Below are 72,089 nucleotides of genomic sequence, written 5' to 3' on the forward strand. Positions count from 1 at the left end.
ACGCAGAACTTGACAAACTGATCAAACAAGGGGTGCTAGTTCCTGTAGATCATGCTAAGTGGGAAACCCCAATAGTCACGCCAGTAAAGTCAGACGGATCAATCAGAATCTGTGCTGATTATAAATGTACGATCAATAAGGCGTTGCAACCGAGCGCCTATCCAGTTCCGATCGTCCACCATCTGCTTTACTCCCTGGGCCCTGGAAATATATTCGCTAAATTAGACCTTGCGAGGCGTACCAGCAGCTGCCGGTAGATGACGCTACGGCAGAATCACAAACTATAGTAATGCACAGAAGTGCGTTCAAATGCACTAGACTGCAGTTTGGGGTTAGCATTGCACCAGGGCTTTTCCAAAGCACTATGGAGCACCTACTACAAGGACTCCCAGGGCTTGTACCCTATTTTGATGATGTCCTCATTAGTGGCCAGAGTGAAGCACAGCTTGGAGATAGAGTTAGACAAGTGCTCACCAGGTTTAGAGAAGCGGGACTTAAGCTCAAAAAGTCCAAATGTAAAATTGCGGTACCCTCCATAGAATTTTTGGGCTACCGAATTGACGGCACAGGCATTCACCCCACAGAAAGCAAAGTAAGGGCCATCCAAAATGCACCCACACCAAAGTCGAAGGCCGAACTGCAGGCCTTCCTGGGACTTCTAAACTTTTACACCATGTTCCTCAAAGACAAAGCCACCATTGTGGACCATTACATAGACTGCTAGGAAAAAACGTTCCTTGGATTTGGGGCAAGACTGAAGCGGCTGTGTTTAAGGCTGTTAAAAAACTTTTGTCTGAAGACAGTTTTCTTATCCAATAAAACTCGGAATTGCCACTTGTTCTTGTCTGTGATGTGTCCCCTTTTGGACTGGGCACTGTGTTGAGCCATAGACTACCGAATGGGTTAGAGGCACCCATTGCCTATTACTCTCGTACCCTGTCCAGTGCAGAACGAAATTACAGCCAGCTGGACAGGGAGGCCTTGGCGGCTGTGGCGGGGGTCAAAAAATTTCATGAATATTTGTTTGGCTGGACTTTTGAACTTATAACGGACTTATAGCCATTGTTGGGACTTTTGGCTGGCGACAAACCTACCCGGGCCGCTCTCTCCCCTCAGATGACCAGGTGGTCTATTTTCCTGGCCGCTTACTCGTATAGACTAATCCACCGACCGGGCCGGACTCTGGGCCATGCTGACGCCCTCAGCCGATGCCCCTTGCCTGATCTGTTGGAAAACCCAACTCCAGAAGCCCCTGTATAGTTAATCGATGTTGTGTCCCTGGGGCCCCTCTCGTCTGGCGAGGTGGCAAGGGCATCGGCCAAAGACACTGTGTTACGAACTGTTATGGGCTAGGTCATGAGGGGTTGGCCAACTAAGGTTGGATGGTGGGGATTTTCAAGTGTTTTTTAACAAAAAGAATGAGTTGTCTATGTTGGGGGGCTGTTTATTGTGGGGCGATAGGGTGGTTATCCCCTCCCAGTTACGGCATCGGGTGTTGAAATTGCTACATGAGGGGCACCCTGGTATTATCAGAATGAAGAGTCTGGCTCGGAGTTATGTGTGGTGGCCACAACTTGACTGAGACATCACAGAGTGGGTGGGATTCTAGGCCTTGCCAGGAATCCAGCCCGATCCTCCTGTAGCTCCCGTTAGAGAATGGGAAAAGCCTAAAGGTCCATTGGGGAGGATTCATATAGATTTTGCAGGGCCCTTCCAAAGCCAGAATTTTCTAATAATTGTCGACGCCTTTTCCAAATGGCTGGAAATAGCCCTAATGCCATCAACCACTTCCGAGGCAGTAATCAAGGTCCTCAGAAAACTATTCACTACCCACGGGTTACCAGACACCCTGGTATCAGAAAACAGGCCCCAATTCACGGCGACTCAGTTTGAAGGCTACCTGGCCGAGTTAGGAATAAGACGTGCATTATCTGCTCCGTTCCATCCGGCTTCTAATGGCCTTGGAGAGAGATTCATACGAACGACCAAAGAAGCCCTATCCCGACTCGATGCAGGGCACTGGCAAGCTAGGATTGATCAATTCTTAGCAATGCAGCATGCAACCCCATGCACTGCCACGGGGCACACCCCAGCCGACCTTTTAATGGGCCGTAAACTCAGGTGCACTCTTGATCGCTTACATCTGAACTATTCCACAGATAATTTTAAGGGGCAAGAGGGACGATTACGACAATTCCAAATCAGGACCCCGGTATTTGCAAGGAATTATGCTAGTGGTCTGCTGTGGATAGGGGGAATTATTGTTGGAATCACTGGCCCGAAATCATACACAGTGGACGTAGGACAAGGCAAAATTTGGAGAAGGCACATAGATCAATTGCATAAACGCATGAATTGTGAAGCCTGTAAAAGTTCCGATATGGTTGACCTTAACTTCCAAAGTTTCTCTGAAACAGCTATCTCAAACCCGAGTAATCCGGATTACTTATCGGGTAAGCCTGAGTTCCAGCGCCGCCCCAACGAGTCGACACTCCCAGCCGGGGATGGCCACGCCTCTGGAGAAATCCAGGAGGTTTCATTGGCGGAGCCAGGAGAGACAGGACGTCCCTCTGACCGGCTCGATGCCTCGCCTGCAACTGAACTGTGCAGGTCTACCAGAGTGAAGTCACGCCCTGGTCACCTGCGTGATTTTGTATGTAAATATGTAAATAGATAGGATAAGTGCCTTCTGGGAATGGAGGGGTGTTATGTATGTTATGTATGTATGCGGAAAATTCAAATGCAGAGATACTTGTGATTGGTTAACAGTTATTTCAGAACTGTATATAAGAACAGCTGTTGCCTGTGTTTCTTTGCTGAAGTCTCACCCTGAATTAAAGAGCTGTTGTCACTAGCTTGCTTGTGCCTCTCGTTATTCCCACGCTACATCAGGCATGTGAGTGAGTTTTGATTTCTGTTCTCTAACTCTTAATTCATACTCTTAAATGATGTGCCCAGTTGCTCCTCAGTATGGGCAAACCGTGTCCCAACGACACCAAATTTGTTCATTTCATTGCACCTTGAGCCCCTAAGTGAGATCAGCTTAAATCTTCATTAGCTGTTTGATTAAAAAAATACTACTTTCTACTGCTTATTCTAACAATATCCCAAAAAAGGGTTGTGGAAAATGTGTTATATTTTGCTGCTCACTATTATGAAGACAAAGTGAGATGACCTGTTGTGGATGTGTCTGGAAGTACATTTGTGAGTCTTGGGAAATGCTTTCACCTTAGGTATTTCCCTGTCAGTGTTTTCCATTACACTTTGCTTCCTGAGTACCTTTGATGCCTGTCATCTTACCGCCCACCATTTGCACACACTTTTTATATTTTTGACATTACCTTCTCTTCAGTCTTGCATCAAGACGGAGGAGTTTTCATTATTTATCGGAGAAGAAGAGGGAATATATTTCTGTTTATTGTCAGTTTCCATGTATTTGTCACTTTCAAGAGCCTTGGTGGCGCAGCGGACTAAACTGCTGTTAAAGTAGCATTTAGCTGCCAGCTGCCTGCAATTACTGCGAATTTAATTCTCACCAGGCTCAAGATTGACTCAGCCTTCCATTCTTCCGAGGTAGGTAAAATGAGGACCCGATTTGTGGAGGCAATAAGCTGACTTTGTATAAAATAGAACACTGCTTAGGGGCCCCCCAAAAAGCCCTACTAAGCAGGTATATACAAAAGTATGAAGGCTATTGCTTAATGCATTGTAAGCTGCCCTGAGTCTCTGGAGAAGGACGGCATATAAATCAAACTAATAAATAAATAAATTACTCCCCAAACCATTCTGTAAGAGATATGGCTGCCCAGCAGCTAGTCAATTTCTGTCCTACTTTAGAGGACTTATTTAATTACAGAATGTAAGCATGATTTGCCTCTATTTTCTCCCATGCTGTTTTTGGTGTCTTTCCATATGTTTCTTTTTTTCATATTTTTTAATTCGGGAATTGTCTGAGTGGGGTGTGGGAGAAGAGTTAGATAAACATAACTTCAATTCTTGAAATCAAGCTCACCACATTTCTCCTCTAGTGATATAATTGATGGATATTTCTCCTGCTGGTTAATAACAAACTGAAAGAGGCCAGCAGCAAAGCTGAAAGAGAAAACTAATCACCATTCTTATAACAAGCGGCATATTTAAAAATCAGGACATTATTTGACAGTGGCTTGGAACAGGCACAGTTAGGATAGTCAATGAGGACAGCAAACTTCAGCTGTTATTGTTTTGCACCATTTCAAGGACTTTAACTCATTAATGGGGAAAAAGCCCTTATTCTAAATCTCTAACTGTTCTCTTTTATACGAGTACAATGACTACAAACATGTTGTAAGAACGGAGGCATTTTTTCTTCACAAGAAACCATTTGCTGCAGTCAATAGTTACCTTGTTCCCCTGAAAATAAGACATGTCTTATATTTTTTTGAACCCCGAAATAAGCGCTTAGTCTTACTTTCAGGGAGGTCTTATTATTTTGGGGCATGTGGAGCAAGATGGGGCTCCTCTTGCCGTCTTACCTGATTTCAGCTCTGCGTTTAAATATTTTTGGGGAGGGCTTATTTTGGGGGGGAGGGTTATTTTAGCACATGCGCTCAAAAGACCAATTGGGCTTATTATCAGGGGATGTCTTATTTTTGGGAAAATAGGGTAGCAATATCTATTCCATGTGGCATTTGAAGTAATGTTGCAGGAAGCAGTGAATAAAGTTATACAATTTCAGATTCAGGTAAGGAATGTTGTTAAATAATTCCACTTCAGATGCAGAGAAAAAAATGCAATGTACTCCCTCTGCAAATGAAATTAATAACAATTAAAGATTTTACCATACAAAAATGGAAATTTAGGGTGTTCATCACTGGCAGCTTTTGTCACCATATCTGCTTTTCTCTCTCTTTGGTATGTCGCCTTTATATCCTCATAAACTTTCAGCTAAAAAAATCTGACTATATTTTAGAGGTCTTCATGTACCTTCGTGCTAATATCATTCCCTTAGGGGTGAAAGAAGATGACTATAACAATGTCTTTCTGCAGGCAGAATTTTTAGAAAATAAAAGAAACAATAACATGTGCACACACATTTGCTCATGCACCGACTAAAACACATTATCCTGAACCATTACAAATGATAGTTACTGTAATTTATAAGGAATTACCTGAAGCACAAAAATAGAAACATTTAAAATAAACTGACAGTTTTATTTTTCTCTAATTGCTTGACAGTAATAAATATGAATTTTGTCTATGGAAAAGATTTATTGATATCTGCTTTGCCACAAATTCCCAAGGGACCTTTTGAGAACCTTTCCCCTTCACCTTTATACACTAAAAGAGCAATTCTGCCAACCAGAAATACTCTAAATTGTATTTCATGATAATTTGCTTCCCTATAAGCATGTGCAGGACTGTAACTTGACTCTTTTTTTTATAGTATGTTCAATCTTACAGAGTTTTACGCTGAAGAAAATCCTGTATGTACAGCTATGCGCACGTCTATTGAAAAATAAATCCAATTTATCTGAGTGGGGAATATTCTAGAATACTATATGTGCATATATAGTAGCATTCTAGCCTTTTTCTGACATTTCTTGATTAGAAATTTTGCATTCTAAACTGACATTCCCATCTCATGAATATGATTTTGAAGCTCTTTGTGTATATAATTTTGTTCTATTTTTCAACCAGGACTGCATGGTGCTGTAATGAGAATATTGGATCAGAATTGGGAAGACCCAATTTCACGCTGAGCCATGCAAGTTCACTCCAATCACTGAACCAATCTTTCAGTGGATGGGAGTTGTAGAAAAAAAACCTGGAAGAAGTGCAATATATGCTTTGTGAAGAAAGGTAGAATATAAATCTAATGAATAAATATTGTTATTTGCCTTATACTATTTCGCATTATAATTACCCTGCATGGTAGTACAGGTTGAAAAAGTCTTTCCATTCTTAGTCATTTTAGCTCTCTGCCATTGCTACAATGGGAAGAAATATTTTGGTTTCTTTATTGAATGGAAAATGTGATAAATAACTCAAGCTGTGCCAGCCATTTTGTATTTAAGATACAAGAGGAGCTTTGGCCAACATTAAATGACTACATTTAATAGTCACTTTGAGAACTGAAGCAGAAAATCCCAGATGTATCTCTTTGTTTAGTATCTTTGAACCTAGAAATACTAAATAAATAACAATTTTATAAATTAGGGAGAATGGATGGGTAGATCTGTGTGTAAGTATTGGGTTGAAATGAAGTCAAAGCTGTATAAGGCCCTAGGGCAGGGGTGAAATCCAACAGGTTCTGACAGGTTCTGGAGAACCGGTAGCGGAAATTTTGAGCAGTTCAGAGAACCAGTAGTGGAAATTTTGAGTAGTTCAGAGAAATGGCAAATAGTACCTCTGGCTGGCCCCAGAGTGGGGTGGGAATGGAAATTTTGCAATATCCTTCCCCCAAGAGTGGGGAAGGAAGGGGGATTTTGCAGTATCCTTCCCCTGGAGTGGGATGGGAATGGAGATTTTGCAGTATCCTTCCCCTGTCATGCCCACCAAGCCATGCCCACAGAACCGGTAGTAAAAAAAATTGGATTTCATCACTGCCCTAGGGCCACATATTAAGGAACCTTTATCTAACTTTATGCCAAGTAAATTTCTGACTCCAACTCTTCTTTCCTGTCTCGTCATCTGCTATGATTTTGTAGATAGCAATAGCACTTAGACTTATATACCGCTTCACAGTGCTTTACAGCCCTCTCTAAGCAGTTTACAGAGTCAGCATATTGCCCCCAACAATCTGGGTTTTTTACCTACCTCGGAAGGATGGAAAGCTTAGTCAATCTTGAGCCTGGTGAGATTCAATCTGCCAAACTGCTGGCAGCCAGTGATCAACAGAAGTAGCCTGCAATACTGCACTCTAACCACTGCACCACCACAGCTCTTATAAGATATCGTATATTCCCCCTGATTCATTATTTTTTAATTTATTTATATCCCACCTCTATTATTTTTATAAATAACTCAAGACTGTAAACATATCCAACACATCTTCCTCCTCCGATTTTCTCCACAAAACAATATTGTGAGGTGGTGGGATGACCTGAGAGAGTGGCTGGCCACTCACATAGCTGGCTTTCATGGATAAGCAGGACTTGAACTCATGCTTTCCTGCCTTCTAACCTGGTGCCTTAACCATTAGACCAAACTGGCTTTCATCTGGCTAGGCAAATATTTCTTTCTTCCTTCCTGAAGCTATGATTTCAATGGATGAGGATTAGGAGTGAACTGTTTTTCTTTGCTGTGATTCTGAATATGTGAGAAGTTTGGTAGCAAGCTTTTGTTTAACTACCCACAGTTAGCATTTTGTCTGCTAAACTTAGCTATGAAACATGTCCAATTCATGTTGTGTTTAACACAGCTGGATTATTTCTATTAATGTTGAGATTAACCACAGTTTAAGATGCATTAAACTGCTATTGATTGGAAACAGATGCAAAATATTCCATTTTAACTCTTGCTGCCATGCTGAACGAAAAGTAAGAGGAGTGCTGAATCTTTGATATCATCATACAACACAAAGAATTGTTTGACATGCTATGCCTGCAACAAAGTGGTGAGGAGAGTGAGGATTGATTCCATGTTGTTTTATAAAAAGTAATACATCTGCAACACTTTTGAATAGCATTAACTTTGCTAAGCCTTATAAAATAAATAAGAAAGAAAAATAGTTTACACTTTTTCTGCTTTTTAAAAATACAACAGAGATCAATGAAGGCTATTAAAATAATATCAAGTTGATATTTTTGGGAAATAATGTTTTGCTCTTTCTGTTATGCAGATCTCACCTGCCCTATGTCCATACAATGACATAGATGCCACTACATTGATTAGTTGACACAATTCATTGCTACACTCATTAGTCATTGGCAACTGTATCACCTTGGCTAGGAACTTCTGATCTGCCAATTTCTGATCTCTTTGTGACACTGAGTTCCTGATAAAGATTAAGGAAAATACTTTAGAGAAATATATATGTCTTTGTAAGTGTTCCATACAGATGATGATAAAAAAAAAACAATAAAAGAACAACAAGGACTTTTGCCTTGTTACTGTTTTATTTGAAATAACTAGATAATGTACAGTATGTGACATGGACATCAGCATTTAGGATGTGGTGAAATAGCTTGCCAAGAAACAGGGAAGATCAGACTTTTCTTGTTTTGCTCCTTTTCTATGTACATGAAATGAGAAATAATGTTGAATAATTCTGCTCACATAATCACAGCTGTACGTACTATACATATAACAGGGTAGCCATTTAGATTTGCAAATACTGGAATAAAAGTTTGACTATGTTAGACAAAAGTAAAATGCACCTTGTGGTGCCGTCAACAATGTGGTTTCACTTTATTTTCCTACCCTCAAAAATGAATAAGATAATTTGAGTCCCTCATAGATCTGATAATAACATCTTTTATTATTATTATTATTATTATTATTATTATTATTATTATTATTATTTATTGAATTTGTATACCCGAAGGACTCAGAGCGGTGAACAGCCAAATAAAATACATATAAACCAAATGTTAAAAAACCATTAAAATACAATTAAATAATTGGGCCAAAAAACAAAATTTAAAACACCCCAATTTATAAGACAAATTTAAAATTTAAGAATTTTTAAAAGTTTAAAAAGTTTAAAAGAGAGGTTAGGCCAGGCTGGCCTGCTGGAAAAGAAATGTTTTAATGGCATGGCGGAAAGCTCGCAGGTCCGGGATCCTCTGTATCTCCAGGGGGAGCTCATTCCAGATGACGGGTGCCCCCACAGAGAAGGCTCTCCCCCTGGGGGCCGCCAGTCGACATTGTTTGGCCGACAGCACCCTGAGGAGCACCTCTCTATGGGAGTGTACTGATCGGTGAGAGGTCACTGGTGGCAGAAGGTGGTCTCGTAGATACCCCGGTCCTAAGCCATGGAGTGCTCTAAAGGTGGTAACCAAAACCTTGAAGCACACCCGAAAGACCACCGGGAGCCAGTGCAGCTCGCGCAGGAGGGGAGTCACATGGGAGCGCCCCATTGCTCCCATAACCACCCGCGCGGCCGCATTCTGGACCAGCTGGAGCTTCCGGGTGCTTCTCAAGGGGAGCCCCATGTAGAGAGCATTGCAGTAGTTCAGGTGGGAAGTGACGAGGGCATGAGTGACCGTATTTAACGAGTCCCGATCCAGAAAGGGATGCAACTGGCGAATCAGGCGAACCTGATAAAACGCCCTCCCGGCCACAGCCGTCAAGTACTCTTCTAAAGACAGCTGTGAGTCCAGGAGGCCCCCAAGTTGTGAGCCCTCTCCGTGGGGGGCAATGACTCACCCCCAATAGTCAGTGATGGCACCAACTGACTATATCAGAATGTCGGAAACCACAGCCACTCGGTCTTGGATGGGTTGAGCCTGAGTCTGTTCCTCCCCATCCAGATCCGTACAGCCTCCAGGCACTGGGACATCACTTCAAGGGCATCATTGGGGTGGTCCGAGGTGGAGATGTACAGCTGGGTGTCATCAGCGTACTGATGGTACTTCACCCCGAAACCACGGATGATCTCACTCAGTGGCTTCACATAAATGTTGAACAGAAGGGGCGAGAGGACCGACCCTTGTGGCACCCCACATACAAGGGGCCTCAGGATTGACCTCTGCCCCCCTGCCAACACAGACTGCGACCGGTCGGAGAGGAAGGAGGAGAACCACCGTAACATGGTTCCTCCCACCCCTAGCTCTTCCAACCGGTACAGCATGATACCATGGTCGATGGTATCAAAAGCCGCTGAGAGGTCTAATAGGACCAGGACAGAGGAGCCAAGGGACCCGCTTACAACAACAAAGCCAGCACTCCCCACCTCCCCACCAGTATTTATAGAGACGGCATATCCGATCACGCTTTGCTCGCACATGCACGAAGTCGAAGACACCAGCCTGAAGATGACGAGTGTACCTCATCGAAACGTCGCCAAGATACTCTCAATCTTACACAGGAAAAGACCATGTAATACACCAAGACTACATTATTATTATTATTATTATTATTATTATTATTATTATTATTATTATTATTATTTTCATCAAGTTGATGAAGGGAGGAGAACTTGTGGCTCAGTGGTAATACAACTGCCTAATATGCAGCCCTCCAGAGATCATCAACCAATGTCGTTTCCGTGCTGTACCCAGGCCTGAAGCCCGACTGGAACGGATCCAGATAAGCTGATTCATCCAAGTACTGAGGAAGCTGTCATGCTACCACACTCTCAATAACCTTCACAACAAAGCAAAGGTTGGAGACTGGACGGTAATTTGCCAATACTGCTGGGTCCAGGGAAGGCTTCTTGAGGTGAGGTCTCACCACCGCCTCTTTCAAGGCAGCGGGAAAGACACCCTCACTCAGAGAAGCATTTATAATCCCCTGGAGCCAGCCTCGTGTAAACTCCCGAGAGGCCAGCACCAACCAGGAGGGACACGGGTCCAATAAACATGTGGCAGCATTCAGTCTACTCAGTATCCTGTCCACGTCTTCGGGAGTTACAGAATCAAACTCTTCCCAGATAATATTCTCAAGACCTGTCTCCATCCTCCCCCCTGAAACTATCCCGTCAGAGTCCAGATGTTCCTGAATCTGAGCGATTTTATCATACAGATACTGTACAAAGTCTTTGGCTCTACCCTCCAAGGGGTCCTCCCGTGCTTCCTGAAGGAGCAGGGAGCGGGTCACCCTAAACAGGGCGGCCAGGCGGTTATCTGATGATGCAATAAGAGCAGAAAAATAGTTACATTTTGCTGCTTTTATCGCCACAAGGTAAATCTTAATATGAGACCTTACAAGTGTTTGGTCAGATTCAGATCGGCTGGCTCTCCAACCGCTCTCCAGGCATCTTTTCCGGTGCTTCATCTCCCTCAGCTCCTTGGTGAACCAAGGAGCCAAGCGATATCGGCGCCGAGTCAGAGGCCGCAAAGGCACGACCTGATCCAAAGCTCCAGCCGCTGCCCTATCCCAGGTGGCCACCAGGTCTTCAGTCGAGCCGTGAGCCAGAGCCTCAGGAAACAGCCCAAGCTCCGTTCTGGAACCGATCCGGGTCCATCAGGCGCCTGGAGCGGAACCACCTCATCGGTTCCACCTCCCTGTGGCAGGGTGTAGTGGTTTGAAGGTCAAAGCGAAGGAGGGAATGATCCGACCATGACAAGGGTTCGGTCACTATATCCCCAATATCGAGATCATTCAACCACTCAACTGACCAGAGACAAAAACCAAGTCCAGAGTGTTTCCCCCCGTGTGAGTAGGGCCATGCACTAACTGGGTCAGGTCCATAGCTGTCATGGAAGCCATGAACTCCCGTGCTGCCTCAGACGCTTCACCAATGGATCGCAGGTTAAAATCCCCCATGACCATAAGCCTCGGGGTATCAACCACCACCCCGGCTATAACGTTGAGCAGTTCGGGCAGGGCCGCTGCCATGTGGCAGGGAGCCAGGTACGTGATCAGCAAGCCCACCTGATCCCCATGACCCCACTTCACCAGGAGGGACTCACAACCGGCAATCTGAGGAACAGTGGCCTCGCTCGGACCAAGACCTTCTTTTATAACAATCGCCACTCTCCGCCCCTACCCTGTGACCTCAGTTGATGAAATGTGCGGAAACCAGGAGGGCACATTTCAACGAGGGGGACCCCTCCCTCTTGGCCCAACCAGGTCTCCGTAATTCCTGACAGATCCACTCCCCCCTCCTGAACTAGATCACAAATGAGGGGGGGTTTATTTACTACAGATCTGGCTTTGCATAACATCAGCCGAAGGTCTGGGCCCTGAGAATCTGGACTACCTGGGGAATGAGAGGAGCCTTGGGGGCCGGAGCACGCTACCGCTTGAAGACAGCGGGCGCACACTCCCATAATCAGGTTTGGCCCCCAGCTCCCGCCATATCTGCCCCTCCCACTCACAGTACTGATGTACTGGCCCTCATTGTTACAAGCTCTAACCCCCTCATCGACCCTGAGCCCTGCACCTCCCATGCCATGCCCCCCAGCCAGACCCGGTCCCTCCCTCAGTGGGTTATCCCCCAAACCCACAACCCTAGTTCCAATCCAACCCTCCCCCCCGAACCCCTTAAAAATTTAATTAAAAATTTAGATAGAAAACTCCTCAGTCTCCTTTTCGCTGCATGCCACCTCTCGGGGTTCCAAAACCCGTCATCAAGGTAGGCCCTCGATAGTGTGGAGAGCCAGACCTGCGAGAGGGGGGAGTCTCGCAACACCAAAAGTTCAGCCGTTGAATACATCCGAAAACAGCCTAGGGTAAAGATGATATATGGCCGGGGATTCAATCATGATCGACAAGTAAAATGGTCCCGGAGAGAAAGTACAAAGCCTTTGGTTTTGAGTCATTTGGAATCCACTGCCCTCTCACGGCAGTGAAAGGAGTCTCAGCCATTCGAAAGAAAGAAACCAGAGGGTAAAATGCCAAGACCACCCTCTCACGGTGGCTGTCATTAAGAAGATGGACTATCACCTCCGGTAATAGAACGGCAGTAGTGAACCAGGCTCCCTCAGTACCCACAATCCAAAGGCCAAGAACTCTCCTTACAGCTAAAAGGTATGAGATGGAATATAGCGCCAAGATGAGGGGGCAGATTAAAGATGGTAACAAAGAGAGGATAGGAAGGATCCAGGGAGGGTTCTTCAAGGCCAGGGGAGAGTTCTTCATGGCAGATGGAAATAGTCCGGATGGCAGATGACCAAATAATGCCTGAAACCAGGAAACGAGAGTTTCTGGGGAAAGAGAGACCGAATAGGGCAACAAATCAGCCACTAGTCCATGGCCATCCAGCCCTTCCAAGTCTCCTTCAGGTCTTCCAGCAATCCTCTAGTTCATATAGTTGCTCCCCGGTTCCCAGATCTTTATAGGGTTCCCATCCGGAGCAATTTCAAGATGATAAGCCACCAGTGAGCTCCTCTCACTCTCCACAGCATATGATTTAACCAGGCTTACTTCTCTCGGTGCTGTCCCAATGGCCGCCATCATAGCCGCCCCCGCGCCGTCGCCGCCGCCGCCGCCACCAGAAGCCAAATCATCCCCTGAGTCCTCCATGAGCCCCCGGGGATCCGACAAAGGCCGCCGCATCGCTGCCGCCGCTGCAAAGGCCGCCGCCGCTATTTTGGCTGCCGTCACTGCTAAAGCCGCCCCCAGCAACACGCCGAGTAGCCACAGCTGCAGCCACCGCCCCGATCGTCATCACTGAGGCCTCCCAGTAGCGTCTGCCCTCACATCAACTCCTCTCAGCTCTTCTCAGTCCCCAAGATGTTCCAGAGAGCACAAGCTCTTAAAAGCTCTCTATGGTACCGGAACATATTCATCTAACCGGGCTGGGCCAAAGAGAAGAAGCTTGGCCCTTACAAACCCCCGAAAATGCCAAAAATTACCCCCTCCAGCAACGGAGGATCGGCTGGAGGCTGCCATCTTGGAGCATGCACAGAGGAGATTTAAACATAGTAGTATGCAAGCGATCCTTGTTTAGTAATTGTTTGTTACGACAGTGATGAAAAATTAACTTTACAATTGATCTTCATGGTTATGAACTACATAGGTCTGTAAAGCAAAGGAAAGCTGAAGTAAGTTCATAAGCACAGCAGTAGTTTCAGTTAGCAACAGCTTCACTTAATGATCAAATTGCCAGTCCCAGTTATTGTCACTAAATGAGGACTATCTTTAATCTGTTTTATTCACCAACAAATGAAGGGTTAGCAGGAACACCTGAAGAAGCCAGACTGAAGAAGCTTCACAAATATAAGGCTAAGGACCACTCTATGCCAGCATGGAGTTAGAATTCTTATTGCTTCTTATTGCTGTCATCCAGTGGTGATATAGATGATTGTATCCCAAATCTACTAACTACATTAACTCAAGAATAGCAAGGTTTAATCAAGAATAAAAGCTAAAAGTTGTGGCAGTCCTTTCAATTCAGGCCTCCATAATAGTCTCAGTTTTGTATGTGGCTCCTTGGGAAAACTAATTGCCCACTCCTGAGTTCTTGTACTTAATGGTTATTTCTGGGAATTAATGGTTTCCACATTAGCACTTTAACTGTTTTAGTAACCCAGAATTTCTTGCTATTTTCATAAGTCAATTCTTTTTGTTGTTTTTACTTCAATTTTTAAAAATCTGTGCTATTGAAGAAGTCAGGTTAGGCTTGGGGAGATATTCATGAATAATATGGAACTTAGTTACTTTCTTTCTGTATAGTTATTTTTTTTCAAAATGGCTCAGATTTACTTATTTATTTGTATTTATTTGTAAAAAACTTATACATACATATACATATACATATACATATACATATACATATACATATACATATACATATACATATACATATATATATATATATATATATATATATATATATATATAATGTCTTGGCATATTCGGGTCTTTTTCCATGTAAGATTGAGAGTATCTTGGCAACATTTCGATGAGGTCCCACTCGTTATCTTCAGGCTGGTATCTTCAGCTTCATGCTTGTGCGAGCAAAGCGTGATCAGAGATGCCGTCTCTCTATAAATACTGGTGGGGAGGTGTGGAGTGCTGGCTTTGTTGTTGTAAGTGGGTTGGTTGGCTGTGTTATTACATCTTGATAAATTGATGGAGTTGATGTTTGCAGATTAGTCGGCTGTTTTGTAACATCCTGTGTGAGGATGTTACAAAATAGGTCCTAGTTGTGTGCCCATTAGTCTTTTGTGTTTTAACGACCTGGGTAATGGGTTGTGTGGTAGCATCCTGAGCTCTATTGTTGTGACATCCTGAATCCTGTGCTGCAACATCCTGGGTAGTTGGCTGTGTTGTAACATCCTGAGCTTTAGTGTTGTAACATCCTGAGTTCTGTGAGGTATTGCCTTGAGCAGATGGCTGTGATGCAACATCCTGGGCTTTGGTTTGGCTCCGAGTCTGAGGTCTTGTTGTCTGCTCATGGCATTTGTTAGTTTGCTTTGAGTGGGGATCGAGGGGGGCGCAGCAGCTGGTGATGCCGCTGCAGTCCGACCCCTGGATGGTGCTGCATTTCGTCTATGGGATGGGATTGGGTTTGAATCTGGTGAGGATGATTGGTGGTGGCATCATGTGATATCCTGGGTCTGGTGCCAATTTTTGTAGGGATCATTTGTTGACTAGGGCTAGTTTTCAGATGTCTGGTAGGCGGGAGGTATCATCACATTTATTCATGTTATGGGTATTTATGTATGTATTAGTATGCAGACTAATCTGCAAACATCAACTCCATCATCTAATCAAGATGTAACAACACAGCCAACCAACCCGCTTACAACAACAAAGCCAGCACTCCCCACCTCCCCACCAGTATTTATAGAGACGGCATATCCGATCACGCTTTGCTCGCACATGCACGAAGTCGAAGACACCAGCCTGAAGATGACGAGTGTACCTCATCGAAACGTCGCCAAGATACTCTCAATCTTACACGGGAAAAGACCATGTAATACACCAAGACTACATTATTATTATTATTATTATTATTATTATTATTATTATTATTATTATTATTATTATTTTCATCAAGTTGATGAAGGGAGGAGAACTTGTGGCTCAGTGGTAATACAACTGCCTAATATGCAGGCAGCCCAAGTTCAAATCTGAGTAAGGGTATGGCTAGCTGATGAGAGCTAAATAGCTTGAAATAGATATATACTAGTCCCCCTTTATATATATGTGTGTGTGTGTGTGTGTGTGTGTGTGTATGTATATATTGTATATACTGTATGTGTAATAAATAAGTTAAAACCAAGCATTTTAAAATCCAATTACAAGATTGTAATTTTTAAAGTTCAGTAGATTTTTTTCCTATCTTTCTATAAACCCTCCTTCTCCCAAAATTCTTTGTTTGAAACTCATATTGACATTATTTATTTCTTGACATTATTTTATCTTCATTAAACTCTGTTCTATTCCTTTTATTGGACATGACTATTGGGACTTGTGGGTCTGCTTATTGTTGGTTCCCACTTCTTCAAATTTTTGGTTTAACATGCAGTTATCTATCCTAATTTCTGCACCGTCAACCTCAATGGACACTATCTGACATTGGGGTACCTTTTGTATCATATATTTATCCATTATAAATCCTTCAAATTAGTAGTACCTTTTTCTTCTCTTTGCTATACATGGTGCTATCCAAAAGTATTTATTGGAGTGCACAAAGAATAATGCTCACAAGGAAACGTCATAAATAAAACTAAAATGAATATAGGAAATGAATATAGGATCCGCAATTCCCTTTATACATAGTGCAAAGTAGAGCTCTGAATTATGCTCATGCAGAAATGTATTCTCCATCTTTTCCAACACAATAGTTCCATCCGAATAGCTGGGAAAAAAAATCTTGATCAAGACAGAACTTGAAAGCAAATATAATAAAATGGCTTTGTATCTTACAAAACAAAATGCTATTTTAGATGACATTGATAAATACTTACATGTATGCATTAATCCTTAATCGCAAATGCATTTCAAATGGGAATGACATCACTTCTGGATACACAATGTGCTTGAATTGTGGGAAGATTAAAAAGGCAAAAACAAACAAACAAACAAACAAAATACCATCATGGTGAAATCTTTGGAATGGTCCTCCCATACCATCTGCAAAACAGCTTGGTTCCTAAAAACCCTTTCCAGGCTCAAAGAGTTTCACAGAGACATTGCTTTCCTCACTACAAGATAAATGAGCTAGTTTGGCAACAAACACCATGGCTTGGTGCCACAAGAAAGGAAAGCATCCTATATTTTCTTCTTGTGGGATCAACTCTCTTGACATCAACAAGAAAGTTAGTTACTTTCTGGCTGGAAGAGATGGATAGTTTTTGTAAGTTGTTTGCTGCTGATTTCCTGCAGTGAATGGAGAAGAAACTAAAAATTATCAGAGGTGACATAAATTGTATTTACGCAGTAATTTACACAGAGAGACAATGCCACTTGTTGATGTTGCTACTGATTAAATACTGCACATATGTTCTGTTACAGATGTTTCTAAGGATGCCCTTACTCCTCTCATTCCATTCATTGGCATCCTTCAGTCTCAAGAGACTATGGTATTGTGCTCTAGAAAGAGGTCCTAAAACAGCATCTAGTGTGACTAAAAAGGCTAATTCGAGAGTGGAAATTCCTTCACGCTGAGGGCAGATACATTCTGTCCCTTGCCCAGCCCCCAGATTTCACTGGTTCTGGGACTGCCTCTTTGCCTCAGCCTGCCGAAGAAGTGTCTCTTCAAATTGGAGAAGGCCATGCTGCGTCTTTAGCCTCCAAGCTAAATGATCAGAAGTCAAGGTTTCCCAGTTGTTAATGTCCATTCCCAGGGCCTTTAGGTCCCTCTTGCAGATATCCTTATATCGCAGCTGTGGTCTCCCTCTGAGGCACTTTCCCTGCACTAATTTTCCATACAGGAGATCTTTCGGAATCCGACCATCAGCCATTCTCACGACATGCCCCAGCCAGCGTAGATGTCACTGTTTCAATAGTGTATACATGCTAAAAATTCCAGCACGTTCCAAGACTGCACTATTTGGAACTTTGTCCTGCCAGATGATGCCAAGAATTCATCAGAGACAGCGCATATGAAAGGTGTTCAACTTTCTCTCCTGCCATGCATAGAGGGTCCAAGACTCACTGCAGTACAAAAGTGTGCTCAGGATGCAGGCTCTATAGACCTGGATCTTTGTATGTTCCGTCAGCTTCTTATTAAACCATACTCTCCTTGTAAATCTGGAAAATGTGGTGGCCGCTTTACCAATACGTTTATTCAGCTCAGTATTTAAAGAGAGAGTGTCAGAGATAGTTGAGCCAAGGTACACAAAGTCATTGTCAGGGCATTTATTAATCCCATGTTTGGCTCTGGGACTAATTACCCTGGTTTAGAGGAGATGAATCGAGGCTTATCCTTGTTTGCAATATTCCGAAAAGAAACGCGAGGAAGGTTTCTAATAAAACTCATTTATTTGTTATAAAGAAAATAAAACACCTCACTAACTAAGAAAGTTAATTGTTACATTTTGGAAGTAATTTGGGCCAGCTGCCTTTCAGCAACCGGCACCCGTGGCAAGAGAACAAAGGGAAAAGTGTGTGAAGGAATGTGGGTGGATGGACATGCGTAGTAGCTTACTGATAAGGAACTTGGCAAACTACAGTAAGTCTATTAGTCCAAAAATAATGAAGCTCAGCTGGGAAATAAAATAACGCAGTGACAGTCATGGACGACCTCCAGTTCTTGGCAGAGATTGTAATACAGGGAGGTGAATCCATGTCCTGACCCATGACTTGTGTTTTTTTCAGGCTGATTGTTAGTCCAAAGTCTTGGCAGGCCTTGCTAAAACTGTCCATAAGCAGTTTTATGGACAGCAGCAGCAGCAGCGAAGAGGAAATCCTGTAAGCATTTCAGCTGGACTTTAGACTTTGCTCTCAATTTAGGGAGATTAAAGAGTTTTCCGTCTGATCTGGTCTGGAGGTAAATACCCTCTGTTGCAGTTTCAAAAGTATGTTTCAGCATGACATCAAAAAAGATCCCAAATAAAGTTGGTGTGAGGACACAGCCCTGTTTCACTCCACTTCAAATATCAAAGGAATCTGAAGTTAAGCCATCAAAAACTACAGTGTCCTTTATTTCCTCATGAAAGGACCTGATGATGTTGAGGAGCTGAGGTGGACATCCAATCTTGGGACAATTTTATAAAGGCCATCCCTGCTAACCAAGTCAAAAGCCTTCGTAAGATCTATGAAGCCTACAAAAGTGGCTGTCTTTGTTCCCTGCATTTCTCCTTTAACTGTCTAAGGCAAAATACCATGTCAGTAATGGACCTGTTGGCTCGAAATCCACACTGTGATTCTGGATAGACTCTCTCTGCAAGCACCTGGAGCCTCTTCAGTACGACACAGGTAAGCAGCTTCTCTACAACACTAAGAAGAGAGATGCCACAGTAGTTGTTACAGTCACCCCTGTCACCTTTGTTCTTGTACAGTGTGACAATATTTGCATCCTTCATGTCCTGTGGTACTCCCCCTTCGCTCCAACAAAGACAGAAAATTTCATGCAGTTCAGTGGAGATGTTTTCTTTGCAGCACTTCAGAACTTCGGCATGAATGTTACTCCTCTAAACACCAAGCTAAAGTGTATGTGTATGTGTATGTGTATGTGTATGTGTATGTGTATGTGTATGTGTATGTGTATGTGTATGTGTATGTGTATATGCACACACACATTTTCTTTTCTTTTCGTAGGCCTTTATGTGTATTTCTCTTTAGGCAGGTTCTTCCTACGTAAACCAAGATTTTTATGCAGCCATAGTTCAGTGAAATCACAATCCACTAGTTTCTAGGCTTTTTTCAGCCAGCCAGGCAGCCAGAGGCTTTAAAAGGCATTTTTTTTCCTACAACCTCTTCAGCTGAAGAGGTTGCAGAAAAAAATGCTTTTAAAAGCCTCTGACGATCCCAGCTGAGCCATATGATCATCAGAGGCTTTTATTTTTTTTACTTTTAAAAGCATTTTTTCGGCCAAAGAGGTCGTAGAAAAAATGCTTTTAAAAATAAAAAAAAAAAAGCTTCTGAAATTTGCGTGGCTCAGTTGGGCATGGGAGGGGGGGGGCAGGGATTTTTACTACCGGTTTTCCGAATCACCCGCTACCATCGCCACTGGATCGAGCAATCTGGTCCGAACTGGGATCATTTCACCCCTGGTTGAATGATATCAGATGCAGTGAAATGTGTTGTGTTTTATGTTTATTAATAATTAATGAGTGATTAATGAATATAATTAATGGTATAATTCATTAATCATTTCTCAATTTGCATCTAGATTTATAAACTGCCACTTAAAATCTTATGCAAATATTTTTCCCCTTGTTCAGTGATGCAATTCATACTTTTAGCATTATATTCTTCATCAAATAATCTTGTTTTAATAAAATCATTTCCTGTGATTGTTACTCTTGCTACTCTTTAATTAAACATTTTAACTGTTTTATATATAGCTGTGCATTAATTAACACAGATATATTATTATTCTAACATATGCTTGTTGTTTTGGGAAAAAAAATTGCTTTTTAAATAGGCATAATGGCTATTTACTCAGAGATCCCCCCCCCCGGACTAGCAACAAATATGAATTGCAATAGCTTTTTCATTGATAATTTAATCATACATGATTAAATACAATTTTAATGAAGAGATGAACATTGGAACAAAATATAGTTTTGAATCATTATTACCAGATGTGATTGTTTAAGCACAAAATATACATAAAAGAGATTGAGGGATTATAAAATGAATAATCTTTAAAGTCTATCCTAGTACCATATGTCTAATTTTCAGGATTTTTCCATTGCACTGTCTCTCTGCTAGATTTTAACAAGGGAGGAAAGAATCAATTCAATTTGTGAATTAGCTGGAAGCAGAAAAGGAAGGAAGGGGGGAAAAGTTGTGTGGGGGGAAGGAGCTGACATTTTAAGCTAGAGAATCTCTACAGAAAACAGATTTCTCTTTGCAATCAAGATAACTTAACAACCATAAACAAGTTGTCAGAGGGAAAAAAATTACATTTTGCTGCTGCACAGACCACATACAGATGACTGATTTCTCTTTCAAGTTCAAGCACACAAAAGAGTTGTTTATACTTTTCAGCAACTGACCCAGGCTGGCATGACAATCTTCAAGATCCAAGCAAGAATGGCTAAAGGGCTTTCAAAATGCTTCTTGGCAAGTAATGTAGGATAACAATCAGAGGATGTATAAATAGCTTAAATGTTTGATAAGAAGAAAATGAAGTTGCTGCATTCTCAAGCCATGCTTTCTTACAGAGATTTAATCAGAAAGGGCTTTTTTTGTTGCATTATGTATTTAGATATAGCTTTCTTTTGTGTGCTATCATTCTGTATGCTTGCCACAACATTGCTAATGTGAAAGATTTATGTGAACAGTTATAACGGAGAGTTATACTTAGCTATTGCTATGGACATATATTATGAATATCACAAGATACTGATACAAAATAAGAGTTCACTTGGGAATTCATTTAAATTTAACAAATGTGTTTGGGAGATGGATTGAAGTCCTTATTAGAAGAATGCAATTGCCTTTCTGAGGTTTGGAGGGATGATATTGAGTAAATGTCTTCTGGATACCTTCAGGTTACCATTATTCATAACCCAGTTTTAGTTGCTTCCTGTATGTCAAGATTTTAATTATTCTGCAGCAAGAATTCTTGCTGAACTTAAATGGGGAGAATGAGGGCACTGCAGAAACTCATCTTATTACTTCAGGGAAACCCTTGATTCCAGGGGCCTTGGATCTGTCCTCCCTGGTGCAGCCCTAAGTATGGCAAAATGCTATAATAAATAAATCCAATGAATTAGGAGTTTGATAAGCTATATGATTAGGAAGCAAAATTAGTCATGGAAACCAAAGCAACATACTAGTTTTGAAATAATGGCCTCAGAAGAGCAGATCAGTATTAACATTTACAGCAACTACAGCATTAGTACTGTATGAAAAAAATCCAGCTCAAAGAGGTAACTTCCTTGGTTCCAGTTGGTTGCTAGGCAGCATCCATGCAGAGCTCTAATTAGGTCTACACTCAGAGTGACCCTTATTAATATCCACTAAGAACAAATTAATCCTTAGATTACATCTTCTTGGTATCCCAAACCTTAAATCCTCCTGAGTCCCGCAGGAGAAGGGTGGTATAAAAATAAAATAAAATAAAAAATAAATTAATTAATACTGGCTTTCAAATGTGAATGTTATAAGAGACCATAGGGATAAAGGGTTATGAAACAAGCCATATATTGTAATGGAAAATGGGAAATCTTTGAGTTTCCCAAGGACAATCTTGTGTGTGATGTTCTGTATTTTAAGATATGGTAGGTTACCTTGGATTTCTCTAAATAACCCTGAAGATATGGGGCATCTTGAATTATTTTTTTTTTAAATCAAGTCACAGGACTTGATGTTATTTAAACTTTTCTGAGTCTTTGGAGTCATGCTAAAAAGCTAAAGTAATAGCAGGCATTGATTTGGTTATCCAGTTACTTTCTTATAATCTCTGAATCTAATAGTGCACTGTGGTTGTTTTTGTTCTATATCAAAGAGGCTTGATGTTTCTTTGAAATTTCTCTTGGTGCTTTTGAGCTTAGTTGACTGTTGGTGGTAGCAAAGAGCATTTTTGTTATTTTATTACACATTTTCCTATCATTCTGAAGCCTTCCCAGCTAACACACTTGCCATCTGGAAAAGCCAACTCGTCATGCCAACTTCCATTGAGATTTAGTTGAAGGATGACAAGCTTAGGGGCTGAAGACCACTGGAGAGATGATTAATAATGCCTCACAGCCACCACATGACTAAACATAACCACAGGTAGGCCATTTCCATCCAAGAATTAAGCCACATTTAATGTCTATGCTGGTAGAAATTTTAAAAGCAAAATCCTTTACAGGAAATGGAAGAATTAACAGTTCCCTTTTTTTTTTCAGGTTGCGGAACAGCTTTGGAAAACTATTTCGGGCCACTCCCTCTTCCCTTAGCAACAAAGATTTGCAACAACTACACAATAATTTAACTGGAAATTCTTGATATGTGTGTTTGGCAGCTCTCTTCACCTCAACTGTATAAGACAAAGACTACATTAAAAAAACCTCTTTAAAAGATCTTAAAACCTTAGAATAAAAGTTTTCTTTAAAAATCAGTATATGTAGTATGAAATTGGGAAGGTTTACATCAAAGTTTAAAGGTCTGAATTTAAAATTCAGTTGCAAAAACAACCACGTTACTAACTTAACATTTACAGTGATTCACTTAACAACTATGGCAAGAAAGATTGTAAAATGGGTCAAAACACACGTAACAAATGTCTTGCTTAGCAACATAAATTTTGGGCTCAATTGTGGTGGTAAGTTAAAGACTACCTTTACAGGAGTAATTTTAAATTTCTGGTTGAACTTAACTCTTTGCCTTCCTTGACATTCCTAATTGTGTCCGGCATCTGAAGCAAACCCTATTAAGAACTGATGCAATTTCAGGACACCATACACTTTATTCTATGGGTTAACTATTTTACATTATTTATTTTTCATTCATTCATTCATTCATTTTCATTCATTTCATTATTTATTTTTGCTGCTTGAGGCTTTATGGATAATTTATTTATGAGTCATCACAGACTAAGCTGTGTAGAATTTTGGTAAAAAAAATGAGCATGTAATTGGCCTTATCCATATTCAGTTCATTTGCAAATATTTTTTCTTTGCTAAAAAAAAAGTTATAATGGATAGATGGTTATAGACATTGCAATTAGGATATCCCTCTCCTGTTTTTGTGTAAAAAAAAATTGATTAAATTTTGTTTTGTTTTTGAGCCAAATATTGAAAACAATGGATCAGTTATAACTCTGGTGTTCATAAACCTAATATATGTATGAAAAAGTATCTTAAATGAATATTTTAGCTTTAGGAGAATAATTTATAGCTTTTCAATTTAATTTGCTATTTACTATATTCAAAATCTTCCCTCCGAACAGCACAGGAGAATATATATCCACATGCAGACTATTTTTGAATTGCATGTCAAGGACTTCACACTCTGAAGAAAGTTGGATAAGGACACAAATAATATGAGGATCTAAGAGTAAAAGGAAACTTGTTTTAATTTAATTATTATGACAATTAACTATTATACTTATTGTCATGTGAAAAATGACACTATGTAAAGTTTTGTCTTTTGTAACATACAAAAATGGGACTATCAATAATAACATACAAAAATGGGACTATCTTCATTCAAACAATATATAAAAATAAAGGTAATATAATTGGGAAAAGACTTGAAAAAAGTTGACTTTATGCTATCATGTATTCAATAATAACAACAAAAATGCTTTTTCCTTCTGTGGCTCTATTACTAGTTATTGTCCTTTTTGGAAAAAATAAACTCAAGCAGGCATTTCTTATAACTGTCTTATAACTGTCTAGTGTCTCTGACATAATTGGGAAGAAGGTTTTCTCACTATCTCATGGTGAATTTTTTCAGCTGTGGAATTTTTGAGGGCATTTCTTGCGTAAACAGCCCATGCCAAATCATCCCACAGCACCTCGGGTGACCTTGGAAGACAGGGGGAAGAACTGCAGCCAGTGCAGTTTTTGAATAAGTGGCTACTTGACCTGAAGCCGAAATGTAGTTGTGGCAAACATCTCAGAAGAGACTCAACGTCCTGGCCTATAAAGGAGATGGGGAGAAATGTACTTTTAGAATTACAAAATTATGTTAATGTACTCTTATAATAAAGCAGAGCTAATACTCTGGGTGAGCTTTTGTCTGGACTTCATCACAAAATTGATAATTTCAGACCTCTCAAGTTATCTTCTTTTCTTCAGCTATTCCTTAATAGAATGTTAGTGTTGTGTTGCAAAGTCCACTTTCTGTATAGCTCATGTTGGTATACAAATTTACCTATTTGTAAGTTTATAAAAGAAAAAAAATGATTGCACTCAATCATCAAGTGAGATGGATGGCAATGTAAGTTTGTCTCCATCTTTCTTTAACAGTATTATGTTATACTGCAAATACATGCATTTATCTGAAATATTTATAAACTTTTTGAGAAGATTTATTTCACTTATATTTACTTCAGAAATGTCCACGTTGCAATGTTTTCTAAATATTTATTGGACCTGACTTCATTCTTCCAGCTTTACATTTTGTCCATTCTCTCTGAGTATAGAAACACTTGATCAATAATTTTTTTATATCTGATTTATATGCAAATAGGATTCAGTCTCCCAAATAGGTGAACCTAAGTACAGTATATCTGACAAATCTGAAGGGCATAAGGCTGACTTAAAATGTTAGACAAATCTAAGAAATAATCTAATGTGATTACACAGCTACTCAATTTGCCCCATAAAAATACCCACCTATATTTTCTCAAGAAAGAAATCCCCTTGAGGCTCAGGTGTGTTTTAGGCTTTAGCATCATGACAAGGGAGTGTTCTTCTTGAACTTCTCATTGTTATTTGTAGTCTTTATAACTTGAAAGTCGCTGCAGTTTTTTCAACAATGAGAAACATTCATCATTTGAATTGCAAAACTAAATGGTTTTGAATTGAACAATAATATCAAACAAAGAATAAAATGGTTGTATTATTCAGATGCTGTCAACCTTTGTATATTTATGTGAATTGCATGTTAATCCAGGTTTCTTGGCTCTTTTCCTGACATACCTCTAGTATTAATCTATGTCAAAACAATTCTACAGTTTTTTGAAGGAATCATATCATGTCAATTGTTTAATCCCATGATTTCTAAGGCATTGCAAAATGAAAGAATGTGTCCTATTTCACTCTTAATCCACCTCTTAATATTGTTTTGTATCCTTGTCACAGGATTTTTATAAATATTGCTGAAAAATTACAAATTTTACCAAATTTGTATGTCCTAAAAGAATATATTCATGCTCAAGAAATAGTCACATATTATTATTTAATTCTTTTTCTAGTGTAGTATTGTGTTCACTATTACTTATATGTATCTTGCTAGCATCCCTACCCTGAGAATGGCTGTTAACCAAGGAATCCTAATTCATAAGTTGATTTTGGCATGTAGAGTCTACATACCAGACATTTTCACAATTGTTTCTGTCATGGTTCCTTAGGAAACAATTGAACTGAACCTAACATCCAGGTGGCAAATATTAGATCAAAATAAACCATTAGTCTAGGCCAGCGATGGCTAACCTTTTTGCCATCGTGTGCCAGGAAGGGGGGGCAGGGAAGGTTCACGTGCCCTCGTGCCCACACCCATAATTCTATGTGCCCTGCCCCACGTATGGACACGCAACCCCCCTCCCCCCTGCTCCCGGCACACGATGGCTCAGTAGGTCTGTTTTTCTTTCTCACCTGGCTCCAGATCCTCTCTATGCATCTGGGGAGGGCGAAAACAGCCTTCCCCACCCCCTCCGAGGCCCTCCGGAGGCCTGAAACGGCCCATTTTCCAACTTTTGGAAGGAAAGTTGTCACAGGAAGTGACATTTTTTGCTGTCCCCAGCCTCCAGAGATTCCAAGAGAGGCTGGGAGCTGAGCTGGTGTGCCAGGCGACATGGCTCAGTGTGCCACCTGTGGCACGCATGCCATAGGTTCGCCATCATGGGTCTAGGCTAAAAGTACAGTGCATTTGTTGCCTCAACATGGTAAAGCTATATATACAAGTAATTTGGAGAATTGACTTTATTTTTTTTTCTATTTGTTCATTATGCAATTTAAACAATGTGTATATGAGTGATCACATGTCACACTGATTGTTTTAAGTTTCAGTTCCTCATCATGTCATCTTAAAGTAATGGGAAGCTGTTTCTGTCAGATACCTTTGACAGTTGGAAAAGCAGTATTTCTTCTTCTGGTTGTTGTTTGTGTGTGTGTATATAATTGTGCCTTTGAATCAGATACCTGACTCATGGCAACCATTGGAACAAATACCTGAAATTTTCTTGGCAACTCCTTCTTAAAGCTGAGGGAACATGACTGGCTCAAAGCCATCCCAGCTGCTTTTGTGCCTAAGGGTGGGATGGGAACTCATTCTCCTGAATTTTAGTTTGATGCTTTAACCACTATATCCAAACTGGCTGTCTAATATTTAGATAGATGAATAAATAAATATTAGAAAGAGGCCTTTGGAATGTACATCGGTGCAAACAAAATACTTTTATTTAAAACACCAGAAGTGCTGTGAAGTGGCATCATCTTCCAGAAAGTATGAAGTGGCTTCATCAAAGCCTCTTTCAATATCCCCATAAGTGCTTTTTCAAAAGACAACTGTACTTTGTTGTTGTTGTTGTTTTTTTGGGGGGGGGGTTGGGTTTTTTGAAGATGCTTTGCTTCTTATCCAAGAAGCTTCTTCAGTTCTGACTTCTTGGTCAGAAGCTTCTTGGATGAGAAGCGAAATGTCTTCAAGGAAAAACAAAGTCCAGTTGCCTTTTGAAAAAGCACCTTTAGGCCATCCTGATTTGGATGACTGAGAATCTCTATAGACATATCTTCCCAATAGTTTCCATATATAAATACAAGAATTACCATTTTGCTTTTCTGGCACTAATAACAGAAATATGGACACTGATAGGAAATGCCTTTAAAGCAATTGGTTTGAAACTTCCAGAACAGTTCAGTGGTTTAATATCCCAAGCAAATGTATATTTGCCATATGTAATATCCCATAAGCAAACATATATTTTGAAGCATTCATTTACAAACTTTTTTATAGTGCTGTAACCTATATTTCTTATCACAAATACAAATAAAACCTGTTGGTGTTTTCTAAGGCTGATTTTCTCAACTATCTCGAAAGCTGATATTGTATTTCAGTTTGTTTAGCCCTGTTCAAATATTATTATATATAGAACATCATTTCTCATCACCAGGAGTAAAATAAGCAAGAGGGAGAAAAAAAGACTTTGTTTATGTATCAATAAGTCTAGTGGTTTCTACTCAAATCAAAGCATCATTGTTGAAGTTTTAACAAAATAAAAATATAGCTGTTCACATAAAAACTTTTCTTTTTCCCCCTTTTCTTTAAGACATTTGTGCTGAATAAGTGACTGAATAAGAAAGATGTCATTTGGCTGACATCAGGAACAGGGTTAACTGGAACAGTCACAAGTTAAGTGTTCCGTTTTTTATAATGGCTGATGGTGGCTTTTTGTCTCAGTGCATTTGAAATTGGGGCATGTCCTCTACTTATCAGTGCCCCTGAAAAAGCTGTCTTTATGTATTAACCGTAAAGACTAGAGAAAAAAAGCAATCATTTCTCTGGTAGACATATGATAAAATGACAGAAGTGCCACTAAATAGCACTAGTTGGTTTTCTATTGCTACTGACTGATTCTCTCATCTTTTGAGAAGTTGATTGTGTTGGTTGACAATTGAATATGACTGTTTGGACTTAACAGCTACTTTTCTCTTAACTGCTGTTAACTTGTGTATCCCCTTTAAGCACGCCACTAAACATGCTATATAGTTTTTTAGTTGTTTGATTGCTGTACATATTCACAGGACCAGGTGGTCCCAGAAATATACATATGGTGAAGAACATGTGGCCCAGATAATGAATTTTGTTAAGGATATTGTTGAGTTACACCGAAGTTGTGGTTTATAAAGCAGAGTATCATTAGAGTTTTACGCATGGAAACGTTTTGCGAGTAATTGTGACTAACATACAGACAAACTGGGTTTTATAGTACTTTATTTTTAGGGAAAAGCAAAATCATAATCCTTTAACAATCCAAGTCTTAGCCATATAAAGTGCAATATAAGATCAATCCAGGGATATAAAATCTTCTTACCAGTTTGTAGAAAAATACAAGGAATAATCAGGAACAATATAAAAACAGTTCAATAAATATCAGAAAGCAGTAAATAAATAATCATGATCAAACAATTGACCATATAGAGAGATCAAAAAAAGTTACAGCATAGCAGCAGGTAAAAATGGTGTAGTATCCACACTAACCATAATTTAGCTCTCCTTAAATACAATGGCTACAGAGCTCAGCCAATCAGGATGCAGAATGACTCAGCACAGTTCTTAAAGCTTCATAATACATTCACATAATACAAACATACAATGTTGGCTTATATATTTCCTGGCCAACCAATTAGGCAATAACCATTTCCTAATAAATTTCCCTTGAGATTGTACACACATACTCTTGTTTTAGATATGTGGTTCCTAATTCATTCTTGAGATCTTGGTATGTTTCTACATTTCTAATCAACAATAAAATGGAGGCTTGTGTCACAGGTGATTTTTATTTGTTCAATCAAGGATTCCCTTCACACACTGAAAAATCCTATGTATTAAGGTACAGCTACTTCTTATCTCTTTATTTATGACTTTACAAGTAGATTCTGTTATATTCTGTTTATGTCTTATTCTAATTCAGTTGCTTATATTTTGTTTTATTGCTGTAAACTCTTGCTGTTAGAAGATAAAATATAAATGATAGCATAGCATTTGAAAATGAAAAAAGATATGTGTTAAATATAAAGCTGTGCATTATTAAAAAATAGGATAATTCCTGTCTCTCTATAGGTTATAGGAAAGGAAATAATATCCCCAACATAAATAAGACCTATTTAACATATACTTTTTTCTCTTTCATAAAAGAACATAACCCCACACAGAGGTTCCGATTTAGCCAAGGAGAGTTTATTTATTCTGAAACACATTCATGTTTGTGTATGTGTGAAATGGTACTATACACATGTTTATGCCATAAATAGATAGGCAGACAGAAACCTGTTTCATATGCATTTTTCATTTACATAATCTAGTTTGTTCCCAAAATTGTAATTCCCACACCCTGCAGTTGCAACACAATTAGGTCTCCCCAATAGTAATTTATAGAATTTTTATAGCATAACTCATCCATCACTTAAGTGATATTAATAAAGCCTTGTTTTGACACAATAACGGTGGGATTCTAAATGATATTTACTCTGCAGTAGGAAAATGACACACAAAAAAATATTTTGGCCAGATACTTGGCCTTAAATAATTTGCACTGTATTCGAAGTGCTTAAAGTCACCTAGTGTGGAATATAATAAAGGAGCCATATAATAATTTTATATGATGACACATTGTCCATTCTATTATACTTGCCTCTGAATTAATTCGTATTGAAGAAACATGTTTAAAATATTAATCAAACAGGTCCTGCTTCCTGTTTCATTGTTCATTTTATTGTACTCATTTGGCTGTGGCTAGGGAATTGGTGATGACTAGCTACTTAATTGCCTCTGTTGACAATGAACTTATTTTCCCAACATGTATTTCTTAATTTGTGAGAGTATCTTTTATAATTATTCCAAGGGCAAACTGGATACTTCTGTGCTTACATGACTAAACTGCACAGCTTTAATACATTATATCATACCTTTTTTTAAAAAAATAGCCATGTACATTACCCATCAGCAACTTTTCTAGTGATTTCTATTTGTTCATTTCCAAAATAGCATGCTAGTGTATCATCTCTGTGCCAAGATACATGTTTTTTTTTATTCATACAAGTTTTCCTTTCTCTTTTACTAAAAACAAAGCAAATAAACCAAACAAGCTTGCATGTACACACAAATTAACTGTCTAGCATATTATTTCCTAGATGGACCAAATATACATTTTTAAACTATAGAAATGATGAGCAGCAGTAGTGTCAGGTGTACCTCCTTTCAGTACTCAAAAAAGAAAAACCCCTACTCCATTTTCATAGAGAAAGGTACTTTTACTGGGAATGAACTGAATGCAACCAAAGAAAGCAAGGTCTGAGGCAATAGGCGTGAAAATCACATATAGAAAGCATCCCTAAAACCCTTTCCCCAACCGTCCAGTCAGGATATCCAATCCACATTCCCCCCAGGGGTCATGTGGGGTGCAGCGTTCGATGGTGCAATCCTCTGGCACCTCTGGTATGCCATGATGGTTAACCTTGAGTAGTTATCAGCTTTCTTCTCAGCTTCAAAGGAAACACTGAAGAAAACTTTCTCTTCTCTTCTCCACCAGCTCATTTTCCCCTTCCCAGACATTCAAACAGTTCCCCCATCCTCCCATTTCAATGGCAGCCGAGCAAGCAAGCAATGAAAAAGTGGAGGCTGACAGGTAGGCAGTTCTTTGATTGGAGGTTAACCCATTTACCTAAAATAGAACAAAGCTAAATGGGAATAGAAGGCATCCTTCTCCAGGAAAGGGTGCCAGGTATATTTTTTCTAAACCAGTTTGGTTTTAGTTGTGTCCTCCATGAAGGGAGAGTCTATGAATCTGTGAATAAGTGGACATATATTTTCACAATTTCAAAAGTGGAAATTTAGGCCACTGATCAGAAACTCTGCGCTATGATAGCAATAGCAATAGCACATAGGTTTATATACCACTTCACAGTGCTTTACAACCCTCTCTAAGCGGTTTACAGAGTCAGCATATTGCCCCCAACAATCTGGGTCCTCATTTTATTGACCTCGGAAGAATAGAAGGCTGAGTCAACTTTGAGCCTAGTGAGATTCGAACTACCAAATTGCAGGTAGCTGGCAGTCAACAGAAGTAGCCTGCAGTATTGGTTCTAACCATTGCACCACTGTGGCTCATGATCTGGGTGAAAGTCAGGGGGATATTGAGCTTTTTTAAAAAAAAAGTTTAACAAAAATAAGAAGATTGCAGTTGGGAGAAAAAATATTAACTCTTCTTCACCTTCACTTTTACAGGTAGACCTTGACTTATGACAACAATGGAGAACAGAATTTTGGTTGTAAATCATTGTGGCTATAAGTTGAGGCATCATGATGATTGTAAAGTAGGTCACCATGGTTGTGAATGTATCTCTTTTTATTTAAGCACAGGTAAATGGTGGAAACGCATACAAGAATTCATCTTACCTATATCTACCTTTGGCCCAGCCTCCTATTTCTCTTCAGTCACCTGGAATGTTACCTACATAGGAATGTAGGTTGCAGGGAAATCTCTTTGCATTGCTTTTCCTGTTCTATGTCTAAAAGCAGACTTTACTCATTAGTTAGATGTTTCAGCTTCAATTGTGCAACTTTTTACCACCATGTATCAAGTAGTTTAGTGTTAAGGCACTGGGTATAAAGCAAGCGAAACTATCTGCAATTTTTTCAGAAAAAAATATATATACCTGAAGTACCATATTTTTCGGAATATAAGACGCACTTCTCCCCCAAAAGAGGCTGAAATTTTGGGTGTGTCTTATACTCTGAATGTAGCTTTTTCAAAGCTTTTTTTCAGCCCTAACGAGGCGCTAGCGAGTGATCTTCCGCTTTGCCTGCTTTTCTCATTGGTGCTCCCTCCGACAATCAGCTGTGCTTTAGAAGCTTTTTTTCAGCCCTAACGAGATGCTAGTGAGTGAAGCGATCTTCCACGCTTCACCTGCTTTTCTCATTGCTGCTCCCTGACAATCAGCTGTGCTTTAGAAGCTGCTTTTTATCCCCAACCAGCAGATAAAAAGTGCGTGCACACTCAAAACTAGCAAACTAATGTGCTGAAGCTGACCAGGCTAAGGACGCTAGCCAGATGAACACCTGGTAGGCAGAATTTTTTTTCCTATTTTCCTCTCTGAAAACTAAGGTGCATCTTATACTCTGAAAAATAGTAAATTTATTTATTTATTTATTTATTTATTTATTTATTTATTTATTTATTTATTTATTTATTTATTTATTTATTGGTTTGATTTATATGCCACCCTTTTCCGGAGACTCAGGGCGGCTTACAATGCATTAAGCAATAGCCTTCATACTTTGTATATACCTGCTTAGTAGGGCTTTCCCCCCACCCCAAGCGGTGTTCTTTTTTATACAAAGTCAGCTTATTGCCCCCACAAACTGGGACCTCATTTTACCTACCTCGAAAGGATGGAAGGCTGAGTCAACCTTGAGCCTGGTGAGATTTGAACTTGCAGTAATTGCAGGCAGCTGGTGTTACTTAACAGCACTTAACAGTGCTTTAGTCTGCTGTGCCACCAAGGCTCTTGATCATGACCTAAAGCAAAGGCAGGTCTGGTTTAACGTACTATCTGAACGGATATTCAAACAAAATGTCTTGTTCCAAAGAGTTTCTGAAAGTCGCAGGAGGCTTATATATATATAAAACCATTATTTTCTCCTTATTTTTTCTGTGTCTCATATACATACATACACAGAAAAAATACCATGCTGGAAATCTGTCATCATGTTACTTACAAATTTAGTAGAAGTTACTCAAGTTACTTAGAAGTTAGAAACTTCCCTTAACGTTACTTATATTTTATTGATTTTTAATGTAAAATTGTTTAAACCTGTCTAACTTTTACATTTTTTTAAAAAAAAATACATAAATGATGATCAATTAAAATAAAAACTATAATATTGGTTATATTTGTATATCAATGTGAAAAAAATCCATTGCCATTTAAAAATTCACTGCTGTATAGACTTCTAGCTAATAAAACCATAACTAATGATTTAAATTAAATTGTGTTAACATCCCTTTTATAGATAAAGGTAAAGTGGTTTCTGCACCACAATGTTGCTAGGAACTATATCACTAGAATTTTTTGCTTCCAAAAGGACCACCCATGATGGGCAGATTATAGATAAGGGGTCAGACAAAATACGATCCACTGGAGAAGGAAATGGAAATGCTCTCTAATGCTCTGCCAAGGGTTTGATGTCATAGATTACTTCCTCATGCTAACAAGCTACATGGAGCCATGAACCACTATGAGAGATCTTTGATGGAGCCAGAAGGTTGGTGCTTGGAGATATTTCCAGCAATTTGAGATGTCATTTTGCGGGCTGTCTTGTTAGCTTTGAGAACATAGAAGTTACTAGGGTGCTTAAAAGATTCCTCCAAGAGAGTTTTTTTCCCCCTCTGCTGATCCTAACCAACTATTTTTATTTTTCTGAAGAACTTCCGAAAATGAAGCAGGTGAAGATAAACTTGGAGTAATGCTTCAAGATGAAAAGCTGCTGGGTGAGATCATCCATGGTTTTGGGGTGAGAGTCCATCAGTACGCTGATAACACTCAGCTGTACATCTCCACCCCAGACCACCCCAACGATGCCCTTGATGTGATGTCTCGCTGCCTGGAGGCCGTGCGGGTCTGAATGGGGAGAAATAGGCTCAGACTCAGACACCCTTTCAAGACCGAGTGGCTGTGGCTTCCGGCGTCCTGATATAGTCAGCTGGTGCCATCGCTGACTATTGGGGGGTAAATCTCTGCCCCCCACAGAGAGGGCTCTCAATCTGGGTGTCCTCCTGGATGCACGGCTGTCTTTAGAAGAGCATATGACGGCCGTGGCCAGGAGGGCTTTCTATCAGGTTCACCTGATTCGCCAGTTGCAGCTCTTTCTGGACCGGGATGCCTTGCGCACGGTCACTCACGCCCTTGTCACCTCCCGGCTGGACTACTGTAATGCTGTCTACATGGGGCTCCCCTTGAAGAGCACTCGGAGGCTCCAATTGGTCCAGAATGCGGCCGCGCGGCTAGATATGGGTGCAACTCATTGTGCCCACGTGACACCCCTCCTGCGCAAGCTGCACTGGCTCCCAGTGGTCTTCTGGATGCGATTCAAGGTGCTGGTCACCACCTTTAAAGCGCTCCATGACATAGGACCTGGGTACCTTCGAGACTGACTTCTGCCACCAATAGCCTCCCACTGGCCAGTCTGCTCCCACAGAGAGGGTCTCCTCAGGGTGCCATCGGCCAAGTTATGTCAGCTGGCGACACCCAGGGGAAGGGCCTTCTCTGTGGGAGCCCCTGCCCTGTGGAATGAACTGCTCCGGGAAATGTGTAAGATCTCCAATCTCTGTGTATTTCGCTGTGCCCTCAAGACCCTGCTGTTCCACCAGGCCGGGCTATCAATGTAATGATTTTAAATTGGGTGTTTTAAATTTTTGGGGTTTTAAATCTGAGCTGAAATTATTTAATAATTTTAATTATTTTTAATTGATGTCTGTCTTTGTGCTTTTAATAGGCTGTACACTGCCCTGAGTCCTGCGGGAGAAGAGCGGTATAGAAATAAAATTATGTATTATTTATTTATTTATTTAAAAGTGATTGGTCATGAGTTTAAAATCAGATTTGAGGCTACTCTCTGGTGATGAGAATGTCAAAGTGAAATAATTTTTCATCCTTTATTACATCTATTTAATGTCAGCCAGCTGCACTATTTATAGCTGTCTTTGTGAATGATGGGTCAGAAGAACTAATTAATGTAAACTGTAATTGACTGGCTGATCATTTCTTGCATATCATTCCTCTAAGTTGTTCCAAGTGAAAAATGGGTGAGTATATTGAAACAATAGCAGTCATAGCATGTGATAGAATTGGGATGTTTTTGAACCTGGGGTTCCCAAGGATATGTACCAGGATCTCAGTGTCTTTAGATTTAATACTTGTGCATTGGAACCCTGCCTTGTCTGTCTAATGAAACTGGTGAAGGAGTGCTTGGGGAGTTGTTATGCCCAGTGCTGATAAGCTGCTTCATTGTGATTCAAATTGTCTATAAACCATAAATAAATAAAGAATAAATAAATAATAAAATAATTAATCAATACATAAATAAACACATACTGTAAACAAATAATTTTCCAGTAGATAATGGGAAAAAGAATTCCATACAGAAGTTTATAGATTATACAGCAGCATTTAATTGGGTAGATATTTTTAGAGACATACCCTGAAAAAACTCCCAGTTCCTTTTTTTCTCCTCCTCTTCCTGAGGTCTGTTCCTCTATCAGGGGTATCAATCTGAGGCCCGTGAACCAGATGCATCATTCTCAGGCCATGTCCATCCTAGCTCTGCAGACGGCGGAAAAAAGTCACAATACATCATGTGAAAGCAATGTGATGCAGCTAATTTGACACCCGTGCTCCTGTTTAATTTAATTAAATTAAATCCTGTTAATTTAATACAAATTAAAAATATCCAAAACTTTATTAAGAGTTTTGGTCAAACATGCAAAGACACATTAAATAATATTCTTGAGTGGAAGACCTCAAATGTACATACAAGAAGCTTATATAATCAGTTTTAATTATTATAATCTGTTTAAAGGCATTTTAAATAATGCCATCACATTGCTTAATCCACACTTGGTCATTTAAATATTTCTAACCAAGTGAAAAATATCCAAAACATTTACCTTTGCACATATCTGTAATAGTGGCATATTCAGAGCAAGTTACCATACTGGGTTGTTGTTGTTTTTTAATCTGGCATCTTGTCATTTTTCTGTCTTGATGCAATAAACGAGGACACTTTTCTACACTTGCCAGAGATCTGAATTGGTGGTTTGGGGAAGCATCTGAATTAAGATTGAAGGCACATGAAATTTGCCAATGTGTATATATGAAGCTTTATGTTTCATGCCTGGACTGTTTTTAGACTTAAATAAAAATAGAGTTGAATCACAACAGCTGGTCTTCTTCCTAACATGTATGTTGCATGAACTGTGTAATCGCTGATCATCCCTACATAAACCCTAGTATTCAATGGTGGGATTCAAAAAATTTTACTACTAGTTCTGTGGGCGTGGCTTGGTGGGCATGGCACGGCATGGCATGGTGCGTGTGGCAAGGGAAGGATACTGTAAAATCTCCATTCCCTCCACACGCCAGGGGAAGGTTACTGCAAAATCCCCATTTCCTCCTGATCAGCTGGGACTCGGGAGGCAGAGAATAGATGGGGCGGGGCCAGTCAGAGATGGTATTTACCAGTTCTCCGAACTACTCAAAATTTCCGCTACTGGTTCTCCAGAACTGGTCAGAACCTGCTGCTGACTACCACCTCTGCTAGCATTCCATCTGCTCTCAGTAAGTATATCATATCAAAATGCAGAATAATAATACCCTAAAGTACTGTAGATACAATGTTCTTGAGCTTAGATATCTATCTAGTAACCAAGATTAAAAAATCCTTAATGGTCCAGTAGCACTTGATAGTTGGGTACACATATCATTACTAAAACCTAATCTAAACCTAAAATCTGAGTTATTCGAGAGTCATGCCATGGCTAAACAAATGTATAAGGACCCAGAAATTATGCAACCAATTTAATCTAGATTATTACATAGTACAAATTCAGTTAGGAGAAACAATTATTCCCATTCAGAAATGTATTCATTCCTTTGGTCTTTCATTTACTCCTGTTCTTAACACAATTGTCCCAAATTTAAAGCCCTTTGCAGGTAAGAGGTGCTTTTAGTTTAAACTAAGAGTAGTGCACGTCCACATTGGACACAGTAATTTATCGATAATTGTTGCATCTAGTGGGTACATTGAGCCTACTGAGAATACCAAGCAATAGATTTCTTGCGGCTCACGAATTTTGGGTTTGGCAGAGATTGACTAAGTCTCCCAAGTAATGGTAATTAGCCAGACTGAGCTACATAATACTGCTCATTCTCATTCAGGAGTTTGACACAGTATAGTTTTGTCCCTGACATTATACCAGCAGGACTCTTTCAGCTCAGTACCAAAGAAATATACATTTCATCTGTACTAAAGAACTATCTGCAGGGAATAAGCGTAGGTGAGTAGTCTGCCTGCAGTTAAACGGAAAAACTTTAAACAGATATTTTTAATAGGCTGTCATTACTGAGGCATTGTCAGATATGAAAAGCACTAAATTGCATGGTAACAAATTGTGAAATATTTGCCCTACATGAAAAGAGAAGAAAAAACAAATTTGCCAAAGTTCTCCCCTCCCCTTACTATTAATAAAAACTTATGCATAAGGTTGATTTAGAAAATGTGAGAACTCACCCTCTGTACATGCCCTCTCCTTAATTCTAGATTCAAATGTTTGTTGGTTTATAGTAAATGTAAACTCTAGGATGCTGAATTTCAGAACTAATTACATTAGCTGATTTCATCTGTTTGTATTATATTTGTATCTGAAGACTTTTGTATGCTGCTTTTTGCTCTCCAAAGACTTCTACCACTGTTCCTAACAATAAAGCACAATCTTGATTTAATAAGTATGAAAACATAAAGCTGATACATAACTGACAAGAAATAGAACTGAAGCCAGAAAAATTAACTTCTAGTTAAATGAATAAAGAATACTGTGAATCAGAACATGCTTTCTCTACACAAATCATACATTCAAACTCACTAATAGTCAGTAGGAGGGTCAGCTCTTTGTTCTAAAAATCTGGAGGTCCACTGCATGGCAGGAAGAGTTTCTTGTACTGCTTGGCTGCCATCTAATGCCAGCCAGCTGCCATCCAGTTCTTTGGATTTTTGTGTCTTAGATATAGAAATAGAATCATAGGACCGGAAAGGACCTGGGAAGTATACAGACCCCTCCAGACCCCTTATCATCTTTGTTGCTGTTCTCTGCACTGTTTCGAGGGTCTCAACATGCTTTTTTTGAATTGTGTTGACAAGAACTGGATGCAGTATTCCAAATGTGATCTTACTAGTGCAGCATAGAAAGGTATTATCACTTCTCATGAGCTTGATACTATCCCTTTGTTGATGGAGCCTAGGACAACATTGATATTTTGGCACTGGCAGTATACTGTTAGGTCATACTTAAATGGTGGTCTACTAAAACACCTAGCTCCCTCTCACAGGCACTATTGCTGAACCCCGTGCAGTCTATTCTGTGCACCTATGCATTTGATTTTTCCTGCCTAAGTGCAGGAACCCACTTTCTTCACCACTGAACTACATCTTTTTGGATAGGACCCAATGCTCAAGTCTGTCAAGACCCTTCTCGATCTTGACCAAAGTGTTAGCAATTTCCCCCAGATTGGTATTGCCTGCAAATTTTATGAGTGCCCCTCAACTAGGTCATTTATGAAGATGATGAACAGCACAGGAAGCACAACCGTACCTTGAAGTACACTACTGAACACTTCTCTCCATGTACATGTAATTTCATCGAGGACCACACATTAAATGTGGTTTGTCAGCCAACTGTATATCCATCTAGTTGTCTATTGTACATTGTTCTATTTTACCAGGAAGTAGGCTATGGTTCACTTTATCAAATACCTTAATGAAAACCAAGTATACTATATCCACAGCATTTTCTTTACCAATTTAGTTATTTTATGAAAAAGGGCTATAAGGACTGGTTAGCATGACCTGATTTTAACAAACATATCCTGACTTCTAATAATCATCTTGTTCAATACCAGGGACTCACATATCCACTGCTTTAATAACATTTCCAGAAATTTTTTGGTATTGATGTCAAACTGATTGGTCTGTAGTTTCCTGGATCCACATTTACCCCCTCTTTGAAGATTAGAACAGCATAAACTCTTTTCCAGTCCTCTGCAGTTCCCCTGTACTCCAGGACTTCTGAAAGCAATAGCAATAGCATTTAGACTTATATACCACTTCACAGTGCTTCACAGCCCTCACTGAGCGGTTTTCAGAGTCAGCATATTGCCCCCAACAATCTGGGTCCTCATTTTACCAACCTCGAAAGGATGGAAGGCTGAGTCAACCTTGAGCCTGGTGAGATTTGAGCCGCCAAATTGCAGTCAGCCGGCAGTCAGCAGAACTGGCCTGCAGTACTGCATTCTAACCACTGCACCACCACAGCTCTTAGAAAGATTTCAGTCAATGTATTTCAATATCATATCTGTCAGCTCCTGTAGAACCCTGGGATGTAAACCATCTGGTTCTGGAGATTTGAACTCATCCAAGATGGATAGGTGTTGTTTTACCAATTCCTTGCCTATTTGACATTCCTGCTCTGTCTGTCATGGTGCTACTTTTGATAGGTTGGTTCTAATATGATATATAATATAATATGATAGATTAATGGTCATTGAATTGCTGTTCAGATACTTGATGTCCATAATGTATTAAGGATTGAAAATATCCTTTCAAACAGTGCTTATCATCTTAAGATTCCCATGGACAAACCTATATAGCTTTCTAGGTTGTGGAAATGGTTTACCATCATTGCCTTTGGGAATTTAGCATCTTTGTTTTAAAAAAATGCAGTCTTTTAAAAGGTAATCTGTTTGTATTGTAATATCTTCTTTCTTTGTTGGGTTCCATCTATTTGAATAAGTTCTATAGCATGGATATGTTACCGCATGGCTTCATATCACCGCCCTGAGTCCCCTCTGGGAGAAGGGCGGTATGGAAATTAAATAAATAAATAAATAATAAATAAATAATATAACTATGAAGAATTTTGGGATGGGAATAATAATCTATTCTAATTTGTGCGAGGTCTATTGAAATTAGCTCTCCTATTTGTAAGGTTTTATACATAATGAGCATTTACTTACTACCAATGGTGCTTTATAGAACAAAAAGTTTATTTTTAGACCAATAAGCCTTGTACCTCCAAATCCTATACAGATGGGAGGTCAGCTAATTCTCTTCAGTCATTAGAAAACATAACCAGTAGTGTGTGAGCGAGGAACACAGATCTAGAAATCACATCAACAGATCATGGATAAGACCACAGGACTGTCTATTGGGAGCCTGAGAAATGTTTTCTTTTTGTATACTGCCAGATGGTGTTGAGATCAACACCTTTGTCAAAGAGCTTGATAGCTTGTAAGGGGAAGTTAAGCAAAGTTGAAAAGGGAAGCAGATCAAAGGAAACAAGTACAAATGAAAAAAGGGCCTGCTGGTTCCTTGCTAGCTAGGTAGGGATAAGATTGATTGTTGCAGTAATGCAGTGAATTGCCCAACTGCCATATGGGTTGCTATTTAATAGGACTTAACTCTTTCAGTAGGAAACGTCAAAGTTAATATTTTCAGTCTGCAGCTGGAATTTCAGGACTGAAGACATAAAAAGGTGTTTCATATAAAACTTGAACCCATGACCAATTTTCTCAAATGCAAATAAACTAGTATAAATATATCTAGATTGTATAAACTTCCATTTTCAGACTCTTATACTGATTTCAGTTTAAAGCAACAACCAGAGGTCTACATATTAAAAAATATAGTTTTAATCCAAACTTCCTCTTTCATTGCAAATACCTTTTTCAGAGTTGTAACAATGAAAAACGAATGTTAGAGAATCCATACCTGGTTTATACTAAACAGACTAATTGGATACAAATATTCCAGGCTTTGTATGAATCTCTGAGTGCCTAGGCATAAGAGAGAAGAATAGAATTCTATATCTAATTAATCCTATAAATGAATTCAATACTCTGTACATGAATACAATCTTCAGGATTTCTTTTTTTTTCAAATGGGCATGATTTGCAAAACTGATGTTCATAATTCCATTTTTATGCACTAATTTCAGTATGTTCCCATATTATCATAACAAACATTGAGCTAGTGCTTAGCAACCATTTTCTTCTATCTCTATTAAAGCTTCATTTATTTTTGCTGCTTTATGGAACTGATCCATAAACTTAACCCCAAAAATGCTAACTGCTATTTTAGTCCACCTAGGTTTCAAGCTAAGCAAATGGTTCAACCTGGACCAGATTCTACAAATGTAAGACAGATAGGCAAATATTTAATTCCTAGGTTTCTTTGTTTATATATTGATTTGATTTGATTTTGTTACTACCCAATTGTAAACAGACTCTGGCTACCTCACAATATAGAAAACAAAATAAAATTATAATGGAAATGGATAGACAAGATGGGATACAGGTGTTCAATACAAAAAAAAAGCTCATTCAACAAGAGGTTCAATCCAAACGAATCAAAGGCTGGGTGGAACAGTCCAGTCTTCAGGAACACCGACACATAATGCTCTGTCATAAGGAGGACACCATATTGTGAGAAACATAGCATATCATGTGGGTCTATAAACTTCATTAATTATTTGAATTTGGTAGAACTTTCTAAGCTAAATTACGAATCATCCAATGTCATATACAGCACTACTAACGTGGTTTCTAATTAAGAATTTTGTTAGAAACGATAAACCTGTATCCCACAATTCATTCTATTGCCAAAAAAGGATTGAACTCAAATGATTGCTGCAATTATTGTACAATTGCCCTCATCCCTTACACTAAGAAGATTCTCCTTAAGATCATGTAACCATGTCTGGTGCCAACCATTGAAAGGAAAGTACCAGGTGTTCAAGCTGCTTTAGAAGGGATCATGGCACTTGTGACTATATTGCAAAACTATACTGAAACATCAAAAAATCTCAAGAATATCAAAAGAACAACTACAGACCAGTGTAGTGTAGTGGTTAAGGCACCAAGCTAGAAAGCAGAAGGATATGATTTCAAGTCATGCCTTAGGTATGACAGCCAGCTTTGGGCCAGTCATTCTCTCTTAGTCCAACTCATCTCAATGGGTGGTTGTTGTGGGAAAAATAGGAAGAGAATGGTGTATTAGATGTGTTCAACTCCTTGAATTATTTGTAAAAATGCAATAATAAAGGCAGAAGTAAATTTAAAAAATAGACATCTGCTTTATTGACTAGAGGAAAGCCTTTGATTGTGTGGACCAAAACAAAATGTGGACAGTCCTAAAAGACTTGGTGGTGGCTACATATCTAATCCAGTGGTGAAATCACTGTATACAAATCAAGAAGCCACTATGCAAACACCATATGGAGACACTGGTTGGTTCAAAAAAGAGAAATAAATGCAACAATGCTGAATTTGTTTGGTCTTTCTTATTCATAATATATGTTGAAATGGGTTCTACTTACCTTTATTACCTGTTTGCAACAGGGCTGCGTGCGTGCTCTTCTGCACAAGTGCAGAAGCTTCTGTACATGTGAAGAAGCATTTTAATGACATCAGGGTCAGTGGGCAGAGCCACCCGCCGGTTTTACTACCGGTTCTATAGAGGAAACTGGGGGCAACCCACCACTGGTTAAAATGATCTTGCGGAAGCTAGAACTTGAACAATGAAAATTGAAGAATGAAGATCATCAATTTTTGATTTTCTGATGACACAACTCTCAGAAACAAAACAGGGCCTGAAACATCTATCAAAAAGATTAAAGAAAACGACAAGAAATTTGACTTTTTCCTGAACATAAAAAAATCCAAGGTCATGATCACTGTGAGGAATCAAAACATCATAATACCATTTTAGATTGAATGTGTACAAAATTATAGTTCCTGGTGTTCAGATTAATCAAAGCAGTGAATTCAGCTCAGAAATAAATAATCAAATTATCCTGAGTCACACAACAATGAAGAACATGAATCGAGTGTAGAAATGCAAGGACGTCAGCCTAGCAATTAAATACAGATTAGTATGCTCTTTCATGTTTTCCATAACTAACTAGGGCTGCAAATGTTGGACTGTAAAAATATAAGATAGAAGGAAACTCGACTTTAAGCTATTGGTTTGAGCTCCGAGCTTGGCAACTTGGTTGCAAATGTTTCATCACCATTCAAGGAGACATCATCAGTGCATTTTGAAGTGTGCTCGTCTATCAGAACACAGGTCTTTAAATTCCTTTTTCTTTTTGAGATGCAAGTTAATCTGAATGTTGTTTGTTCATATATTTCTGAATCATGGTCTGATTTCAGACTGTTTGATTGGCTGGCTCAACTTGTTTGACCTGTGGTGTCGGGGAAAGTTATTGCACATTTCTTGCATAGTAAATCAGGTAAACAAGCAAGTATTGGAACTTATAAAACCAGACATAGCACTGGAAGACAAAAATCGCAAAATTCTGCCTTAGTTATTTTGCCTTTGTCATGCGATCAAACTTACCAGAAAAGGTGTTTATGCTTAAAATGGACATTGATAAAAGGAAATGAGATATCATCACACCAGCCAGAGCATAAAATAACTGAAATAAGTCATACATGATTGGAAAATATAGAGACAGCTGGTCTGTAGAATCACCAAGAATATGGCATGATTGAATGGATATCATCATCATCATCATTATCATCATCTGATGAAAAGAACTGCTATTTAAAGAAAAGTAAAAAAAACCATGAAGATTGTCAATAATATTCTTCATTAAGTAAGGTCTTTGTATTATTAATCAGATATCAGAACAGATAATCTATTCAACTCTGGGATCATTAAAAATGTATGTTTGTACTTTTCAGACCAGATATGAACATTTTACTAGCAAGTAATTGTAGTTGTTCACTTTGAACTTAATTGAACTTAAATAATTGGGCATCTTTTTACACATATGGTTACACAGTATAACCATACTAGATGAAAAATACTAACCATACTAACCAAACTAGATGAAAAATGGCAGTGATTGCAAGGAAAAAATATAGATGGAAGACAGATTTAGCATCCTTTCATCACGGGAATCTATGCTGGAGAGCAAGGGGCAAATAACAAAAATGTATATTAGGAGCAAAGCTGTGCCACTATATTAATTTTAGGATTTTGATAAAACTATAATAGTCCATGAACCCTGTTTTACATTTGAAAGTACCATTTACTCTTTCAATAGAGAGCAGAATGTCATTAGCACACTGAAAATTAACACAATGTCTATTTGTGTCCATTATTAATAATAGCTTCTATGTTCTTGTTTTTCTCCATAATCTTTGTGTGGCTAGCTAGTCAGACCCTTAGAAATGAATAGCTAGTTGAATTAAAGATTATCTATCTAGCATTTTAAAATTTCATGGAATCTTAACATTAATATGTGATGTGCTTCAGAAACTAAATTTTGAGACAAGAATGGCTAAGTCCAATTCTATAGATCTGTTTATATTGTTTTAAGTTATAAGTTATAAATTGTAGAGTTATAAATTAAACCCCCAATTGTCTTGAAAGAGGGAGAGAGAGGGGGAGAGGAAGGGAGGGAGGGAGAGGGAGAGGGAGAGAGGGAGAGGGAGGGAGGGAGGGAGGGGGAGAGAGAAAGAGAGAGAGAGAGAGAGAGAGAGAGAGAGAGAGAGAGAGAGAGAGAGAAATTGATTTTTTTTTACAAACTTTCTTTGCCATCTCTTATCAGTTTAAAAAGTAAGATATAAAATTAGCATATTTTACTTGGATGCCAGCTTAGTACTTGTTGCCACTTAGTAGAAAAAAACATCAATGAGGTATATAGGAAAATAAGTTATCGTTCTTGACATCCCATGGGAAAAAATACTGACCAAATCCAGCTTTAGGAAATATGAAAAGAAAAAGAAAGATTAGATTAGATTTCAGGCAAGATGATATACTAGATGAATACAAATTTGTGGTAAACGAAAGGATAATCCTGGTAGATTTACTAAAACTAGCAGAAATAACAAAATACAATGGGATATTGCAGGGGTCGTTTTATTGTTCATAAATTTGGGCAGTACTTTTAAAGAATCAGTTTTTAATTCAACCTGGCTCTAGATGAATTAAAAACAAATTCATTCTTTCTCTTTATTGGCTTATATTTTTGCATTTGTGCAAATATGATCAAAAGATATTATGGGAAAAGGGGAAAATCAAGACAAATTAACCCAGGAAACAAAAGCAAATGTTCTTATTTACCAACCACAACAGCTGTACTCTAGGGATATACTCACAGAATGAATACATTTAAATTTTCTTTGCAATAATAGTATTAACTTTCTGCTTCATTTTTTGTAAATGCCTAGAAAATATGTTCATCATCTTTGCTTATTTTAGTCTTTAAAAATTTCAGCCTGGTCCCAGGTTACCATTGACTATGAAAAGCACTTTAATTTATGTTAGTAGTACAGAAAGTATTTTCAAATAGCACGCATATAATATAAAAGAGAGAATACAATTTAGCAGAAATTTGACTGAGACTTCATTTCAAGTTTTCCCTAAGAAAACCACACACAGAAATCCTAAAAAACACAGAATCTTAATGAGTGAAATTAAAACCCCTGTAGAGGTTGTCTTTGCATAAAATGGATGTTTTAGTGGGTGTTGATTGTCAGAAAAGAGAGTCTAGCGCTGATGATATTTCCTAGTTTGGGTAATGAAACATCTGCAAGAAAACAACCAAGCTTAGAGAGCACCAAGGACCTCTCATGTCAGAAAAGCAAAAGCAAATGATTAATGTGCTTTCCATCACTCTATTATTTTTTTTTGGGTAGGAAGCACCTTTGCAAAAGATAATTAGGCTACACTCTCCATCAATTTCATTCTTCAAGAATATGTATGTGCAGTTCAGAGGTATTATTATAAGCAAAGATAATAATAGAAGCTGGTGCTTTGTTTTTTAACATGACAATTTCTATTTTTAAAATTAAAATAATGTAAAATAAATTTGGGTATACACATCCCCTGATAATAAACCCAATCGGGCTTTTGAGTGCATGGCAATAAAGCCAAGCACTTATTTCAGGGTTCAAAAAAATATAAGACTGGGTCTTATTTTTAAGGAAATGTAGGTAGGTAGGTAGGTAGGTAGGTAGGTAGGTAGGTAGGTAGATAGATAGATAGATAGATAGATAGATAGATAGTTCGTTCCATTTCTAATGGAATGGAACTCCATTTCTAATGGAGTAATGAGGATGTCAGACTGAAGCCCATAGATGACACAGCAAAGTCCAATCATTCAATCCTTTATTTGTTTATATCTAATGGACATAATCTTGTCAAGCTAAAGCCATAACTTTCTAAGTTACTAAATATATTCTGACACATTCTAGGTTGTGAATACACTGAAACTCTTCCTTTTTGTCCTCTTTTGAATTTGGGACTACATGGTCTCTTAATCCAGGCCTCTCTTTGAAACAGGCCTCTATTGCCAAAACTCTTCCCCACTGTAATGGGATCAGTTGCCATGATTTTAGATTGTTAACGTTGAGTTTTAAGACAACTTTTGCACTCACCTCTTTCACGTCATCAAGAGGTTCTTTAGTCCAAATGAAGATAAGAAAAATTAGGTAAATAAGAGTAGCTCCTTTAGTAACAGGGCATGAGATGATTTGGAAGCCCCCAGCTATGTAGATATCTTACTTGTTATTGTTGATCATATGAAGAGTATGTCTGAAGGATATCAGAACAATCTTTTTTTTTATTGAAAAAGTTTTACAAATACAAATTTTCCCCCTTTCCCCCCTTTCCCTCCCTAGCCCTCCTTTACCCTCCCCTCCCCCCATGGCTTCCCAGGATGAAATCCAAATCCAAATCACATTATATAATACTTTACCGCCCCATCTACTCTACCCCCTGTGTAGTATACATTTCTTCCTGACATTCTAGTATTCTATCCCTATATACTATATATTTCTACACAACATTCAACTAAAAATTATCTAGTACTTCCTAGTTTAATATTTATTCTGCACATAATCTATCCATTTCCTCCACTCCCATACATAGATCTCTTGGGTCCGGTCTTTTATGTATGTTAATATCTTCACCATTTCTGCGAAACTGGTCACCTTCAGAGTCCGTTCTTCAATAATAAACATAAGATCCCTTTTCCAATATTGAACAATCAGTAACTTAGCCTATCACCATATAACATATCAATTTTGTTTCACCCACTTTCCCGCAGGTCCACCATATATAATAATTTATAGCATCTAAACAGTCTCATCAAATCCTTCTTCCAACAGTGTATTTAATGTTTTTAGTTGCCATCTGCCCTCATCATTGAAGAGTACTTCTATATATAAAACCCCCGATATCAGAACAATCTTGAATAGGAGGCACAATGTTTCAAATGTTCAAAGGTACAGATTTTGTATATTGCATGAGTTTACCAATGAACAATGATCATTGATTAATGATCCATTATCATTGATTAATTATCAATAATCATCTCAACATTGTCATTGTTGTTATCGTTCACAATATAATTGTGACCTTACCAAATATATCCCATATTCTAACCATAAATGTTAATTATTCTCCTTTTTAAAAAATCTGTAGTTTAAAAATGTGCCAGTGAGTAAGCAACACTGATAAAAAGATAGAAAATTTTTCATCTTTTTTTCTTAGTGGAAAATTTAAGAGATTTCATCTTCCTATCATCAAATCACCAAGCTACTGAAATAAATTTACCAGCTCTGCTTAGTCAAGTCAGTTTAACATTTAGTCACAGGTAAAGTACTTTATATTCAAGATGATGTCATACCAAAGGACACAAACTTTATATGTAAGTTTCTGAAATTTTGAAGAAAAGCAGCAGCATAATTTTATGCCCAATTTCTTTTGAATTTTCTTGATTTCTTCTTTTTTTTAAGACAGTCAGGCTTCCTCTCTGCTGATATAACTAGCAGAAAACTGCTGGAATTAAAATGAAATTTGCTACTGCCTGTTCTGACATTCTGCCAAATGGTGCCATCTTGATCATTCATATGTAGCACAAAACACAATGACTGACTCTTCTGTTTTTGAAACTCCTTTCTAACTTAACAGTTACCCTCCATTCCATTTATTCTATTATAACCTGAGCTGAAGTCTCTCTCTCTCTCTCTCTCTCTCTCTCTCTCTCTCTCTCTCTCTCTGTGTGTGTGTGTGTGTGTGTGTGTGTGTTTGTGTGTGTGTGTGTGTATGTGTGTGTGTGTGCATGTGTCGAGAGAAAGCAAGGCTTTCATTCAGCATTTATTTTCACGTTCCTTCTTTTCTTTATGTCGGTTATACATGCTGAGTCCCAGATTTTTTTTTATACTTATCTTGTCATTTTGCTGTTGCAATTTCAATATTTCCATTGTTTTTCATCCTTGCAAAACATATGATCTGCCTGCCTAATCCAATCGGGCATGCTAGGAGTTTCTTCAATTAAACAATGCTTCCATTGAGATCTTGGAAGCTCACTTTCTCACCTGCCCTCTGGAATGAGGTGCCACTGAGATTCAAATATCTCCGATGCTGCCAGTGTTTCAAAGGGCCCTTGACAACCTGTTTTTTTTGTCCAGGCCTTTGGTGAGAGGGACTGAAAGCCCCTTTTTGTTCCTTTCTCATTCAGTTTTGTCATTTCTGCCATTTTTTAAAAAATAAAACATTAAGTATATTTTTATTCTTGTTTTCTTTTCTTGTTTTTAAATGTTTTAACAATTGTTTGAGAAGTTACCCCAGAATGGTGGTACATGAAGCCGAGAGGAAGCTGGAATTGTGCCTGAAGCAGATATGAAGAGATATAGGCTAGTTGTTCCCAGACTCATGGAAAGTCATTATAAGCTGGAGGGAAAGAAAAGTGCCATTAGACTTGCAATTGCAATCCCAATAGCACTTAGACTTATATACCACCTTACAATGCTTCACAGCCCTCTCTAAGCAGTTTACAGAGTCAGCATATTTCCACCAACAATCTGGTTTCTCATTTTACCCACCTCAGAAGCAGTGATGGGATCCAAAAATTTTACTACCAGTTCTGTAGTGGGCGTGGCATGGCTTGGTGGGCGTGGCTTGGTGGGCATGGCAGGGGAAGGATACTGTAAAATCTCCATTCCTTCCCCACTCCAGGGAGAAGGTTACTGCAAAATCTCCATTTCCTCCCAATCAGCTGGGACTCGGGAGGCAGAGAATAGATGGGTGTGGGGCCAGTTAGAGATGGTATTTACTGGTTCTCCAAACTACTCAAAATTTCTGCTACCGGTTCTCCTGAACTGGTCAGAACCTGATGAATACCACTTCTGCTCGGAAGAATAGAAGGCTGAGTCAACCTTGAGCCTGGTGAGATTCGATCTGCCAAACTGCTGGCAGCTGGTGATCAGCAGAAGTAGCCTGCAGTACTGCACTCTAATCCCTGCACCACCACGGCTTTGCAAGATTGTTAATATAGCCTAATTCAATACAACTTAGTTCTAGACAACTTTGAAAGGCTGATAAATGTCAGCCTAAAAGTGGAAGTTTGCTTTTTTTTTTTTTAATTTGATTTATATGCCGCCCTTCTCCGGAGACTCAGGGCGGCTTACAATGCGTTAAGCAATAGCCTTCATACTTTTGTATATTTATACAAAGTCAGCTTATTGCCCCCACAAACTGGGTCCTCAATTTACCTATCTTAGAAAGGATGGAAGGCTGAGTCAACCTTGAGTCTGGTGAGATTCGAACTTACAGTAATTGCAGACAGCTGGTGTTAATCACAATGCTATCAGTCTGCTGAGCCACCAGGCCCTTTAACACTGGTAGGGGCCTGGAGACTAGATGAATAGAAAAATGGCAAAAAATTATGTTACCAGACTTTGTATAATGCTGCAGTGCAAGTGAGGAAAGACTAAATGAGTTATATTTATATACTTTGTATAGTAAAGAATATTATTATTGGGGCAACAATTTAATAAGTTCCTCAGAAGAAGAAAAACTAGCAAATCATGTATTCCAGCATATTAAATGCCTTGTGTTATCAAACAGACTCCATCATCAACACTATGTTACCATACCAAAATGTTCTCCTCTAAAAAGAAAACTGGAATTATTTAGTCCTGAATCACAGTCAAAAATTCATATGGTTTAACAACCAGAAAGCAGTGATCTTAAATATAAGACATGAATCACAAAACATTTTGCACTGCAGGCACCTTTTCTCACAGAGCTAGAAAGCTCAAAAAATTGGTTATTAAGTTTTATGTAACAAGTTATAGACCACTGATTTATTGAAATGTCACCTGTAGCCATCTAGGTCTCTAAACACTTTTGACATTTCCTGAAAACTTGAAGGTCTTTTTCTATTCCCTAATTCAAACAAGCATAGGGGGTGGGATGAAAAATGCTTAATTTAATTACTGTGGTAAGATGGGATGCTTTATCTTTCTTTAATCACAATCAATTTTTAGCCATTGAAAACTTTATGATGCATAAATTGACTTTTTCCAAGAAAACTTGGATCCCTAGAAGCATCAAGTAAAAAACTAAAAGTTTGCTCACTTAGAACCCAAGCTATTGTGAAATTGGTTGACCAAAAAGAGATACTTCAGTGCATTTTCATAGATTTAATTCAAAATTTTGGGGTTTTCTTGTCTAAAATCATTCCTCATTTATTTTGTGCGCTGTAACAATCCTGTTTACAGAACTACCAGATCTGGGTTGCAGAAAGCTGGATAACATCAATTACATTTAGAAAACTATTTGGTTTATCTGCTACAATAAAATCTTTTAATGAATTTAACACAAAACTGTGTTTCTAGATATGTGCTAAGCTTTTAAGTCAATGATCACTACTGTGGGATTTTAGCACAGGTATGCTACTGGGCCAAGTAGAATTAACCTATGGATTCTTTGTTTGTTAGATTCAGTTCTCTTATTGCTGGAGTATTAAAATAGTTGACAATTAGAGTAAAGTTGTTATGGTTAATGTTGACAACTTGTAATGTTGGCAGTGGAAGGTTACTTGATAAGAAATATTGTTAATATCAAGATTTAAGCTGTAAATTTCCTTAAATGGGAGATTTAAGCTGTATCTAGCTATCCAACAAATAATTCTTACAGATGTTGTGAAATGAAGCTTGATTGTCAGAGCTGATTATTTCAGATGCATTGGTTCATGTCCATTACAAAATAAATCTGTGTACTTTTGATTAAATCAATATATTTTACCACAGAAGCAACAGAAATACAAAATAATTAAAATACAGGTTGCATAATGTACTATTTGTATCTATCATAGTTATCACTGAATAAATAATATTTATAAATCTACATTGCAGAATGAATTTTTTATAGAGGAATACAAATGTTACACAAGGTAAGGTTGCTAATAGAGAGTATATATGTTGGAGCCCAAAGGTGCTATTTATTATTTCCTCTAATCTGAGGCTAAATACAAATGCAATGTTCAAGGAAGACTGAAGTAATTCCTTTTCAGTGTAATAGCAATCCCTTCAATTCCGTACTTTTCACAGGCTACCTTTTGCTATTTACAATGTGTAAGAAAAACATTTAAGAATAACATTTTCCCATTTTTACAGGGCAACATTAAATCTGCCTATTTGAAAGGACTCCTGCAGATACTAACTGAGTTCAGTCCACAACTTTTTAGATTGTGAAAATCCAATAATGTCTTTCTGTGAGACATCATGCACTCCCTTAGAGCCCAATTTTGTCAGCTGCCAAACATTTAAAATTGAATTGAAGTTGTGTAATGTAATTCTCTTTCAGAAAGGGTTACTATAAATACCCTGTTTTCTCCAAAATAAGACATCCGCTGATAATAAGCCCAATCGGGCTTTTGAGCGCATGGCAATAAGGCCAAGCGTTTATTTCAGGGTTCAAAAAATTATAAGACAGGATCTTATTTTTGGGGAAACACAGTAGGTAATTATGAACCTACAGTGGAAACAGTGTAGCACTCTTTTTCCTTCTGTTGTTTCAAGTAAGACACAATCCTAAGAGACACCAAAGATATGACACATTGTTGGAGCAACTGAAAAAAAAAAGTCAAGAAAAAGTCAGAAAAAATAAAATATAGTTTTTTTAAAAAACTGTGGGAAGTACAGCAAAAATATAAAAATCTATCTAAAGTAGTTGGCCAAAGAATAACAAGAAAGAAGCCTGAGTTTAAAGTCAGAAAAGAAAATCCTCAAAATACTTGGGCAGCTGTGCGTAAGTGTATCACCATCCATTCTGATTTATCTAATAATCTGAGACATTTTAAACTTAATGACATCTATTTTCAAGAAGTTAGAGTTATTTGTGGCAATGTTAAGTAATACAAAGTTACATTTTTATTTCCAATATCCTGAACATTTTTTTCTCTTGGGAGGAAGAGGCATTTATTTTTCTACTAAATTGTTAGAAGGAAAATAAATAATTTACTGCAATTGCTTTTTGTTATTCATCATTCAGTACTCTCATCTGTGCCATGATGGGACATCATAGTGTTGTCACTTGGAATTTAATTTAGTTATGAGAAGCCCACAGATTGCTAAAGACAACCTTGTTCAATGGAGTATAGGACATCTGCACAGATTGTATGTTACAGCTACCTTGCAAATATTGTAAGTGCAAGAACTAAGCATCTCTTTCCTGACAAGTGCATTTATTTAGAAAACAAAACAAAACATTTCCGTTCCCCAGGCAAATTATACTAAAATGAGTGAAAAATAATATAGAAGGAACCTACAGCATGACACTAAATTTCTTAGTAGGCTTACAAAAGTGAATGTGAATGTGGACTTTGAAAAAGCAGAATAGAAAGAAGATTGATTTATATTCTGGTGTGAAGAGGACTAATTTATAGTCTGGTTTTGAAGAGAATTCCAAGGATAGACAAGAAAACAAACAAATGGATCATAGAACAAATTAGTCCAGAATTCTTACTTTTAAGATACAAACGACCAAGTTCAAATTACCATATGTTGAATGTATTATGCAAAGCCTTCTCTAATGAAAAGTAGAAAGATAGAAGGGGGGAAAAAGGATGGCCAACAGCAATGTAGATGGCTTCAATTACAGCAGTGATTGATGCATCATCAGTCAAAGAATTGAAAGGCCATGTTGGGACAAGAACATCCTGGAGAAGGTTTATCTGTGTTGACATCAACTTGATGGCACATAATCTATCATCCATATCTTCTGTTTGTATGTTTTTTATATGTTTGTGTCAATCTCAACTCCTGATGATTATCTCAGCAGGTCCTGCAGTTTTCTTGTCAAGACTTCAGAAATTATTTTCCATTTTCTCCTTTCTAGGGCTTAGAGAGAGTAACTGGCACATGGTCACCCAGCTGGCTTACTATTAAAGCTATTTTCTTTTGTACAAAAATGAGATTTCTGTCAATACTAAACTTATGTCCCTATCTGTTTAAACTATTGGAATTCCTAATTTTGCCCTAATATGTCCACATGTATTTCCTTAGTACCTGATGGTATCCCTATCATATCTGCTTTTTTAAAAAAATGTCCTGATTTTCGTTACTAGATCTTCCATTGGTCATGTACCATCCATTTTTGAATAAAAATAAGACTATCTATGGCAGTCAAAATATCTACATTATGTATGCAGCTTTCTTGGGAAGGCTTTTCCAAAGTAGTTTGCCATTGTATCATTCCTAGGTCTGAGAGAGAATGACTGGCACAAGGTTACCCGTCTGGTTTTGTGCTTAAGGCAGGACTAGAATTCATGATCTGCTGGTTCTGAGGCTGATGACTACACAAAATTGCCTCTCGGTTTTATATTAATATTATTTAATTAAGCAGAATAAAGGATATTATATACATAATATACTATTATATATATATAATAGTTTCAATAAACTATCTTTTATTGTAGTTATCCATAAACTACATCTGTAGGCAACCTACTCATACATTAGAACTAACATCATGTTTTCAGTCCATGGAATAATTTGGGACATAGGTTTTCCTTTTTCCAATGGTGAAAAACAAGCCTATTAGTGAATGGAGAATCTATTTCTATTTTATAGCTATCAGTTTTTATATGTATCAGTGATAGGATAGTGTAGTTAAAAGAATGCAATCTTTTAAAATACCAAACCTTGTCTCAAATCAAATTAATATGTGTGATAATTACATTCTGGAATGTAATAAATTTGCAATATCACAAATACTTGCTTTAATTATTGTTTTCATTGCAACAGTAATAAAATGACTTACTCATTCTATTTCAGTACAAATCCAATGGAATATTTTGTGGTCAGTGAGTAAACTGTAGTCTAAGATCTACTGAAATTTTTGATAAGATGCTAAGACACTTTCTCAATGTTTACACAAAACAGAGAACTCAAATTCCTGGTTCTACTCAGCTTTTTAAAAAGTGGCTTAAAATAGAATTTATAGAATTATTAAAAGAGATTACAAATCTTATGAGACTAAAAAATCAGAGACTTATATTTTTATTGTTGTTATTTTGCTTCCTTTTTTTTCTCTTTACTGTTTTGTCTCCCTTAATGGGTAATGGCTTGACCCAGGTGACAATTTGCAATACTTCCTAGCATATTTTGGTGATGCCCCTTATCCAGATCCTCCATGGTCTCCCCCTTATATTTCCTCAATTTTGGCAAGTATGCTATTTTTTTTCTAGTCCACCTTTCGTTTGTGCAACTTGGCTAAGGTTTAGCCTTGATTAAATAGGGAAATATTTTATGATAGTTTTCCAGATTTAAAAAAAATCATACATATTGTTAAATTTTAATTGATGCTTTTTTAAAAAAAAATCCAAACATTCAAAAAACTCCCCCAAAACTACTGATATTCAAATTATATTTCATATTTCATTCATATGATATGCATTAAATGCAAATGCAAATGCCTAAGATGCCCAGTTTCAGACATATATTTCATGTACAGTAGACTTGGAAAATAAAGGGGAAGAATCTTTGCAAAAAAAGTGTTCATGAAACAAAGAGAAGAAAATAATTCAAGAATGTATATATTGTAATATATGTAATAGCGTTAGCAATAGCACTAGACTGTATACTGTACTGCCCCATAATGCTTTATCACACTCTCTGAGTGATTTACAACATCAGCACATTTCCTCCAACAATCTGGGTCCTCATTTTACTAACCTTGGAAGTATGGAAAACTGAGTCAACCTTGAGCTGGTCAGGATCGATCTCCTGTCTGTGGGCAGAGTGAGCCTGCAATATTGCATTCTAACCACTGTGCCACCACAGCACAAAGTAATATTATGTTGATATCAATTTATAATCAACTAACATGATATAACAGGGATGCAGTGGCTCAGTGGCTAAGATGCTGAGCTTGTTGATCGAAAGGTCAACAGTTCAGCAGTTCGAATCCCTAGTGCCGCATAATGGGGTGAGGTCCCGTTACTTGTCCCAGCTTCTGCCAACCGAGCAGTTTGAAAGCACATAAAAAATGTCTTTGTACAGTGCTGGCTCTTCAGCTTTGTAACAGAGATGAGCACCAACCCCTAGAATCAGGAACGACTAGCACATATGTGTGAGGGGAACCTTTACCTTTATCTTTAACATTATATTATATAAGAAACAACCCATGAATCCATACCTAAAATCTTGAAATTAAATATTAGTAGCTGTTCTTATTGATGATTCATTCTGATTCATTATGACTTTTTTTAAAAAAAAAATACTGAGTTACATTGTTCATATGTCTGATTCCTGTATCTATTCCATCATTTCAAAAATTTCTAAAGTTGGCAGTAAGATGGGATCTAAACTAGTTCTGTGTATTATCAATTATTTGTCATCTTCTTCCCATTCCATCCAATATGTTCAACACATCATCCATTCATTCAATACATTCAATACAGCATAAAATTAACTTATACATATCCCTTCACATACAGGAAATAAATTTGTGTAGTCAGCCTTAAATGAACATAATGAAGTACCTGAGAATAAAATTTATGAATTTTACTGAAAGGACAAAAAAGTTCTATATCTTGATTTTTCTCAACACCAGCTATGGATTTCTCATCTGTTGTAATGAGGATCACGGAAAAGCTTCTTGGATGAATTGTATTCCATATGTATGTGGCTGTTATTTCATCTCAACCAATGAGTGGGCTAGAATGTATTTGAAAGGATTGTATTATTAGGTTTGTGATACAACTGAACATTTTTTTACTACACATTAGTATCTTCCGATCCACAGATTAGTAAATGCAAGCAAACCATTATCACATATAACTTGTCTATAAAACAAAGTCCACAGATTTGCTAAATACATACAAAATGTGGTACATACATAGTTGAATTCAGGAAATAACGTCTCACATAACCCTACATAGGTTGCATGTGGATTTGATTTTATGATATAACAATGTTAAAATATTCACATTCAGGTTATTTCCAAATGTTGAAGGGGAGCACCTCAACCCATTGCATCACCTCCAAATTTCTACTTGCCAAATACTTTAGGGAACTTTAAAACATGATAGCCAATTCTTAATATTCTTTGACATTATAATGATGTATGTGTGTGTGCATGTGTGTGTGTGTGTGCGTGCATGCTTGTATAGAATGATTTACACACACACACACACACACACACACACACATTATATGTGTGGAACCTGGCTAGAGAGAAATACACATAAAACCTACGAAAAAGAAAGAAAAACATATATATGTATGTATGTATATATATATATATATATATGTATGTATATATATATATATATATATATATATATATATATATATATATATATATATATATATACATACACACATACATACATATATACACATACATACATATATACACATATACACACACACAATTTTAGAATGATACTTTCCAAAAGATAGAATAACCAGTCAATCTCATGATGGAAAACAGATGTAAGATTAGGATGCAAAGTAGTTTTCCAGATATTTGGTCTCAGCATGCTATACAACTCAGCTCCATAGTTAACCAGCCAAGTGCTGACACATGTCTTACAGCAAAATATCACTCACAGCCACAGTTCAAAGGGCCTACTACCCTCCAGGGCAATTAATACAGCATCACATTCAATGGTGCTTGAATCACATCCACTGAAATCTCTAGAGAAGAATAAAGCAGGTCTCTGAGCTTCAGCAAGAGTTAGCATGCAAAGATTCAGCCTTTCGGAAGTTGGCCTCCTTTAAAGTACTCACTTAACAGCGTTAAAAAGTAAAAAAAGTATTAATCTGTTTTTGTTGTTGGCTTTCAACATCACCTTCCTGCATATCCTGTGATCAGAGCCTTGTGCAATTTTAATGTCAATTCCTAGCTCTAGAGGCTTGCTTGGAGAACTGGGATACTAAGAAAGATCTCATTTATTTTTTATTTTACTTGGCATATTTCATTCTGAAGAAAGAAGGCCAAAATAGATTTTTTTTAAAAAAACATCAAATAGTAATAATGCTACAAGTTTTATCCATTTGTGTCTTTTTAAATTTTATTAGATTTTAAAATAAAGAGATAAAAACTAACAAGAACTAATAATTAAAATGGAAGATAGATGAAAGAAAAAAATAAAGAATGAAAAAGAAAACAAAGTCAAGAGTGCAGAAAAAAAAATATAAACAGATAATTTTTGACTTTTAAATTGTATAAATTTACACATATAAATAAAGTTCTATGAATACTTTTCCAACTGTTTGTCCATCAGTTCCAAAAGAAATGCCTCTACTTTGAATTCTATATTAGTACCGTATTTTCCGGCGTATAAGACGACCCCCAACTTTTCCTGTTAAAATATAGGGTTTGGGCTATACTCACCATATAAGACTACCCCTCTTCCAACGCACACCAAATAAAAATTAAAAAACATCAACTGGCTCACCCACAATGTAAAAGCAGCTGTGCTAGACCCAAAATGGCCCCTGCAACAAGCAGGAACCTCACACAACCACAAAAAGCCCAAAAAAACAACTTTCACACTTTACACACACACAACACAACAGGCTCACCCACAATGTAAAAGCAGCTGTGCTGGACCCAAAATGGCCCCTGAACAAGCAGGAACCTCACACAGCCACAAAAAGCCCAAAAAACCAACTTTCATACTTTACACACACAAAATTCCACATACAGCTTTGTGAGATTTTGTGTGTTTGTGTAGTTAGAGTGAAACACTACAGAAACACACTAAATCTCAGGAAGCTGCACAAATATTATTTTATTTTTATTTTTATATGAAAACTAAATTTAAAACTTCCTAAATTTTAAATAGCTAGGTCTAAAAAAGAACAACTAAAAAAAAAACCCAATTAACTATTTTTTTTAACGCTCCCAAAGGGGAAAAAAACTTACCCAATAGAACAGGAGTTTCCAACCTTGGCAACTTTAAGACTTGTAGACTTCAACTCCCAGAATTCCTCAGCCAGCTTTGTTTTGCTGGCTGAGCAATTCTGGGAGTTGAAGTCCACAACTCCTGCCTGCTTGATTGCAGGCAGGGAGTGGCTTGCTGATGGAATGGATTCAGGCAAGCGAAGCAAGGCAAGCATTGCGATTAGCAGCTGAGGTAAGCAAGCTGGAGGGGCAAAACTTTTTTCTTTTTACAGGGCTCTGGCGATCCCAGTTGAGTTGCCTGATCAGCAGGCATCTCAGCTGGGATCGTCAGAGCTTGGATCGATGGCTCTGGCAATCCCAGCTGCGTTGCCTGATTGGCAGGCAACTCAGCTGGGATCGTCAGAGCTTGCAGAGCCATGTAAAAAGAAAAAAGTTTTTTCCTTTTACATGGCTCTGGCATCCCAGCTGAGTTACCTGATTAGCAGGCAAAGCTGGGATCGTCAGAGCTTGGATCGCCAGAGCCATTTAAGGCTTGTCAGAGTCTTTCGGGCTGGTCTGCCTGGTTACAGGAGAACGACACCCAGCGTATAAGACGACCCCCGACTTTTGAGAAAATTTTCATGTGTTAAAAAGTCGTCTTATACGCCGGAAAATATGGTATTTAATATCTTCTGAATTAATTTACTGTATGTATTTAAACTCATTTTTAAACTTTCTTTACATGTCCACCATGTTAAATGTTACATGTCTCCTGTTGTTGCTCACATTTAGAACATACATTTTTCAGACTATAATACGCCCCCCCCTTCCCCCAAAAAAGTGGGTGGAAATGTCTGTGCATCTTATAGAGTGAATATTACGGTGGGAGGAGGGGGTTGGTCTGGCACCGATCAGCTGTCCTAGGTAGCGGGGATCACCATCGCTGCCTGTTACCACCACCCATTCGTGGGGCAAATGGGCCATAGCAGTGAACGGGCTATGGTGAATGGGTGGCAGCAAAAGGGCTGCAGTGGTGGCAAACGGGCTGCAGAGGCAGATTTTTTTTTCTTGTTTTCCTCTTCTAAAGCTAATGTGCATTTTATAATCCAGAGAATTTTATAATCCGAAAAACATGGTGCCTTCATACATTTCAAACAATTTCTGTGATAACAATTGCTAAATTTTATAAAACTAAATTTTATAAAGATTCTCTTTAAGATTACAACACAATGTAAATTTCAATCCATTCATCCACATATTCTCCCATTGTTCCATTTCTATATTATATCCAAATATTTTAGCCCGTGTTATCATACATTAACTTCTGTTTCAAATATATTCAAATAAAAGTTTACACATGTTAGTAATAGCATGCTCATCATTTGTACACAATTCTATTGCATTTATTTAATTATTGACAATAATTCTATTGTCTTACCATGTTTAAAACCAAAAGTGTTTCTATGTACTTTCATTTTTTATAATAACTATACATAGAAAACTATTAACATACTGTATATATTCTGATGATGTCAAATCTTGTTTTATCCATTTATAATTTTGATACATCTTCTTTGTTACAATTGTGAAAGGGGACGGAATTTGAATCATCATCATCATTTATTAAATCATTTTATTAATATGTTGCCTTACATGGTGCTCCATCTCTGACTTTAAGTGGACTTCAACTTTTCAAAGGAAAAGCATTTAATTGACTGGATAGATCCTTTTTTTATGTAGAAGAAAGGGAAACAATTTGGGTGAGAAAAATGGCAAATTCATTGTGAGAGCACATTATGAATACTTCCATAGAATTGTTGTTATCAAGATAATGGCCAATCATAAACCCACCCACCCCCTCATACAAATAGCAAGAGCACTTGGACTTATATATCACTTCACAGTGCTTTGAAAGCGCTCTCTAAATGGTTTTACAGAATCAGCATATTGCCCCCCCAACAATCTGGGTCCTCATTTTACCCACCTTGGAAGGATAGATGGCTGACTCAACCTTGAGCTTGGTGAGATTCAATCTGCCAAATTGCAGGCAACTGGCAGTCAACAGAAGTAGTCTGCAGTACTGCATTCTAACCACTGCGTCACCATAGACATTCTTTATAATAAAGAATTATTCCATAGCTACCTAATAATTCCCCCCACTCCCTCCTTCCTCCCTCCCTTCCAGAACCTATGAACCAGCAACATTCTCAGCTTTTTATAAGAGCAGTTTTCCATGCAAAATTTTATTAGAAGAATAAATTTTCTGATTACATTCATAGGGAGTGATTGGCGGGTAACATAAAAATACATTAGTAAACTTGACTTCCTGTTTGCTGCTGGCCGCCGCCAGACGTTCCTTTGGGATCGTCAGCTTCCACTGCCTGTCAGAGCCGCCTTCACAACGGAACGGCGGCTCGAAAAAACTCCGTTCCCATGAGGAAACGGAGATAGAGCCGGCAGGGGTGGGTAGAACTCTCTGCAGAGTCCCAAAAGTTTTTCTTTTACTTTTGGGATGGAGCGGATGAGATGCCCCATATCCCCAGCCGCTGCTCCGGGCTTTGGGAGACCTCTGCTAATGCAGAGCCAGGCGTCAAAAGCAAGCCTGCGAATTTGACAGATTACTCAAAGAAAATGTGAGCTGGACCTGTAATACTGAAGCGCAAGTATTTTACTTATCTTTTAAAAATTACTTAAGAGAATAGAGGAAGAGAAAGAGGAAAAAAAGTTTCTTTTTAAAATGGCGTCTGCCGTGGCTGGAGAAGAGTTTGAGAGGGAAAGTTCTTCCGTTTTTTATTATTACAATGTAGCGGAATAAATACCACTGGCTACATTTGTAGACAAAACTCCGCTCCTGTTTTTGTTTTTCTCTTTTTTCCCTGGAGGCTTGAGTGTTGCTGGCTGGAAGTCTTTTGTCTTGTTTTTTTTTTTTTCTTCTTCTAACAAAGCCTGCTTAGGCGGAAACATGGCACTGAGGCTTGTGAAGTCAGACAAACAAATAGGTGGGGGGGATTCCCCCACTAAGAATTTAAAGCAACAAGTTTTAACTCTTCAGTCCCAGAAACCTGATTTTAATATAATAGAATTTCTCTTAGAGGAGATTGAAAGAAGGGATGAGATTGTGAATCAGCAACTTGAAAAATTTAAGCAGGAAACTAAGGAATTGGTGAAATCCAAGTTTGACTTTTTGCAACAAAAAATTTTAAAATTGTCAGAATTCATGATTCGGTTGGATACAAATACTAATTTACTAGAGTCAAAAATGGATGAAATTCAAGATAAATTGGACAATAGAATTCAAAAAATTGAAAATGATTTGTTAAATATTCAGGATTATAGTTCAGAAGAAAAATTTAAAATGGATGCTGACCAAAAGTCTGGTAATGTAGAATATCTGGAACAGAGGATTCAAAAAGAGGTTCTAAAGATACAATATAATTTCACAGAATATGCAATAAGACTTAGAGGTTTGCAGGAAAATAACAGAGATGACTTAAGGAAAATATCTTCTGAATTTCTAGCTGGGATTTTAAAGATTCAACCTGAGGAAGTGTTTTGTAGGATTGATAGAGCTTATCGAATAAACTCCTGGACTGCCAAGCAAAGGCAATTGCCTAGAGATGTGGTAATCTATTTTTCAGATAAAGAAATTAGGAATAAAATTGTGCAAAATTCCTTCAATTCTAATTTGCAATTGTATGGAAGAAAGATTTGGATTTACAAGGAACTCCCACCTAAGATACTAATGGAAAGGAAGAAATTTGGCTTTCTGGTGTCTGAGTTAAAAAGGAGAAATATTCAATTCCGGTGGGACGTCCCAGTTGGTATTATATTGAGATATCAAGGAGAAAGATACCAGTTAAATACTGTTGAAAGGGCGGAAGAATTTTATCAAAATAGGTTGAAAATGAATTTAACGTCTTCAGATATAATACAGGATAAGCAGAAGGAGCTGGAACTAAAGACAGAGACTGTACCAGATAAATTGCCTTTGGATTTATCGGATACCCCAGCTGGATTATCTACAAATTTGAGAGAAGTGCCATCTGATTTTAATGTGATGACTTATCAAGGCAAGGACAAGCATGGAAACCAATTAGAGGATATACAAGGGATAAAAAAGAAATGCGAGACACAAAAAATTAGGATGGAAGTCAAACCCACAAAAAGAAAACAAAAAAAGAAATAGGTTGTACAAAAATAGAAATTTCTGACCCAAGCAACAGTGAAGCCAGTGATTTTAAAATATGAATGATTATGTGAAAACATAGAGGAGGCGACATATTGGTCAATATCATCCTGAGGATAGTGGCAGATCTCTGCATTGCCGTAATTTTGGGACATGGAAAGAGCCTCAAATTGATGGTTTTGAATTATTTACTTTGAAACTTCTTTTTGTGTTGATAAATATATTATAATTATCTTGAATTATAAGGCAAGAGAATCACATTGGGACATGCAGAAGATCGGGTTGTTACCCAATACGATGATGGAAATTAATAATCCTGATGAAACCCACAATTATTATTATATGGAATACAATTATAATGTCACTCGGGTGGTTGTTTTTACTTTTATATATATAAGAAGATGTTTACTACTGATGGGGGCAGATATGATTGGAGATCTTGAATAAACTGTTGCATCTGCAAGCTATGTCACCCTATTATGGATGTTGGTTTTAACAATCCAGTGGAAAGACTTCAAGAAGATATTATATGGACTATAAATTTAAAGTTATTGTCTTTTCTTTTTTTATTTAGATATAATGGAATATATATATATATATATTTTTAAGTAGTGTGGGCAGTGAATTAAAGATATCAAGAATTGTTGTGTATGGTAAATTTGTAAGACAGTGGGTGAATAAGCTAGCTACAGATTGATTAGTTTAAGAAAAGGGATTTTTAAGTGATACATTTAGGGGAGTGGAGGAAATGGATAGAGTGGAATAAATGTTAAATTAGATTTTATGGGGAGCCCGCTTTGAAATGTTATTAAAGTAGGACTTATTGTATAGTTTTAAAGTGGAAGGTGGTTTTGAATTGTTGCAATAATGCATAGATATAAAACACCATTATGCTAAATTAGAGTTATTTTATAATAGTTATAGTATAATGTGTTTGTTTTTTTTTGTTTTTTTTTTTTCTCTTCTTCTTTTCTGAAATGTATGGATAAAGGGGGATTTATAATACTCTTAGTAAGTAAAGGTCAGTATTTTGAGGAGGGAGTAAGTAATCTGTTATGAATTAGGGTTTTTTTTTGTTACGAAGAAGTCACAGGGGGGGAAGGGTGGGGAGGGGGGGTTAGGGAGGGGGGGGAGGGGGGGGAAAAAGGGGGAAAAATTTGTATTTGAAAACCTTTTCAATAAAAAAAAAAATACATTAGTAAACTTGTTGTCTGGTATGGCAAGAGACAATTCCCTTTCTTCCCTTGAGAAAGTCTAATATTAATTTTTAATACCACATCTCTGAAGATAGCACTGATATTAAGATGGAAATACTTCCTCTCTTCAATTATACCATGATTAGTACTGCCATATGATTTTCTGAATGTGTTTTGATGCATGTACCTTTCTTTTTTATTGAAGTGAATTTTGTAAGCAGACCTGTTGAGTTCAGTGCACCTGTATATTTCTTTGTTGCCAAATTTAATGCAATCCATTTTAGCATCTGCAGCAAACAGGAGCTCATCTGTTTAATCTATCTACTTTTAGTCATGGCTTTGATGTGCCTGGTTATTCCAGGTATTTTTATTCCACTGGTAGATTGCTAAGAAGAACACCTGAGTTTGTACATGTCCTATCTCTGTGTGCACATTATACCTGTTTTTGCTGCATGTCTTTGTAACTCTCCACCCACCCACTCACAGTATCACTTTAACAAATGTACAACCACAGTACTTCTGATATAGTCCTATGCACCAGTCTCCCAGAATATTTCTAATTGTGCTCAATAAGTAAAATTCTTGGTGATGTGAAAGAAATAAAAATCCTCTTTAACTTCTATCTCTTAAGAAGTTGGTATGGAATTGCAGCAAGGAGAAAGACTAACAGTGATATGATAGTCAGTTTAAAAGGGAATGGATTCGTTTAAGACAGTATTGATAGAATTTCCTTATATTTTATTTTGTATTGGTTACATTTTAAGTACCTGGTATGTATTTAGAGTTTACTCTGCCAATTCTTAAATCTTTTGATTATGTTTATGTTTTTGATAAGTGTCTCTTGTTGTAACCATGTGGTTGCAATAAAGTTTTAATTACATTTAACTTAGAATAATAAACCCAAGATTGCCACCATCAGGCCTAACCAAGGTAAGATGGATTTATTTGAATAGAACAATAAGTTCAAAATGTAGAAAATGGTTTTTCTACACAGATAGGCCTATGTTAAGCATTGTAATGCTAAAGCTACATATGGAGCTCATCAGAGAGATTTGTATATTTGGCTCCTTGAAGAAATCCAGTCAAAAAAGATTTCTGTTTAAACTTTTTATTTCCAGAATTGATATGCAGTCATAAATACATTTCCGTGCATTTACAGATCTTTCTGTCATTCGTATTTGACAGTATAGGTATTCAGGCTGACATTCTTCCTCTCAGCCTTGGAAGTTTTCTTACCTTTTTGTCTTCCTTACTTTTTAATCTCCATCTTTATTTTCCTTTTCTGTTACAAAACATTTAATTCAGTTTTCTCCAAAATGGTGGCCTCTACAATCATCATCTTCCCAACCACCATGAACAATGGAGGATAGAAGTTATAATCCAACACACATGCTACACTGAAAAAGTCTAGTGAGATTCTAAGCTCCTTGTTACTAACATCCCACATCCAAAATAACATGATTTTTTGCATAAATGCAACATGATGCCATTCACCTATTAAGCCATTTTAAAAAATATTATATTGCACTGGTTACATGAGAATATCATTAAACATGGACTGGGTAAAAAAAAATTGTGTACATTTAATAGTTTTAATAATGTTATATATACAAAAGAATTAAAATGTAAAACATTTAGCATTTTAAAAAATAAGTTGGAAAATTAGTAATTTTCTCCACTAATCTTGAATGTATATGCAGGAAAACATACATTTGTCAAGAAATTATACATTAATTATAAAGTACATATAAATGTACAACAACACAATGGAGATTTAGCTCTTATAGATTTGACCTTCCTTTATATCTCAATCAATATTATTTTATTTTACAAATTTAGGGGTCCTTTCTGATCTGAATTCATCCTTTGAGGATAGTATAGTAACATTGCTACAAGATTACTTTATAGCCTGGAAATTCATTTCAAATGTAATGTTATTACCTGAGATTATAAAAGCTTTTGCTCGCTTTGTATCCTATAGATCTATGGTATCTCACAAAGGTTATTTGACATCTTGAAACAGGTTTGCAATTGTTGTTACACAGATTTTATCGCTTCTGCTGTCTAATCACTGTAGTCTTTAAATATTTCCTCTATTTATATTGGCCCTGTAGTGAGATCTCAGCTTGAATTTTTAAGATTCTGCAGATTAGCAAAAGGTTACTGAGCTAACCACAAATCACTGTGTTAGTCTAATTGTTTTACACTATACAATGATTTAGTTTGTGTGTCTTGAAATCTCAGTTAGAACTAGAATAGATGGTAGGGAAGAATTTATAGAGAATGGTACATTTGGTAGAGACAGGAAGTTGACATTATCTTTTAATGAGGGAGACAAAAATTAAGATTTTAGATAATGCTCTAATTCTCAGAGCATCAATTTTTAGTTTTATTAGTTATGACTGTTCAAAGGTGATACTTACTATTTATTTATTTATTTAGCTTGTATAACCACAGTTTCAACAAATTGATTCACAGTGGTTTGCAGCAAAAACATAAAACATCCAAAGACTCAAATAAATAGAGCATTAAAATATCCAAAGTATATTTAAAAATATAAATGTTAAAAAATAAAGATGAAACAATGTTTCATCAGTGTATGATGTCTGTTTTGTTGTTTTCTGAATGCTGCAAGCTGTATTTTATTACGGCGCTTGTTTTAGAGCAGGGGTGTCAAACTCAATTTCATTGAGGGCTGCATCAGGGTTGTGTTTGACCTCAGGGGCTGTGGTGGTCATGGCTGTGGTGGCCATGGCCAGGGTGGGCATGGCTAGCTCAAAATCACTTGTGCTGGAGACACCTGTGGTAGCCAAGTGCTAAGGCAGGACTTCCCTCAGACCCTCCTTCCTTCCTTCCTTCCTTCCTTCCTTCCTTCCTTCCTTCCTTCCTTCCTTCCTTCCTTCCTCCTTTTTCTTTCCCTCATCATTCTCCTTTCTTCTTCCTTCCCCTTTCCTTATTTTTCCTTCCTTGCTCTCTTCCCATTTTTCCTTCTCCCCCTTCCCCTCCTCCCTCCTTTTCACTTTTCCTTTCTTCTATCTGGTCCCTTTTTGTATGTTCAAATGCAGACGGGCAAACCTTTATCCTTTTGTTTACTTTTTAGTTTATTTTGCTATCTCTCTGCTAGTGAAAACAGAGCTGGGCGGGAAGGGCGCATGCAGCCCTTCCAAGCTCTGTTTTCACTGGTAGAGGTACTGCAGGTCAGTGCTTTGCTGTTTCCAGGGCAACCCCGTGGGCCAGATCTAAGCCCCTGGGCCTTGAATTTGACACCCCTGTTTTAGAGGGTAAGAGCTGCAACAAAAATGAAATGTTTCCTAGTCACAACCCTGCAAAATTTTAAAAAGTGGGATATCAGCAACAACTTATTTTGAAATGATCTCGGTTTGGGCAATTCTGGCTGGAGAAAGTGGTCCCGAAAATACCTAGATGCCAAACCTAAAGTGTAGGTTAAAATCAACACTTTAATTTGTAACCCCAAAACAAAGTATAAGAAGCCAATGTAGAACCTAAATACAGATGTAATTTGTTGCTAATGATAACTGTGGGTCAGAACCTGGGCCATGGCATTCTGTACCAATTGTGGTTTCTGAATAGTCCCTAAGTCAAGTCTTGCAATGGTAGGTGGGTATGACTTGGGAGACAAAAAGGAAATCTATAGGCTGAACAGCCAATATGAAAAAGTTATCTCAGCTCACAAAAGGAGGGACAACGTAGGAAATTATTCAGAAGGGACCCTCCCTAGTTTTCCAGAAAGTAAGAGCCTTGATAGTACAGTGGTTTAGTGCACCCTGTCATTAACACAGCTGCCTGCAATTTCTGCTGGTTCGAATCTCTCCAAGGCTCAAGGTTGACTCAGCCTTCCATCCTTTCTAAGGTAGGTGAAATGAGGACCCAGTTTGTGGGGGCAATAAGCTGACTTTGTATAAAATATACAAAAGAATGAAGGCTATTGCTTAACGCATTGTAAGCCGCCCTGAGTCTCCGGAGAAGGGCGGCATATAAATCAAATTAAAAAAAAAAAAAGGATAATATGTGAGAAAGAATTTCAGTTCTGCAAGAATGATGTTATTCCTCCACGTTTGTCCAGGCAGAAAGCACAACCAGGAGTACTAGTTCTATCCTTATTGTAAGGTTATATTAACAGAATCTTGTAAGACTGAAAGTACAGGTAGTTATCAGCTTACAACAATAATTGAGTCCAAAATTTATGTTGCTAAATTTGAAATTTGTTAAGTGAGTTTTCTCCATTTTACAACCTTTCTTTTCACAGTTGTTAAGTGAATTTCTGCAGTTGTTAAGTTATTAACATGGTTTTTAAGTGAATGTACCTTCTCCATTGACTTTGCTTTGTCAGAAGGTCGCAAAAGGAGATCACATGACCCCGGAAAATTGCAACTGTCATAAATATGAACCAGTTGTCAAGCATCTGGATGTAGATCACATAGCCATGGGGATGCTGCAACAGTTATCTTTCCTTTGAAAATCACAATTATAATTTATTATATTTCATATGATAGCCCAAACAGGGAAAGTGTGTGGAACAATTGCTGCTGCTATTATTGTCATGGTTTCTTTAAGGGTTTATTAGCATTATTTGATATGTTTAAGGGCTTTCTCTAAAAAAAATCAAGGTTAAATCAATAGTTTAGCTAAGAGATAATTCTCCTTGTGTTTAGTAATTTCTACTGCAGTTACATTAAAATTAAAATTGGAGGTGTTTCTGATATTGCATTCAATCTTTTGTGAATTGAAGGACTGACATCTAAAGAGAGATTCGTATTGGCTGTGAGCCATATTTCTTGCCACAATTTAAACACAAAATGGGAAGTAATGAAAAAAAAAATACTCTTCCAACTTTTACCTTCCAAATCCACAAAACAATTTGAAACCAACATGTAATTATGATCTATCCTGTGGTTAGCTTCAGAATGGTGGAAACAAGGTGCTGAGAGTGCTATCAGCCAATCAGTACAACTTTCGACTAATCAAAAGAATAATTGTAATTATTTTATGAGTGCCTTGTTCATTGAGATGTTCTAAATCCTGAAGAAACCAAGAACAAAATAACCCTTCTCCATTTTTGTGTATAAAAATGATATAAAAGAACCTCCCAACATTGCCATGTACCATATGTTGCTTTGATGAGAACCACGGAAATAAAGATGGTTGGGGTTGGGGAGAGAGAGAAAGAGAGAAATGATTTAAACTGCATTTTTACAATTTCTACACTAGTGTCATATGTCCCCCCCCTTCTAGATCAGTGGTGGGTTTCAAAAATTGTTCTGTGGGTGTGGCTTGATGGGTGTGGCATTGCTTGGTGAGCATGGCAGAGGAAAGATACTGCAAAATCCCAATTTCTTCCAGATGATCTGGGACTTGGGAGGCAGAGAATAGATGGGGGCAGGGCCAGTCAGAATTTTTACTACCGGTTCTCTGAACTACTCAAAATTTCTGCTACCAGTTCTCCAGAACTGGTCAGAACCTGCTGAAACCCACCTCTGTTCTAGATGCTTCTCCCTGTACCTCTATAGTTGACTGGATGCATTTGAAGATGGGACATAAATCCTAATAAGAAGCTTAAAAATAAAGTTAATGAAGGTGATTTTATTGATTCTTTCCTGTCTTCCTCTGTGTGCTTAGCAGAGGTCAAAATGTGCAGAAATGAAACTGACAAAAGTTATGTCTATTTTTTTCTGGTTCCTCTGTAGGATACAATCTAGAATAAAAAAATGCAAAATGCCAAAGTGCATTTTCATCCAAAGTCTTACTTGAAAAGGAATTGTTTTTTCGAGCCCAGGTGCAGGAAATGGGAGATTGCTCAGAAGCTCCAGGATTGTGAAAGACCCATTTCAAATAAATAGACAGATCCAGCAAAAATAGTTTGAATTTGAATAATTTCCACCTCACTAAATCTGGCTACTCCTAATCTTGATGGCTTTTAGAAGTGCTTTAAAAAACATGGTTGTTTCCCCAAATGTGGTGACTTAATTCTCATCAGAATTGGGTAGGAACATGAACCGAATCTTGTATTAATGGTGATGGTGATGATTGAGACAGGGGATGGAAAAACTGTTTTGCTTGCTTTGGTAAACTACCTAGTATCACTTGTTTTGAACTAGGCATGCCTACACATTGTAGAAATAAATAAACAAATCTTGAAATGCACCACTATTGTGTGATCAAATAGGTTCAGAATAGATTTTGAACTGATATCATGTCTTCATGTAGAAATGCTCTTATACAATATGGAAATGACATGGCTAGAACTTTTATAAATCCATTCCAACTTTTTGCAATCTGAATAGCAACATTCCTTACATTTCTTTGTCTTTATAGCTAGCTACCTGATTATTATTCCTAGACTCATGTAGTATTTAATACACTTTGGTTAGCTAGCTGTCTTGATATGGATTTGCCAGGTGAGACCTGAAGTACCTCAAGATGCAAGTTATCTGACTGAACTACATACCAACCATGCTGAGCTGTAACTGTTGTAAATTTTGTAAACTAGCCTTAGGAATTTTTTTCTTACACCAACAGGCATAAACTGTGCAATGAGGAACAGATTTAGAGAAGATTAACAAAGATTAGAACTCATATGAAAAGAATTGTAAAGAACTGGGAATGCTTGGCCTTGACAAGAAAAGCTTCAAGGGATATGATAGCTTTCTTCAAATAGATAAAATAATGTTAATAAAAGATTAAAAGCTCTCTCTGTCATTCCAGAGTTCAGGATGGTACACCCTGGTTTAATTTTAAGGGGAAAAAACATTTACTGTATTCAGATTAAACTAGAGGGCCAAACGTCAGGGAGCATTAAATTAGATACCTATACTGGACAAAGAGGGGCAATTCAGGGATCTGCACCCTGAAATGCTTTTCCAAACCTCTGATTTTATAAATGAACAAATGATGAAAGTTCAGATCTGGTAATGTGAGTGATCTGGGGATAAACTCATGATGGGTACTTACGAGAGATCAGGGTTTGTTAATTTGACTTAATTGGGTTACTCATACAATTGCAATCTTCTGTCCAAAACAAATGTTACATTTTCATTTTGATCGTAGCGAATTTTTAGCAAGTCAGAGTTAGTTTTCTAGTGTAAAATTAAAGGCTATCTAAAAAAGTTCCATAAGTGGATGACACCAATGAAATATGTTTTCTATTACATTTCCTAGCTTTAAAAGTGAAAAAGCCATTTTACTAATGTGGAGGACAATATGCAAAAAACAAAGAAGAACTGAGAATTGAACATAAGAATTAAGTCTTATTCAGAGGTGGGTTTCAACAGGTTCTGACCAGTTCTGGACAATCGGTAGCAGAAATTTTGAGTAGTTCAGAGAATCGGTAAAAATTCTCACTGCCCCCTCCCCCATCTATTCTCTGCCTCCCAAGTCCCAGCTGATTGGGAGGAAATGGGGATTTGGCAGTAACCTTCCCCTGGATTGGGGAGGGAATAGAGATTTTACGTATCCTTCCCCTGCCATGCCCACCATGCCACGCCCACCAAGCCACACCCACAGAACTGGTAGTAAAATTTTTTGAAAACCATCTTATTGTGCTATAAAAGTATACTTATTATGCCTACTTTCTGGGATTATTCTTCTATAGTTATTATAACACATTTCTATGAAGTCTCAGGAAAGATTCTGATATTTATTGTGAGAATGAACTAGTACAGTAAGGCTCTCAAATCACTACTTCTGTTTAGTAGTTATATTTCTGTTGGGATTTAGTTTAGATCCAAACTTTACATGAACTTAGATCCATGTGTTTAAACGTTATTTGTTTAAACATGCATTCTACTTCTGCATCTTTCTCCCTGCAACTTCTATTGCTTCCTCCAATGTGAGTCATTTTTGAAACCAGCTTTATCCTACATATTTGGAACAAGCTTAATAAGTAAAATATCTTCTAAAAAACAATTTAGAATTTTTAAATATTTGACCAACATATTATATATCAGGAATATTTAATAACTATTGAACTATTGTATAAAACATGAATTACTGGATTAATAGAAAATGAAGACTTAGGAAAGAAGTGAAGACTTAGAAATGAGTTCGTTTGAAGGTTCTTTCAGGTAACCTGACTTTCTATTATCCAAGTTTGATTACTTAATTTGAACAAAGTAGGTTCACAACTAGACACAAGAACAGTTTTTTCCTGAATACCATCACTCTGCTAAACAAATAATTCCCTCAACACGGTCAAACTATTTGCTAAGTCTGCATTACTATTAATCTTCTCATCATTCCCATCACCCATCTCCTTCCACTTATGACTGTATGACTGTAACTTTGTTGCTTGTTTCCTTACGATTTATATTGACTGTTTCCTAATGTGATTTGATTGCTTATTTGTACCCTATGACTATCATTAAGTGTTGTATCTTATGATTCTTGATGAACGTATCTTTTCTTTTATGTACACTGAGAGCATATGCACCAAAGACAAATTCCTTGTGTGGATCACAGTTGGCCAATAAAAAATTCTATTCTATTCTATTCTATTCTATTCTATTCTATTCTATTCTATTCTATTCTATTCTATTCTATTCTATTCTATTCTATTCTATTCTATTCTATTCTATTCTATTCTATTCTTCATGATTACCAAGATTCAAGTTACTTCTTATCAAGAATAGTCAAGA

General features: G+C 37.7%; 1 long non-coding RNA gene across 1 annotated transcript; it reads left to right on the forward strand.

The window, feature by feature from the left end:
- The first annotated feature begins 18,636 nt into the window (after positions 1–18,636).
- Positions 18,637–24,462, forward strand: LOC132709382 (uncharacterized). Its single transcript, XR_009620363.2, has 3 exons — positions 18,637–18,960; positions 22,278–22,434; positions 22,551–24,462. It is a non-coding gene; the product is annotated as an uncharacterized LOC132709382 (long non-coding RNA).
- Positions 24,463–72,089: the final 47,627 nt, after the last annotated feature.

This window comes from Pantherophis guttatus, chromosome 6 (assembly GCF_059756535.1).
Source record: "Pantherophis guttatus breed Tessera chromosome 6, ASM5975653v1, whole genome shotgun sequence".
Classification (NCBI taxonomy): Eukaryota; Metazoa; Chordata; class Lepidosauria; order Squamata; family Colubridae; genus Pantherophis; species Pantherophis guttatus.